The sequence below is a fragment of the Ruditapes philippinarum genome, unplaced genomic scaffold (genome assembly GCF_026571515.1).
Source record: "Ruditapes philippinarum isolate M1 unplaced genomic scaffold, ASM2657151v2 ctg3007_1_1_1_1, whole genome shotgun sequence".
NCBI lineage: Eukaryota > Metazoa > Mollusca > Bivalvia > Venerida > Veneridae > Ruditapes > Ruditapes philippinarum.
The window spans coordinates 132,669-204,757 of record NW_026851980.1 but is presented as its reverse complement, the minus strand read 5'-3'; the positions used below and the strand labels follow the sequence as shown (position 1 = coordinate 204,757).

Below are 72,089 nucleotides of genomic sequence, written 5' to 3'. Positions count from 1 at the left end.
TAAATCTAATTAACCCTGAACCAGCTAAATTTTCTAAATAGACTTGTCCAGCTTCTACTTTTAAATCAGTCCATTATCAAACTTAGGGTATATCAAGATGATAATTGGCCGACAGTAAAAAGCCTGGTCAGACTGTATTACCCACAGGCTGGCCTTCCTCTGTACTGGTGGTAAAAGCTGAACACTTTCTGTTTCAGCCAAAGTATAAGTTTTGATGATTTCTAGGTCAAGTTTGAATATTGGTTGTCTCTGGTCAAAAATTAGGTCACATTGCCCAAATATTGAAAAACCTTTTTAACACACTAGAGGTCAAATTTTTACTCAATTGCCATCAAACTTGGCCAGGATGCTTGTCTAAGACATTGCTTGGATGCGGTTGATCGGTCAGGGGAGTGATCCAGGGCCATCATGGCCTCTTGTTATCTTATACTTTGAGACAAACATTCTGATAAAGTTTGATGATGATCCAATCTCAATGAATGATGATCCAATCATAACTGTGACTGCTAGACTGTTAACAACCCAATTGTTGATGACAAACGACGACGGACATAGCCCCATCACTATACCTCACCTTGACCACAAATACCTCACCTTGACCACTTCGTGGTCAGGTGAGCTAAAAATTAGGTAATAAATTCAACATGACTTACCATCATGACAACATAACACATGGCAATGAGGAGGTTGGCAACAGCAAATATTTTAACACATGCGCTGATACAGAACGATACGGCTGAAGCTGCCAAGGACACTAGGAACAAGCCAAGGAAAAACACCAGAAACTTGTCAAAAGCAGTCAGGAAACCTGAAAATATTGGCAAAAACTATTTTTATAGTATAGAGGTTTAAGTTATTAGTTAAGCTTTATGTCATTGAATGAATCAATAGTATTGTGGTCAACATTTTGGCTACAAATCAATCAGTTGACCTCACTAAACAATATTACCGAAAAGTCTTTCAGGTGAGATTAAAAAACTAAGGCTCTGTGTAACTTGCATGTTAAAGGGACCATTGAGGTATTTCAGGCAAAGTTTTTTCAGTATTGGTGAGGAAACATGAAAGTGAAACCAGTCAAGCTCAATCCCGCTGTCCACTGTCCTGACAATTATTTATGTAAATTGGTCTCCTTAACAACATTATACAGCTTGAAAAGTTCATCAAGCCTCAGAAACAAACATATTTTTTCTCTTATTTTTATTTTAAAAGTAAGAAATAAATATGTTTTATAATGTTTAAGTAATGGTTTAGAAGCATGTTTGATGTTTATCACCTGAAACAACCAGCATTGAACATAAAATGAGCCGCACAGTCTGATCAGGATCCATGCTGTTTGCTTACAGACCCTATAACAAGTAAATAAACTGATAGCGAACAGCATGCATCCTGATCAGACTGCGCGGATAACACACCAAGAGAAATAAATACAAATAAAAGCATTTCTCAGGCTTAATGGGCCTTTAAACTATCAAGTACCAACCTAACATATAGTAGACAACAGCTGAGAAGGCAAGAGTTGGTAGAAATCTCATTGGTATGACATCACACAACACGGTAGATAAAAAATACGCGGAAATCCGGTAAAATCCACTCACATTTTCATGCCTACAAGTAAGAAACATTTTCAATGAGCTAATCAAAATTTTTATATATAGTAAATTCAGAAAAAGGGTTTTTATAGGAATAATATCACTTCTATAGACAAGTGTAAAATGTCAAGAATACTGACATAGTTGCATAAATCGTGTTTCATCAAATACCAAACTAAACTTACAAAAAACATTATTAAAGATTACAAAAATAACTATTGTATACTTCATGTAAAGTAACTAAAGTTGGAGTGCTTAAGTGACAGAAACTCATTGGTGGTAATGTTGGTAGTTTACCCTCCAGATTATGGCAGCAAGCCAATTTGAAAATACCACAGCACAGTTCTGCTGCGGCAATGTTCCTGGGCATGCTGTCAAGAAGTTTACCAGTAATGGTTGCCTTCACCTTCGCAAGGCATTGATAAGCTATGAACATGGCAAAGTAGAGGTACAGTGTGACTAACCATATAGAAAGGCTTTCAAACAAAAGTGACCTGCACTGTACCTGGGTTGCCTAATTCATAGTCAATTGCTCTACATACTTAGATAAATGGACAGTTACAGTAAATGGGTAAATAATGAAAATGCAGCAAATTTCATTATTGAATAAAAATAAACCTGGACACTTGAAACAATTAGAAAATAAATATTGCCAACACATTGTGTTTTTGCCATCAAAGGACAAATTTATAATATTCTACATATTAACCAAAGAGATAGTGAAATAGTTACTCACAAAAAGATTGCTCGGTTTTTGATGAAAAGTTCCACAGCAGACAGATTTCCAAAAACCATGTTCATAATGATGAAAAAGAAGGCACCAGTTCTGAAAATGTAAATTAAAACATGCATTAAATGACTTGATAGAATATGCATTGCTAGGTCTTAATCCAACAGTCCAAATTATATGGACTTATCTAGATTTTAATAGTAGTTTAAGACCTTAATTTAAATCTGCAGACTCTGGTAAAAGATTATTTTTTTGTTTTACGGTACACCAACACAGTTTAGGTAATATGGCGATCATTTTGGCAAACCTCGGGTGTAACAAGCTTAAAGCAACACCAGGGGTCAAAACCACCTCACCTGCAGGAGCTAAGAGATGCACAGAATCCAGTTATTCGCAACCATTTAGTTGCCTCTTACGATCACCCAGGGTTAAACGTGACTGCAACCCTGATGCCTCAATTTATAAAGGAAACCCCTCAGTCACAAAGGGGCACAAAATGATTTAAATTCGGTACAACTTTATGATTAGTTTATAAAACAAAGCACTTGGTACAGCCCTTAAGATTACAGAATAAATTCTTGCCATCAGGTAAATAATTATGGTAACTATTTTCATTTGTATGATATGTTTTATGCACAAATAAAGCTATTTCAGACATCTACCCAAGTGAACACTACTAATTTCATTTTCTTCTTACCATATTAAAAGGGCACAAAGGCACAAACCTGTTTTGTAGTCCAGATTTACACGAGTCATCAATCTGCCAATAGATGGCGCCAACTACCACAGCAAATATCACCATAGTTAACACCTAAAAATAAGTCAAATAAACAGTCAATCATATTTGGTATTTTCACTGTCACAAGATATTTCTATCCAAATGCAAACAGTATAACAAGCTATGAAATAAGTAATTTTTTGGAAATTTGAAGTTAGAAATGTATCAATTTCTAAATTATTAAATTCTTTGTTAAAATTTTATCATTTAAATAATTTAACTTTGTACATACCTGTAATACTGATACTGCTGGATTTCTGATCAAGTTTCGTAAAGTTCTTTGACTGCAGTACAAGAACTGAAACCATGACAAAATTACAACTACAATTTATGATAAACATTGCATATCAGTACATAAGTCACTCTACCATTAAAGCAATTTAACTAGATGTTGTATTCCCTACATTTGGAACATTTACTATTTCACTATATACAGAAAAATACCACAAGCATTTGTTGTCAGACAACCTTACATAGCAATTATTTGTTGTCAGAAACATCATGTTGTCAGACAACCTCACATAGAATCCTTTGTTGTCAGACAACTTCACATAGCATGTATTTGTTGTCAGACAACTTCACATAGCATGTATTTGTTGTCAGACAACTTCACATAGCATGTATTTAAGTCAGACAACCACATATAGCATGTATTTGTTGTCAGACAACCACATATAGCATGTATTTGAGCCGTGTCATGACAAAACCAACATAATGGGTTTGAGACCAGCATGGATCCAGACAAGCCTGCCCATCCGTGCAGTCTGATCATGATCCATGCTGTTCGCTTACAGACCCTATAACAAGTAGAGAAACTGATAACGAACAGCATGGATCCTGATCAGACTGCGCGGAAGCGCAGGCTGGTCTGGATCCATGCTGGTCGCAAACCCATTATGTTGGTTTTGTCGTGACACGGCTCATTTGTTGTCAGACAACCTCATATAGCATGTATATTTTGTCAGACAACCTCATATAGCATGTATTTGTTGTCAGACCACCTCATTTAGCATGTATTTGTTTTCAGACAACCTTATATAGCAATCCTTTGTTATATCATGTATTTGTTGTCAGACAACCTCATATAGCATGTATTTGTTGTCAGACAACCTCATATAGCATGTATTTGTTGTCAGACAACCTCATATAGCATGTATTTGTTGTCAGACAACCTCATTTAGCATGTATTTGTTTGTCAGACAACCTCATATAGCATGTATTTATTGTCAGACAACCTCATTTAGCATGCATTTGTTGTCAGACAACCTCATATAGCATGTATTTGTTGTCAGACAAACTCATATAGCATTATTTGCTGTCAGACAACCTCATATAGCATGTATTTGTTGTCAGACAACCTCAAATAGCATGCATTTGTTGTCAGACAAACTCATATAGCATGTATTTTGTTGTCAGACAACCTCATATAGCATGCATTTGTTGTCAGACAAACTCATATAGCATGTATATTGTTGTCAGACAACCTCATATAGCATGTTTTTATTGTCAGACAACCTCATTTAGCATGCATTTGTTGTCAGACAACCTCATATAGCATGTATTTGTTGTCAGACAAACTCATATAGCATTATTTGCTGTCAGACAACCTCCTATAGCATGTATTTATTGTCAGACAACCTCATTTAGCATGTATTTATTGTCAGAAAACCTCATTTAGCATGTATTTATTGTCAGAAAACCTCATATAGCAATCCTTTGTTATAGCATGTATTTGTTGTCAGACAACCTCATATAGCATGTATTTGATATCAGATGGTCTTGTATAATATAATTAAATAAATTGTTAAAAAAAAGCATTTTATATCAAATGATCACGTGTAAGTTGCTTTACAAGTATTTACTACATACCCGTGCCACTATTGCGACTCTGTAAAAATGGTATGGCAAAGCCATGAATATGTTTTGATGTGACGTCACTTGCATTATACATGTACAAGAATAGCATAAAAGTCAGAGGCTTGCATTTTATAATTTTGTTTAACATTTAATTGAACCTACACTTATTCAATTAAAACAATTTGTTGTTGGATGGTCTCCCTATAATTGTTAATCAACATAATCATTGGTCTTTAAGGGCAGAAATACAGTGGTTTTTAATGACAGGCTTTAAAACAAAATTACTACCTATGTTACTATATATAGTAACAAAATCTGGAGTATTTCAATGCCATCATGACAGGATCTAGGTCATTATGCCATTATTTTTCCATAATAAGTGAGTAAATGAGCCACATGCAAAATGACATCATCAACTCTCAGTGACTTCAAAGATGGCTGCTGTTGTTGTAGTCACTGGAAAATGGTCATGATCAAAGTATCATTGTCACAGTATCACTTGTAGTAAACTTATACCTGTGTGAGACCATTTGTTGCATACTGAATTGGTGGTAGTCTTTCTAAAGCATCTCTGTTTTTTCTAGACTGATGCTCCTGCAGTATGGGTGATAAATCACTGGTCAATCTGCAAAAAAAATTTACAAACAAAATGATCAGATTCAGCAGTGCATATATCATTTATTTTTTCGACAAAATAATCTGTCAAATTTTTAAGCACTTAAGACTGGCTAAATTGTATGTTAATTTTCAAAAAGCACAGCATTAGTCTGCCTGTTCTATTCAGCCCTCTGGCTTGAAGCTGTCTTCTTGATCAAAACCAGCACATGCAAGTAAACTAGTACATTAAGAGAAAAGAAAACATGCATTACAGAATAAAATCAAGTGAGCAGGCACTATCGTTGCACATTTTAAAATATGCGCGACTCGCCACCCCATGTTAAAATAGCTTCCTGCACTGACTGCCCTGCTAGTTTCATTATCAGAATATAACTGTAAAATAACATCCCAAAAGTATGTGGATAGCATGACAAAATTTTTTTTTTGAATGAAAATAAAATAATGAAATGCAGAATCATTAAATAAGCATACATTTTTATGCAAGGAAAGCACTAAAGCACTTTCTTGTGCATTAACATCTGCACAAGCACAGGGAAGCTTTAAAGCCCTAGCCCCCACTGTAAGCCTTTATTATTGGCTACTTAATTGTGTATTTTGACCTTGACATCAGATTAATAGTTAATATCTCATAAAGGTGTAATTGCACTGCCAGAAGATTTCCTCTAGGTAAAATATATTTAGAAAATCTTATCAAAGTTATTTTTGATGCATCATCTTTTTACTAAATAACTGGAATTGATTAAACAAGGCAGAATAGGTAAAAAAAATTCTGTATATACATACTTTCGCTTCCACTGTGAATTTTGATAAGCAGACACTAGCTTCTCATGGACTGCTAAACCTTCTGAAAACAGAAAATGGAGAGCTAAATGAATAACACTAGTAATTTCAATAAAGTAAATTCTAACATTGAATCAATGTTCAAGTGATTTCAACCTCAAATTACAAAATTTGAGCTACCAACATTATAGAGCCTGGTCAGACTCACCGTACAGGTGTACAGGCTGGCCTGGCTCTATATTGGTGGCAAATGTTACTCACTTTTGACTCAAGCATGATAAGATAAGTCATTTTTTTATACTTATTTATAATTAATATAGTTTCACACATGAAAATTCAACATAGGTTGACAAATCTGCATGTTCAATAAATATGGGCGAATTCAAAATACATTGTTTTATTTTCCAAACAGGAATAGCAATATAAATCTGTACAATAAAAAATTCAGAAGTTTGTTTATAGCATCACCATAGACTAGCATACACTATTTTTGCATTAAAATGGTATAAAGCTATATGTGTACATACAGAGGATATTAAATGTGTGTTAGTTCAATTCTGAATTATTATTCATTCAACAAGTTCAGTAAATTTAGTAATGAACCTACATAAATATAATTTATTCTTTTTATTGCATACCCAAAATATAGACTGTTAAAAAAGTGAAAAAGAATCATTTTTCACTGACATGCTATAGTATAATGCTAACATTTAGTGCATCTTTACACATTATTTGTATCAGGCAAATGACATCACCTCAAAATGTATGCACAGCCGTGCAATATCATATTTACGAAGTCACAAAAGCGGCATGGGCATGTGATAAAATGAAATATTTTTATTAAATTTATTAACGGTAAAATTACTGTCGTTTCCATACTCATATGGTTGATTATCTGAACAGTTCTCCCAGTAAATGTCTAACAATTGAATCTTGAAAATAAACAGAATAAAATGTTCCAGAACAATATATGGAATACTATTTTAATTAGAGTTTTAACTTCCAACCAAGGATTTCATGCATGGTCATTTGATCTTATGAAAATGTTCAAAATATTTCTTTCATATACATGTAGATGGAATTAATCTTTTTCAAAATACATGTAACAAACAGTGACTTAGAAAACTACCGGCAACAGATATATAGCTTTACAGTATAATATACATGTACTGCCAAAGTACTAAATCTAAATCATTATTTCTTTTCTTGGTAAACTATGCAAGTCCAGATACATTATGGAAACAGCATTAATCAAACTTACATAACAGAGATAAAAACATAGGGGAAAAAAGCTACCAATGTGCATTTGATTATGGGTGCATTTACGTAAAGTTTAAAACAAAAAATACTTTTATATAACACATAAATTATATCTTTTTTATCAATGACGTTACAACAAAATGTTGACATGTCCTACTTTATCTAGTACATGATACAAGCATTTTTTTACCAAGCCTTCAATATTTCAGGACATTTATTCGTTTGTTTGTTTGTTTGTGTCATTTTACGCCTTTTTCCAACAGTATTTCAGTCATATAGGCGGGTAGTTTCCTAAACATTTATTCAATTTCTCATTATCCAACTTACATAACATAGCCTTACACAAGGTCATTGACACAATCATTTATATAACAAACAAAACACGTGTTACTTAAAGATAAATACATGCAGTCTCAATATTCAGAAATATATCTTCAAATTTCAATAGAGAGTAGAGTTTCATTGCACTAAAAGGTATGTTTATGGAAAATTGTCTTTGTCAATTTGACATTTTTTTCTCAAATTTTCATAGATGCATGGTTTGATGTATAGCTTATACTTTACCATGGAGGCTCATGCCTTTAACTTACATTCTACCATTGAGGCCCATGTCTTTAGCTTACGCTCTACAATCAACGCCCAAGCTTTCAGCTTACATTTTATAAGGGAGGTCATTGCCTTTAACTTACCTTTACATTTTTCCATGCAAGCCCATGCCTTTAGCTTACATATAACAATGGAGGCCAAAGCCTATAGCTAACATTTTATTGGGGAGGCAAATGTCTTTAGCTTACTGGTACATTTTTTTCATGGAGGCCCATGACTTTAGCTAACACATTACAATGGAGGCCCATGCCTTAAGCTTACATTTTTTCCATGGAATCAGGAGACTCTGGCTTGTGTTTGATATGCTAATATTTTCCTCAAATCTAAGATTTGTTACTATTGCATCAGCGTCTCTATTACGTTGTTACAAAAAAAGACCTTAAGTATTTCTGTGCTTATGATTACAAGGCAGTCTGAAGCACAGCTAAATCTTCTTTTGCAGTGAACATGAATGTGTACTTCTTGACATTTTACCAACCAAGACCTTGATGGTTATTGTGCAAAGTTATTTAAAATCTTCCATAAAGTCAAAAAGTTATGGAGAACATATTAACCTTGACCTTGGGTGTAGCAAACTGGATGTTGAGCTCTGCACCCTGACCTTGACCTTGGGTGTAGCAAACTGGATGTTGAGCTCTGCACCCTGACCTTCAGGGTTGTGACTTGATTATTGTGCTCTGTCAATGGTGTCATAATGGTGATCATTTCAAAGTTATCATAAAAATATTCCAGCGTTTTAAATGTTATGGACAGACACGAAACGTAGACTTTCTAACATTTGACCTTTAAGTGTGACCTTGACCTTGCGGGTAGCAACCCAATTATTGCGCTCTGCACATCGTCTCATTATGGTGATCACTTGTGCCAAGTTATTTCAAAACATATTCAGTGGTTTAAAAGTTATGGAGCAGACACAAAATGTAGACTTATTATTATGAAATGAAGACTTTTGAACATTTGACCTCTAAGTGTGACCTTGATCTTGGGGGAGCAACCCAGTTATTGCTCTCTGCATATTGTCTTATTATGGTGATCACTTGTGCCACGTTATTTAACAAAAATTCCAGCGGTTTAAAGGTTATTAGCAGACACAAAAGTGTTACGGACGGATTGGTCTGACAGACAGAGGCCATTCTTATAATCCCCTTTCCGCTATGCGAAAGGGGATTAAAAACCAAACACAGTATAAGAAGTCATTCAAGTACTGTTTGTTTATCTGTTTTTTATTCAGATTCTGACACATTTTTTTTGTCATGTCTCCATGGTAAGTCTCAGTTCACCTAACCAGTTTGCCTTGATAACTAACCAGTAAATATACCAAATTCTCCTCTAGTGACACGACTACTAGTCCCACATTATGATTAGTTCTGAGTCAGTGGTGAGAGAATCAGTTGTGGGAGACAAATGAGCCACGTCACGACAAAACCAATATAATGGGTTTTTGACCAGCTTGGATCCAGACAGCCTGCCCATCCGCGCAGTCTGATCAGGATCCATGCTGTTCGCTATCAGTTTCTTTACTTGTTATAGGGTCTGTAAGCGAACAGCATGGATCCTGATCAGACTGCGCAAATGCGCAGGCTGGTCTGGATCCATGCTGGTCGCAAACACATTATGTTGGTTTTGTCGTGACGCGGCTCAAATGGCCATTAGATTAATCTGTCACCAAGAAATTTTGTCTCGGCAGAGGATCGAACAAGTAACCCCATGATTACAAACCCGATGCTCTACCTATTGAGCTAAAGATGTGAACTATACATTCAATCAGAGACAACAGGACATGCACTTCTAAGCAATCCATCAAATGTAAATGTATTAAATAAACTAAGATATTTATACTTAATACACTGATCAGAGATTTGAAAAACTAGAATTTAATTTTATATACCCCTAAAGAATCCTACTTAATTTATCAAGATATATACCCAAGTCAAACAACTTTATCATCATTGTAACATAAAGATATTGTGAGTGGTAGAAACTTGTGATTTGATTAAAAGTGCATTCAGTACATTCACATATGCTCGACATTCTTAAAATGTTTTTTAATCATTGTAATTGATATTGTAAAATGATATATTCTAAAATGATATCCCTACTCTTTATGATTATCTACTTTTTTTTTTTTTTCATTTTTCATTTATTTATTTATCCTTTGTGGGGGGGGTATCCTTTTTTTCTTTTTTTTTTTTTTTTTTTTTTTTTGGGGGGGGGGGGGGTATCCTTTCTTTTGGGGGGGAGGGGGTGTGTGCTTGGATTTCACTTTGGACCAACACAGTAGAGGTTATATGGCAACTTTCCAACTTTTATTGTTGGAGGAAGACCTCAGGTGCTTCTACAAATGTATGTGCATTATTTCAGGCACAGATGGTGTCTTAGTAGAACCACTGACATTCTGTAAGCCAGCTGGATAGCTTTCTCACAGGAAAGACCCCAAAGTCACTGGCAAAGGTTCAAAAAGCATTGTCCTCCTATCACCTGAAAGTAACAGATAATTGCATTGGTGAGGGAGGAAGAGTGGAGGAGAAACTCTACAATTACCCAAATATTTCTTGTAAGGAAGGTTCATTTACCAAATGAGGTATAATATTTTGATTGCCTGGAAGGAGGGAAATGTTTAATAATTAAATTTAATGTTACCTACCCTCAACATAATCATGTCTGATCACTAAAAAACCAGGATTTATGATTAGATAGAAGACAATAAGTTTTACATGATCTAAGTTAGGAAATGGTTAAAATATAGACTACCATCAATTTTAGCAACCCTGCATAATTTCACATGGGAAAATATGCTATCTGATGAATATCACTCCTACACTAGCAGCTATGCTTTAAGGATCTGACTGTCACCAATAAGAGGTCACCTTCTTGTGACCTTTCAATCAGTCAGTATGAAATGTAAGAAGATCTAGGCTACATTTCATAGAAAGTCGTAAGTGTATCCAAGTCCTTACCCTTACAACAAACAATAGGACTAACTTAAGACCGTTTCAATAAATATTTTCATCTTAAGTAAAAGTTTTAGACTTAAGACTTACAAATTCAATATCATGCCCTTTAATCGGCAATGTGTAAATGTATATGTGTAAAAACTGAAGTCATAATTTAGGAGGACATTTTCTTTGAAACAAAAATTGTCTCAGTTTTGCTCTTAAGACATATTTTAGACCTAAGACTTTCCATGAAACGCAAACCTGAAATTAAATCCTGAGCTTTAGTCAGAGTGGCGTCAGAGTGGCAAAATCTGCCTCTTACATACACTTTCTGTACATACTAAACTAGAATCTGGCCAAAAACATACATGCTGAATATAAATCTTTATATAGGCAGTAATAAACAAGTATGATTTTTTTAAATTCACAGTTATTGTATAAATAGTGTACTTTATAAAACTTATGTCATTCAAATCAGAAGAATCAAATGTTTGATGTGTTGCAAATTTAATAAAGAAATTTCTTTTTGATGACTAATAATAGTATTGAGTGAAAGTCTAAGTCTTTAAATTAAACATGAATTCTGGTTACTTTCATCTCAGTCCTCCCTTAATTTTTGATATATCATAAAACATTAACTTTAAAAACATTATTAAACTGCAATCCCCTTCACATATGTTTAAACATTAATGATACAAGTTTAAAAGTACACTAGTAAAACTAGTAATGATGTTAAAGAGGCATGCCTGGAGGAAAAGTTGGAACATTTTATTTTCCTACCTAGCACCATATTAAACAAGCAACCCTAGCTGGGACAGGTGGAACTCAATGCACAACTTCCATGCATCATGTCTGGCTTAAGCAAGAACCAGCGACATTCCATTAGCAAATATAGTTCTCAGCAAGCACCACTGACATTCCACAATCACGTAGTATGAAGAAGAACCAGACATTCCATTAGCAAACCATGTAGTCTGAGGAAGCACCACAGACATTCCATTAGCAAATCATATAGTTTTCAGGTAGCACCACGACATTCCACAATCATATAGTCCCAGGAAGAACCACAGACATTCCATTAGCAAATATAGTTCTCAGCAAGCATCACTGACATTCTACACGCAAACCATGTAGTCAGAGGAAGCACCACAGACATTCCATTAGCAAATATAGTTCACAGCAAGCACCACTGAAATTCTACATTCTACACGCAAACCATGTAGTCAGAGGAAGCATTACAGAGATTCTATTAGCAAATCATATAATTTTTAGGTAGCACCACTGACATTCCACAATCATGTTGTCAGAGGAAGAACCACTGACATTCCTTAAGCAAAACATATAGTGTTCAGGTAGCACCACTGACATTCCACAATCAAACCTTGTATTCAGAGGAAGAACCACTGACATTCCATTATTTAACAGTATAATATCCAAATAGAACCACTCACACTTCAATGGTTAAAGGTAAAAATTAACTGTATTACTCAAAGAAATTAAGGAATGCAGCTTGTTACGCCAGATTTGAACATACAATAGGGCAAGATGATATTTGAATTTAGTGACATTGGTAATTTCGCCAATAACAACTTTATTCCTTTGGAAATATACTGGGCGCAAGTTCAAAATGTTAGAAAACCTGAAAATGCTGAATTTAGCTTTATTTCAATTGTATAATAAAGAATGTTTTGTGGAGTAAAAAAATCCTGAACTTCTTAATCAAAGTGGTCTTATTTGTGGACATTGTCATCGGGACTTCTAAATTTAAAATGATTAAGCACAATGTATATGTAATATGTAAATAAACAGGCATGCCCCTTTAATTTTCAGTTTTGTCTACACCAACATGCATGCTTTTATCAGTAAGTCTAGGATGAGTTATATATAAGCAGAATTACACTTACTACTACCAGCCTCTGATGCAATATAGAGAAAATCAATTAATATCAATTAATACATTATAATATAAATTTACACACACCTAAGCCAAAAGCAGCTCAAGTCAGTGTATTAATATAAATGAAGCATTAACCCATAACCTGCTGAATTTTCTTAAAGGGACTCCACTGATTTTTTTTTTTTACATGATTGGACTGGAAATATTTTTCAAGATTTTTTATACCTATTAATGTTGGTATAAATCAATATTGTATGTGCAAAATTTCAGATCATTTTTTCACTCTGTTTTTCCAGAATAATGATTTTTGAGCTATAAATTGCAATGACTCTTGATTTTTAATAAACACTGTAAATTTTGATTATACTTTCTTAATTACATGTATCATTTTCAAATATTTCTGGTTTAAGTGACTCGGCTAATATATTTAAGATATTAAAAGCTTATGTTTTTTAGGCTTTAGGACCTCAGTGGAGCTCCTTTGAATGGACTATTCCAGTTTTGGAATAGTAAATGATCAAATTTGGTGATGTTTTAAATTTAAAGTAAGTAATCCAACAGTATAAAGCCTGGACAGACTACATGGATGTGCAGGCTGGCCTGGCTTTGTACTGGTGGTAGTGGTTTCACTTTTGTTTCAAGCAGGGTAAAGGTTCAGACATTGAAATCAAAGTGTAAAATATGTAAAAGCAGGCATATAGAGAATGAAATTCATTATTTACTGTAATAAAAGTTACTGCAAGAAATATAGTAATATGTAAAGCAGTATTTTGCCGATTGTAAAATATTGTTTTACGAAAAATAGCATAATAATAAGTGTTTCTTACCTCCACCAAGGGAAACCTTTTCCATATCTGAAACACAAATAAAATCATCTTGAAAAATTAAAAAAATCTACATATTTATTATGTTATCCTTCATAAAATATCCACTTCAAAATTCTTAAAAAACAAATATTTCGTGGATTATAAATCTGATGCTCTCCCTATCAAATTATGTAGATGGAGATGCACACATTTTATATGTGTTATGTAGGTTCAGTATTGAAAATATTTACCTGTACTTGAGATTATCTGATTGATATCACTGGTAACTGCATTAGGATCTCCATTTATAACATCCAGGAAAAAATCTGGTGGGTTGTTATGCTCCTCACAAGAATAACCTATAATATACAAAAATATTTGTTTTGTTGAATATTTTGGCACTTTGTCATTTTTTTTTCGGAGAAAAAGAAGGGAAGTGATGAGCTGCAGGCGGTCTGTGGTGAGAGGATTTTATTAAGGCATAAAGAAAACACAAATGCTATATTTTCAGTTCAAGTGACAATACAAGTAGATGTTATCCGAAACTCAGCAAATATGGGTTTTTCCCTTCTAACCCGGGGTACTTTTACCATGGTGCTTTACCATTAACATTTTACGCTAATTATCGATATATTTACCAAGTTGTAACAGTAAAAGATTTGTACCTGCAATGAGATAGGAAAACTACACATTTGCCGTGTTGCGAACATCTATGGTAAATGTAACAGTTTTACAACTGTCACAATCAGCTAGTCACAATGATACTTGCCAATATAACATATGTGAATATAAAAACAAAGGACCATTATTCTTCCAAATGCGATCAACTCACGATATCAAGAAAATATGTAACATAGCACTTGATGATAATAATTCTTTGACAGATTGACTGAAATCCCTATAGCAATGTCAGTAAACAGAAGAAATAATTAGGCTCACAGCCGTCTGCTGACATTCACCAAATTCTAATCAGATTTTCAATTGGAAAACCTTGTTAAAACATTTTATATCTTAATCTATGTTACCAAAAGAGTCAGATGAACAAGTATGTAAAGTAAAAATTGCTTGTAAGTCTATCTTAATTCTTATTATTATATTCACATGGACTTCATTTGCACAAAGTAAATTCGCTGGATGCCTGTATGAACCTTACTTCTTTAAAAACGGTCAACAAAATTTTTGAGAATTTGTACCTATTGTCTGGAAAAATTGTAGAGATTCATCACAGTTGCCATGGTAAACAACCTCTCCCATAGATAATAGACAGAGGTTGTCAAACAATCTGTATATACTGTATCTAGGCTGATGTATCGAGAAAATGATTGTCCGTCCGCGCATCGCTAAACTGGAAAATAGGTTGAAATGGATCTTATTAGAAAGGCAAAAAATAATGAAATAAAACTGTTACCTATTATAAAGAAGAAAGAATTAAAAACAATTTTCTATTGTAACAATTTTCCTATATTTGAATTAGGAAACTTATTTACAAATTTTAGGTACTTGATTGTAAAGAAATATCCATAATTGTAACTGCATGTAAATATTATTTAAGCCATACTGTGGACAGCAAATGTTGGCACTGAATATTTATTAACTCCCTTCAAAAATTTTAGATTTTCCAGGTACCCTTATCAAGAACAGTCTTATAAAGTGTTTACTTGTCCCTCCATACATATTTGCATCATCTAAATACATATATGCATGGTGTACTTAAATAAAGAAATTTTACATGATATCAACTGTCAAGAAAATAAAATAAATACAGAAAATAAAACACAAAACATTTATTATATACGTTTTCAGCAATAACATGACAGTATTAGCTGTGTTGGCATCCAGGCCTGTGGTTGGCTCGTCTAAAAATAGTACAGGAGGGGAGATAATCAACTCCATTCCGATATTACATCGCTTACGTTCACCTCCAGACACGCCACGTATGAACTCATTCCCAACCTGAAAATGGCAACATGTGAAGGCTTATCAATAAATCTGACAACAATATCCATTACGTAAATAGTTTATACCAGATTAAAAACATAAAAATTAGGTAACATAACATGTATTTATCTTTCTGAAAATGTTGTTTTATCTGTTAATTTATATACATCTCCAATTTAAACAAGTAAATTTGGACACTTCAATATAAATCCTAAACGTATATTACATGTATGTCTTGCTCAAACCAGGAAGACATAACATCAAAACAATCCGTTACATTTATAATTTCTAAATTTAATGCTACGATATGACCTTCCTAGTCACTGTCTATCATAGACTATGATAATCAATCTGTAACCTTTTATCAAACCAAGTTTCCATTTGAATCGTTTAAATCGATAAAACCTGTGACTAGAAATCTCAAAGATAAAATTATACACTTATTGCGTAATAACTATAACATTTTCAAAGACTGAGTTCTGATATAACATTCTGTTTTCTTATAACTATACCTTAGTGTTAGCAAAATGTTGAAGACCGAGTTCTGATATAACATTCTGTTTTCTTATAACTATACCTTAGTGTTAGCACAATGTTGAAGACCCAGTTCTGATATAACATTCTGTTTTCTTATAACTATACCTTAGTGTTAGCAAAATGTTGAAGACCGAGTTCTGATATAACATTCTGTTTTCTTATAACTATACCTTAGTGTTAGCAAAATGTTGAAGACCGAGTTCTGATATAACATTCTGTTTTCTTATAACTATACCTTAGTGTTAGCAAAATGTTGAAGACAAAGTTCTGATATAACATTCTGTTTTCTTATAACTATACCTTAGTATTAGCACAATGTTGAAGACAAAGTTCTGATATAACATTCTGTTTTCTTATAACTATACCTTAGTGTTAGCAAAATGTTGAAGACCGAGTTCTGATATAACATTCTGTTTTCTTATAACTATACCTTAGTGTTAGCACAATGTTGAAGACAAAGTTCTGATATAACATTCTGTTTTCTTATAACTATACCTTAGTGTCAGCACAATGTTGAACACCGAGTTCTGATATAACATTCTGTTTTCTTATAACTATACCTTAGTGTTAGCAAAATGTTGAAGACAAAGTTCTGATATAACATTCTGTTTTCTTATAACTATACCTTAGTATTAGCACAATGTTGAAGACAAAGTTCTGATATAACATTCTGTTTTCTTATAACTATACCTTAGTGTTGGCAAAATGTTGAAGACAAAGTTCTGATATAACATTCTGTTTTCTTATAACTATACCTTAGTATTAGCACAATGTTGAAGACAAAGTTCTGATATAACATTCTGTTTTCTTATAACTATACCTTAGTGTTGGCAAAATGTTGAAGACAAAGTTCTGATATAACATTCTGTTTTCTTATAACTATACCTTAGTATTAGCACAATGTTGAAGACAAAGTTCTGATATAACATTCTGTTTTCTTATAACTATACCTTAGTATTAGCACAATGTTGAAGACAAAGTTCTGATATAACATTCTGTTTTCTTATAACTATACCTTAGTGTTAGCAAAATGTTGAAGACAAAGTTCTGATATGACATTCTGTTTTCTTATAACTATACCTTAGTATTAGCACAATGTTGAAGACAAAGTTCTGATATAACATTCTGTTTTCTTATAACTATACCTTAGTGTTGGCAAAATGTTGAAGACAAAGTTCTGATATAACATTCTGTTTTCTTATAACTATACCTTAGTATTAGCACAATGTTGAAGACAAAGTTCTGATATAACATTCTGTTTTCTTATAACTATACCTTAGTGTTAGCACAATGTTGAAGACAAAGTTCTGATATAACATTCTGTTTTCTTATAACTATACCTTAGTGTTAGCACAATGTTGAAGACAAAGTTCTGATATAACATTCTGTTTTCTTATAACTATACCTTAGTGTCAGCACTATGTTGAACACCGAGTTCTGATATAACATTCTGTTTTCTTATAACTATACCTTAGTGTTAGCAAAATGTTGAAGACAAAGTTCTGATATAACATTCTGTTTTCTTATAACTATACCTTAGTGTCAGCAAAATGTTGAACACCGAGTTCTGATATAACATTCTGTTTTCTTATAACTATACCTTAGTGTAAGCAAAATGTTGAAGACAGAGTTCTGATATAACATTTTTTTCTCTTATTACTATACCTTAGTGTCAGCACAATGTTGAAGGCTTAGTTCTGATATAACATTCTGTTTTCTTATTACTATACCTAAGTGTTAGCACATTAAGTTAAAGGCTTAGTTCTGATATAAGATTTTTGTTCTTTTATTACTGTACCTTAGTGTTAGCACAATGTTGAAGACCCAGCTCTGCTATAACATTCTGTACTCTCTCCTCCCTCTCTTCTGCCGACACTGTCGGTGGTAACCGAAGAGCCGCAGAGAAATGGAAATTTTCCTTCACACTCAAAGTTCCCATGACAACATCATCCTGTAAATAAAACACAATGTTTTGCAGTTGAAATGTTGGTCTGAAAAACAATATTTGCAGTTGAAATGTTGGTCTTAAAACACAATATTTGCAGTATAAATGTTGGTCTGAAAGATTGGTCTTCTTTTTTTTTCTTCTTTTTTTCAGTAAAAACTTATTATTCATTACATTACATACTTACTTAAATAAACAAAAACTGTGCCAGCATAAGCGTGTTCTACTTTGTAGAATGTGTTTCTAAATTCCCCACTAAGTGCTTTAACAAAATAAATTTATAGAGGACATTAATAATTTACCTCCATTAAAATGTGTTTAAATCACAACATTTCATTAATGATATAATTCATGCATGATAATGGTGTATAATGCAATCATGAGATATAGATTCTTGTGCTTATATTTTTCCATTTTATAATCACATTCTGCGTTCTACATGTACTGACTACAATATTATACATTTATGCCATTGAGGTTTGTAATGCATAATAAAGTTTTGTTGTAACATTTTAATTTCTCATATGTCGTTGAATAATGTCAGTGACAACTTTATTTTAACTAGAAAAGGACCATATTTTATTATCTGATGTAATATGCCTGTCTAAAAGAGTCAGGCCCAATCTTCGAAAGAGAAGAAGCCTTATTTGTCCTGACTAAAGCCAAGGGGAGTGGCCCTATGACGTAGGCAGAGACAACCAGGATGGTGCTCTAGGGTGTGTAAGCCCGTAGCACAGATAGACAGCTTGTAAGGCAAGCCCTTTGCTTGGCACAAACAGCCCTTTTTAGGGCTACTTTCTTACATTATTGTCTCAGGTTACTGTACATTTTGGTTCTCATTGACAGCCATACAGTGACCTACTTCTGGCTCAAAATTCATATCTTTGGCTAATACTCAGTGGAAATTGCATGGAGGTAAATTATTACCACTTCACACAAATCTGCACTAAGCTTATGCTGAGCAAGGAAAATTGAAAATAAATGAAACTATTTGGATAGTACTGTATAGAATTGTATAAGTGGATATTTCCGCATGACGATAAGTAATTTGCGTAAGAAAATATTAGCAAACTGTACAAGGGTAGAATTTAATGACAGGTTGATACTGGGTATTTAAGCGATTTTCATCATTTGTCAATATTTACTCAGTGCTAACTTAAAGGGACTCCACTGAGGTTTTTAGACATGATAGTCTGAAAATATATTTTTCAGATAAATGTACCATTTGATGAAGGTTTAGACCACTTATCTTTGAGCAAAATTTCAAATCATTCATGCACTTTGCTTTTCCAGAATTATTATTCAAATTGTAACAAAATGACCAAAAATGAAAAGCATTTAAACGCTTTTCACTCAAATTGGGCTAAGAAAAGCATAAAAATATGATTTTCAATTTATTTCAAAGTATATTTCTTAACTATTTTTGAATATATTTCTGTTAAAAGTGTCCCAGCTCATGTATGTAAGAAATTCAAATGCTATGTTTTTAGGCTTTTAAACCTCAGTGGAGTCCCTTTAACCACTAATACAGTAATTGCTCCCTTCTTTCTAAATTTTTGTCTTCTTTCAAGTTTGCTATATTAATAAATGTGAAACTGAAAAGACACAGTACGTAGCTTAAAAACTGTCCCCAACAAAAAAATACAATTAAATCAGTGAGTCTAACTCTACTTATAACTCTATGGTGTATCCATTAAGGCACAATGCCACTAAAAAAGCATTCATGTTATCTAAATAAATTGACAAACTAAATCTGCAGATAAATTAATAAGGGCAACATCTCAATCTAAACAAACACCAGTCCAACAATGTTTTCAAAACAAGACAATGTTATCGCTACTTTCTCATTTCATTTTATGAATTTTATTATCAGTTTCTGTGATTTAATGAATTTTAACCCTTTTAAAGATCTTAAATGGACTTGTCCATCTTTTAATCTGGACAAAACCATTCATCATTTTTAGGGGAAAAATTCATTATATTTACAGACTGAATAGTAAACAGTGCAGACCATGATAAAATGGCACAAATATGACAGTTAATCTTGGTCTAAACTGGTCACAACCTTGGCGGAATCTGTTGCCACCGGCTGGCTTAGAGTCAATAATATCCAGTACTTAAATAAAGAAGCTAGCAATGAAGCTGAATGTTCTATTTGTTACCTTAGTGCAGTAATGGTAACTCCTTATATAATTTAATAAAAGTTAACCTGTTACTGCACTAAGGTGATGTGTTATATATACTAAAGTCTTGCTACATTTTTTAACTAAAGTGTATTACAATGTTCTGTTCATTGACCTATATCCACTGAGTTTAGAAATGACAAAGCAAGAATATTATTTTGGCGAAATTAAAAAGAGAAGTAGGTTTAGTACACTATAAAAGTTCATCCTTGCATAACATATGTTGGATATATAAAATTCAGTTCAGAATGTTCTGTTTAGGTAACTTACCGTAAGTGTTGTATAATAGCATCAGTCACCCATATCAAATTTGCCAAATAAGGTAGATTTTTTGCTGAGGGAGGTTGGGTTACGAGATTTATCACTTCATAACTCCTAATTCTTTATAGTGACTTTCTAGCTGTAGTGTGGAGGACCTACCAAGGTGCTTTATTGAGTATTATAATTTTATTCACAAACAGGCACTTGAGTGCTCACCCTCATTAAGCTATCTTGAATTAATCTTCAATTAAATAATTCAAATTCTTATTCATGATTTGAACCCATAATGATGATGGACAAAGGGTACAAAGCCTGCCACTTTAACAACAAGGCAACAAAGGCCGCAAAAATATAAAGAAATGGTAAGCAACAAGTCATATGATATTGCAATATAAACATTTAACAAGCATTCATCCCAGTTTACAAAAAGATAAGAAACAGCTGTAACTCTTGGAATGGGGTAAGTCTGTGTCCATTCCATTATACGCAAAAAAACAAATGACTCCCAGTCTTCTGAAATGAGTCACTCATATGAGTTTCTGGGGGTGTCTATAAATTAAAGTATCGAGGAATCAACGTACCTGAACAACGTATCCCACCATGCATTTGAAATTGTCTGGTGGTGGACAACCATCTAAAAGCAATGTCCCTGTTAGACCTGTGGGATCTTTCCTTCCTGCTAAAACATCCAGTAACCTAAAATACATAAAATAACATTTTTTGAACAAAAAAAATCATTAAATGAAATGAAATCATTAATTTTATGTTCGCCTAGAAATTACAAAACTGTCCTAGGATTCCTATCAAAGATAAGGAATGAGATGAAAATATTATGGGCTTTTTTATTTTTAAAGTTGATTTCTTGAAAAATTGTTTGCTTAATATCTAAAGGCATGCAGCTATGAATAAGTTATGAATGAGTTAAAGTTTGCAAAAAAAAATATTTCTCTTTGAAATACACCCTTTAAAATTTCATTGCTACAATTAAGCAAAACTGACAATAAGTATATAAGCCAACAAACTCAAATATGCCATCGAGTAACAGTTAATCAGTTCAAGGGCAATAACTCTTAAAACATAAATAGCATAAAAAGAAAAGGCAAATGCCATTATTCCATATAACTTGTACAACACAATCAGACAGAATAAATAACTGACAAAATAATACTTAACCATAAATTACTATGTATCGTATCATGTTAACTTATTAGGTTAAATACAGTAAAGTACTTATACACCATATTAAAGGGACTCCACCACGGTATTTTGACATGATGGGACTGAAAATACTTTTTCCAAATAAATGTATCATTTGATGTAGTTTTAGACCACTTATCTTTTTGCAAAATTTCAGATCATTTGCACACTTTTTTCTCCAGAATAATTATTCAAATTGTAAAAAATGACCCAAAAGGAAAAGTGTTTAAATGCTTTTCACTCAAATCAGGCCAAGAAAAGCATAAAAATACGATTTTCAATTTATTTCAAAGTATTAAAATTTCTTAACTATCTTTGCATATATTTCTGTTCAAAGTGCCCAAGCTCATTTATGTAAGATATTCAAATGTTATGTTTTTAGGCTTTTAAACCTCAGTGGAGTCCCTTTAAGTTAAAACTATTCCATACTGAAGAAAACTTCTTCTTTCTGCAAACATTCTTTATAATGAACATTATAATTATCTTGACTTTTGTTAGATTAAGCATATAATTGCTGTTATATATGGTACCTTAGAATATGTGTTCTATAAATCCAACAGGATACATACCTTCTCATATATAAATGGTAAATGTTAAGGAAAGAATTATTATATAACTATGTAGCTCTAAATTTCAAACAAATAGGACTTACGAGGATTTTCCACTGCCAGTTGGTCCAAGAATGGCATTCATTCCAGGCTGAAATTTTCCACTGGAAATAAAAAGAAACTAGACATTTTTATGTTAATCATTTAATATAATCTAAAAACTTTAGGCTAATATAAATAAAATAACAGTAATTAACAGGAAAAGAAATCTACAGTATCCTGATATACTGTAAACTAGTACAAATTTAATAATGATAGAAATATAGCACTTGAAAGTAAAACTTATCAGCATGTCAGTATCAGCTGAAATTCTTTACCAGAACGATAGCTTTCCTGATTTACAACATTTTTTTTATCATATCACAGGAGCTTGAAATTCTATCAATAATCGCTCAAAAGTCTGATTAAAAAAAAATCCATACCTATATATAAATTTTTTTATATATATCCGGGATAGGTATGGATTTTTTTTTAATCAGACTCAAATCGCTCAAAAGTCTGATTAAATAGAGGATATTTGTTTGTTTCAGTGTAAGATCGAAAAATATTTCACCGAGTGAACACCAGATGCAATATTTTCCACGAGTGGCGTAGCCACGAGTGAAAATATAATAGCTGGGGTTCACGAGTGAAATATTATTTGATCTTACATGTAAAACAAACAAATTTTCTGTTTATTTCATGATTTTTTAACGATTTTTACACCATTTTACTGATTTTTGCCGCGTAACGCCATGCTCTTATCTTCATGACGTCATCAAATAATGACGTCACAATGTTGAAGCAAAATATAATTCAATGATTATTTTTAGATTTTAGATGTTTTTCAGCACAACGTTCGTAAATATTTACGAACTACAGTTATCACGTACATTTTTTATTATGATTGACTACATTTCCGCTTAAAAAAACATTCATTAATGATAAATATTTTATTTTTACGCCAAATATAGTTCGGCTACTGTGAAATTATATTTGGTAATCATTACTGTGAAATTATCAGAATATAATTAACCGTTATAATTCAGTAATCTACTGCAAAACATGTAATAAAAAAAAATCCATACCTATATATAAAATATATAGGTATGGATTTTTTTTTAATCAGACTTTTGAGCGATTATTGATAGAATTTCAAGCTCCTGTGATCATATGTCCAAATAAAATCTATCCGAATACTGATCAACATATACATGTATGTACTTACTCTATTCCTTTCAGAATCGCTTTGTCTGTAGTTTTCCCGCAGCATGCTTTTGTTTTCACTTTAACTGTATAGTTAATGTCATGTATGGTGATAGTTGAGCCCTTCCCAACCGTTGTACCTGTTGAAAAATTCCTATTTATTTTTGAAGATTCTTTCCCTGAACCTTGCTTATTTCCTTCTGCTGGAACCCAAATATGTGTAGCATCTGGTTTGATTCCGTAAGAGTTGTTAGTTCCATTTTGTACTAAACTGTCCTGTGTAAAAGTTTTGTTATTATGAACAGATGTCATTTTGGCGTTTTCGTGAAAGCAGCAAAAGCATTAATGATTAAAAAGTGCACTCGCACTTGTCACTTGTACAGGGTAGTTTCATCACGTGATTTGCTTATCGTATTAAAGGAGCATTGGGTTGTTATCTAACCTTATTAATTTACGGACGAGCGATTTGACTGACTGAAAAAAACGTAAAATACGTATCCCCATACATATTGACTGAATATCTATGAACATAAAAAATATACAGATAACATTTGAACCCTGGAACACTCTTTGAAACCGCATGATGTAGATGAAATATCGTGCGGTCACGTGGCTCACGTAATTTTTATCTAGTCTAAATTTCAAATTTTCGCTGTTCGTTCTTTGTGGTTCCTATGATCAAAGTGAAATAACTGCATGTGTGTGTATACATGTAATTTTTGAAAATCAACAGTTTGTTACAAACCAACTCAGCTCCGTACTGGGTACAGTACAAGTTTACGTTTTGAATTTCATCCTACATCACCCTTTTTCCGAGCATTTTGTGTCGATGCGGTCAGGTATAAAATAAATTTTGTTTTATTTATTAATTTATCATTTTTTTATCCCTCTCATCTTTAGGTTTATGAATGAAATAACGCAAAGCTAACTTAGAAACTGGGCTTAAATATTTCAACTAGAATAATTACCGCGGCCACGTTTTTAAAATCCATACAGTACTGTACCGATGTTTGAAAACGAGATCATCTTTCAAATCTAAATGACTAAATATTACAGCTTGAGATACTTGTACTAGGACTAATCTCCATACTTTTTTGTAAAGCTATCTCCATTATATACTAGCTTTACAAAAAAACTTCTTTGTATTTTGTAGTAGTGATTGTACCCGTGGTCAATACACTTCAATTACCAACGCTTCCCCTTTAATACAGATATATATTTTTAACAAATACACGTGACCACAAACGTGAAGAAAATCGGCTACTTACGTAAAGTTTAAAGCGACGGGTATTTCAAATACAACAATGATAAATCAATTTAAGCATTCCATATAGTATTATCAAAGTACTGCAAATGTATTTAACAAAATCAAATAAAACATATATTTTAAGAGATTGGATCTATGCAATTGTCCTACAAAAGTCAATTCCTAAACACATTAAATTTACTCAGTAAAATTTCACGTTTTTTAATGAAGGTGTACTGAGTTTTATCAGCCTTTAACCTTTATACAGTTCTCCTGCAATATTCTTATAATATATAAATTAATTGTTTACATTACCATAGCAACCATTTCTTTAACCAGAGGATAAAATCGAATTCCATTATGCCATCTATGTATGCAATTAATTAATAATGAATATTGTTGGTAAAATTTTCAACAAAATTCATGTACCTCTCTATTCAGTACCATTTATACAATAATTAAAAGTAACATCATACAGAATTTATTTTTAACTCCGAGGATGGGTGAATTAGTGAATTTAGTACCTTTTCAGACATCTCTAGACTTAATTAAGATATATATCCAAATGTAACTTGGGTAGAATGTTCAAATATTTTGCCTATGAATATAACTTTATAGTATCAAACATCAATTTATGTATATATGTGATAATTTATTATCAGTTGATAAGATAACATTAACTGATGAAATTAATCTGGTACACTTGAAATATGTTTTTATATAACCGTAAGATAAACTTATATAACTAAGGGTTACCAATTGCATAAAGTTTAAAAGGAGGCACGGATAAATGTTATATTGTCATTTTTGTACTAAAAGTTGTAAAATGAGGATATGCATAAAACTGAGAACTTTACTGTTATAACTTAAAAGCAGCAAAAAGGATTCATGCTAATTTTCATGAAAATTTTTTTTAAATGTATTCAAAATTAAAATATTGTCAAGTGAACAAAGAAAGGAATTTTACACATTGCAAATGGCATGTTGAATCCAAGTTAATTACCAATGAAGGACAAAATATGCAAAATAGCCCTCACTTAGTTTTGCACATAACAGACAAATCATTACTTGAATTGTGAATATTTTTGCTTCTTTTTAGATCTTAGTTCATTTTCCTCAAAGTTGATTTTCTTGGGTTTTTTTTTTTGCAAAAATATAACAGGATTTATTTTTTAAAGACGTTTTCGGGAGTTTTCATATAGACATATAGGCAAAATTAAAACTGTTCAATAGAATTTCTTTAAACTTGACAATGTCATGTTGTTAGAATATGTTAACAGAAACATTTTAGGCGAAAATAAAATGGGGTCACCGTTCTTGTTTTTGAGTTATCTGCCCTTGAATTGGACTTTTTTGTTAAATTCAAGGGCAGATAATTTACAATGAAGGGAATTAATACATTTTTTTTTTATTTTCATGAAGCTTACCTTCGTTTTAGTTGATATGCAAAATTTCAAGAACAAATTTAGAGTGGGTAGTTTTTATTCCCACTTCTTCTTTTAACCTGTGCATTTTTTCTTAAAAATTGGCCTATTTTTTAAGAATTTAAAGTACCTTTATTTTCATTGAAAAAAAATTAACAGAAACGATGTAAGGAATTGCATGTTATTATGTATTGTACTCAACAATAAAAAGAAAAACATAATCCAGAAGTAAAAACAAGAATTCATTTAAGTATGTATAAGTTATCTGCCCTTGAAATGACCTCAAATAAGTAGAAAAGTCTGATTCAGGGGCAGATAACTCAAAAACGAGAATGGTGACCCCAATTTTTTTTTCGCTTAAAATGTTTCTGTTATCATATTCTAACAACATGCAAAGTTTAAAGAAATTCTATTGAACAGTTTTAATTTTGCCTATATGTCTATATGAAAACTCCCGAAAACGTCCTTAAGTAAAACTGTAAGGACTATTTCTGCACATTTTGACAAGGAAGCTCAAATTTGTATTCTGTTACTGAAATTCCTGAAGCATTCGACAGACCCCATTTTCAAAGCAGAATAAATCCATTAATATACATGTACAAGCTTAGCAGATCAAGTGTCAAGTTTGTCTCTTAGACTAACAAGTTCTGTAATCATATAAGAAATAATTATTCTAAGTGGGCTCAAACCAAGGTCTTTTTAGATGAGCAGCACGACGGCTTAAACCACTGTCCTGATCCTCTTTTCCGATGTCTGTTTCAACCTAAGAGAAGTCAGATGTTTCAAAATTAAACTATATTTAATTCATATATAAACTTTTAATTTTCAAAATGTGACTCAAACCAAGTCTGCAATTTTATGTAATTTTGCTGATTTTTATGCTACCGAAGGATCTCTTTTTTTTCCTCAGATATTTATACATCAGCAGGTGTCAAGTGCCATGTGGCAGCCATAAAAATTTGCCCTGTACTTCACTTCAGTATAGCTATATTTTTCTGGTTCTTCGGGATCATTGATTCCAGCACTTTTAAGTGTTGAAATTTGAGTACCTCTCAAACTGAATACCACTCAAACCGGTGCTAGGGGGCATTAGAGATGTTGCACTTTTTCATTATCCCTCATGTACAGACTCAATTAAACCTAGTCTGCAATTTTCATGTAAATTTGCTGATTTTGATGCTTTAGAGGGATCACTCTTTTCCAGAAATTGATACTTTATCCCATCTACAATTGGGCAAAAAAACAAAACAATGAAAATTAATGAACACAGTCATAATCTGTAGTGAAAGATAAAAACACAGTCAATATTCATGATATTTTAATAGAAACAATTTTTCTTCACATTATAAATATATATATGTATGTATAATTATAGAATCAATGAAGTATGAAATTAGTATACAAAGGGGTAATACCCAATCTTTATGTATAAAAGTATGATATAAAAATTGTCAAGGCACGATTCACTGTACAAAAATAAATTGGAATAAAAAACAAACGATAAGCTAAAACATTTACAAAATCAACCAATTAAAACACAAAATACAACATATCTGCTTTAATTTTATCACTCATAAGCCATCAGGCTTTAACAATACTTAGAAAAAAGTACATAATTATAGTAAGAATAATCAACACAAAGCATGTATATCTCTCATACCACACAATAAGCAGGTTAATATATTTAATAATGGCATTCTATGAAAGAGATATTGTGTAGATACAATAATTCAAGACTTAAAATAGAAAACTTTCATTTTTCTCTGTGAAAAAAATGAAGCTCCATTGTTGATTAATCAACATTTCATTTATAAATAAGTATATTTAATTACAACAAAATAATTAAAAATAGGTACGGGGAAAGCACAATGTTCAACTATAATCATAATAGACTCAAACGCATAAAGGGAAGTAACTCAAGTTCACTTTAACTACCATTATATCTTTTTCATCACAGTTCTCTCCCTTTAACTTTATTTTATGTTAAATAAGATTATGCAGTTACATGGTATAATATTTATATATAAATATATACAGTCATAGAGTAATTTGAGATATTATTTAGTGAGGTAGACTTAGAACTAGTTACAGAGATGGAATGTCAGTACAATGCTTTAGCGTATATGAAGGATACACACTATCGTTCAATGTTAGAATATATAGATATTCATCAATAAACTTTCCTATATCTATCATAATTATCACATCTATTGATCAAATAAATACAAAATGATTGACATGAGCTACTTTTGCAAAAACGCACCCCAGGGTGGCCTTGACCTTTGATCACAGGACCTCTATGTGGGTCTGGTGGGTAGAGCTCATTAAGGTGCAAGCACCCGTGAAAGTGAAAGAACTCATAGTATGGTCTAGATTAATGTTTTGTGACAAACAGACAGACAGACAGATAAACAAACAGACCAAAACTAAAATATCCTCCCAATTTTTTTACTTGGAGGATGGTGGGTGGGGGAGGGGCATAAAACGCCATAGACATACCTTTTTTTATCCAATTAATACCCTGCTAAATGTCTTGAATGGAGTTGTCAAGCTTCCATATATTGAAACTTGAGGATATCAAGATGGGATAGTGAAATTTTCCAGGCAAAGATAAAGCGCCCAGTCAGACTAAACTGGTTTGTAGGGGGGGGGGGCATGACTCTTTACTAATGGCAAAGTTTATTCACTTCCAGTTCCAGCATTCTGAGGGTAAAAGTGGATTTGTTACAAGAAGTGTATTTCACTTGTTAACAAACAAAGCCAAGTTCTTGATTATAAATTAAAATCTTCTTATATAGGGAAAATTAACGATAAAAAAATCTTTAAAAGAAAAGAAAGAAAAAAAAATCAAGTTTTAACTTCAAAAATTACAACTTAAAAGGCCTATTAATAAATAAATTTTCCCCAAATAAATAAAATACAAATTTCTAAAAAAATATTCTATTGTTTTATAGATTTTACAATAAAACCAGTTTCAATGCATATTGAATATAAAGCAATATCACAGTGGGCTGCCACACAATTAATTGACAAGATGACATTATAATAACCCTACCAGTGTCTGGGTATTTTTTTTTTTAATTTAAATTTTACTTGCAGTGCTATTGACCACCTTAATTTTAACTTTTACTTGCAGTGCTATTGACCACGTTAACATAGAGAATCACAAAATAACAATAAAATACAGTAGTCAATCATCGTACACCTGTCAACAACACAGCATCTAGATCTAATCGATATCACATTTTCTCCTGTATCAAAAGCTGTTATTTAATGTTTAAATAACTAAATAATGGCAGGGATATAAATGGATAGACGAGGTTCATTTATAGTTTATAATAGTCTCCCGCTGTCATATATTTTCTCCCAGAGCTTTGATGGCAATATTCATCGACTTCTATGGAGAAAAAAAATCAGTCTTTAACCAACAGGTCTATAGCTAAGTAATCATTTCTGAAGAAATCTGTTTAAAAGAAAACAGGTTCAATGACCTTTATACTTATCAATAAATCATCTTCAAAACTAAGAAACTGTAACAAATTATAGTACAGAATCATAAATTTTGAAACAAGGATTTCGATAGACTGATTTTTTATAAATGTCAAAAAATTTGACCAATAAAAAGGTTCCTTTTTGAGATTATTTTCCTATATGATATATCATATGACACATTCATAAAATCAATATGGTTAAATGGATTCAAGGTCATGTCCCTAGGATTAATCACGATTAAAATGTACATGGGTTATCTAAAACAATTCCATTCATTATCTTATTCCCAAATGAATTAGTATAATGGACTTCACATGATCTTGATTGTTAGTGTATTAATTAATCTTAACCACTCTAAATATCTTAAATGGACATGTCTGTCTATTTTCATATCTATCTGGACAAAACCGTTCATCAATTTAAAGGAAAATTTCATAGCATGTACTAACTGAATTATTATAGCAAACAGTGCATACCATTTTCAAACGGAACATAAGTGCTGGTTTATTATGGTCGGCACTGGTCATATTTTTAGAATTTGCTGCTCCAAGTGAACTTAGGATTGAAGGAAATTATATTTCTGCCAATGTCAAAAGAAACGTAGACACTTCGGAGTCAGACGCTGCCCTCCAACGTGATGCACCACTGATAACACTCTATCAAAAATCTTTGAACATTTAAACAGTATTGAGACTTGATGGTAAAAGGTATTTTTTTGTATTTATGAGAAAATTGTTCGAAAACCTGTTTTTTCGTTGTAACAGACTGATTTCCCATTCGTGTTATAATGTTAAAAGACTTTTGATAAGGGTGTTTACACGGGCTTATCACATTGGGGTGCAAGGTCTGATCCCTAAAGCATCTGTCTATGAAACAAAACATAACATTATTATCATCAGCAAGATAGAGAGAGTACTTAAAGATTCACAGATATATCGCCATAGCATAACCCTAACCATTTCTTACAACTTTTTTAATGAATGCTGTTTTTTTTTATCAAAATTAACTAAACCACCATTTTATAAAATTGATAATGGAATAATGTCATTTGAGCAAGAAACAAATAATTTCTTTCGTTGTATATTGGACTAAAACTAGGAGTCTGAAAAATTGAAAGCTGCAAAAAAAACAAAATAATAGCTGATTAAGAATGAGAGAATCTTTTACATTTAATACAAATTGTTTTTTTTTGTTTCTTTGTAAATGCTAGATTCTTTTGTTTTTCATTACATTTTTTCATAATTACTTCTTTTATCCTATTTAAACACACCTTTCCATTTATTACATTCTAAGAGAATTATAGCAAGAAGAAACAAAACCCCCTCATTCTTTATTGTAGAGATATTAAAACAATAGCTCAGAGATTATTCATATCAGCTTGTTGTGGGCAGAAACAGAAAGCAACTTTACTTGTATATCACAATTGACATTAATGAAGATTGACAGCACATGAAATAGTCAGTGATTACATGTAGCGAGTCATACCCGACCTATCTGATTTACAATCTAACCATCAAATCCCACACGTGTATATATCTGTCAAATGCAACAGTAATCTATTCATGAAAAGTAATAGCTATGCTATTTCTATCAGTATGTAAATACTCCCATTTAAATTTCTACATGATTACTCTTGGGAGAAAATAAAATATGTGTAATACATAAAAACAAAGGATAATTTAGTTCTAAAAGCAATTGCTTTTTGTTTAGATTTTCAGTTGCATTCGAAAATTACATGACTATTTGCAAGTTTTGGTTTCACAGATTAAAAGCTTACTTCATACATGTACTGTCATCACAATAGAACTGACAGCTGCAAAGGTCAAAGGTCAGACATCATCTAAGGTCAAAGGTCAGACATCATCTAAGGTCAAAGGTCAGACATCATCAGGTTAAAGAACAATGTTTAAAATTCATGTCAAAATGAATGAGAAATTAAAGAGAACACAATGCAGACAATAAATCCATCCCAAAATATCAAAGATACAAATATAGAATAGAAGAATTTCTTCAAAAATAATTAAATATTTAATATAAATTATAGTATTTGGCCCCATGTTCACAAAGATTTGAGGATCAAGATCAGGGTCAAAATACATATTTCGTACTTGCACAGATTTAGTATTCAATATAAACATAAACGTGGGCTTGAAATGGCATGCATATGTGAAACACAAATTTTATTATAACTAAACAAGCTATGCATGATTATAAGGTACCGGTAATCAAAATTTTTACGTTGATCCTTAATTTGATCCTTATTTTGATCCAGTTATTATTGTTATTAGTATTGCAATTTTTTACTCCTAAATAATTTTTGTCCCAAACTATGTTTTTTTCTTTGCAAAATCAGCAAGTTTTACATTTTGTAAAAATACCTTATTATTATAACCAAATATGATCATTAATAAGCGACAAAACGCAATGAACATAAATCCAGATCCGGATTTTTTCTTTGTGAACACAGGTATTTAATTCAGAGGCAGTTTATTTCTCTAATGAACAAGGATGAGATTGCTGATACAGCAAAAGGTAAAGAAAGAAAGAGAAACCCAAAGAAAAAAAAGTAAAAATAAGTGTTTATACGTAGTATAATACAGCTGTATGGATTCATTAAATGAGATTTTCAGCTTGTATAGCCATTCAAAGTTGAAACTTGAATAAAATAATCTAAAAGTTGTTGTCCTATATTAATGAAAATATAAATATGAGAAAAGAATTTCCTCCACCAATTACGATAATAAATAAAAGAAAGTAATGGCAAAACTTTGCAATAATCAAAGTCATTCAGGATTCAGTGTCAAATTTCAATATGTCCAAAGTCCAATTATGAAGGCGTCAGCTCAGTAAATGAAGATGTTGCCACCATTGTGGTATATATATGGGATAAAATACATTAACCCCTATCCCACCCATCCCTCTAATTACAACCAAATTCCAATCAAAATGAAATCAATCAAATCAAGGAATTATATAAAGTAACACAAACAATAGCACTAAGAAAAACATTTTTTTTTTACATTTCAATATTGTTGCAAAAACATTACCATAATTATTAAACCAAATTATTTTTTAAAAATTTGATCTCATTCTTAAGATACATTGTATTATCCAAAATAAGAGCCCTTCTTTATTATCTTGTTCTAATTCTTAAGATATTTTCTACTTTAGTGCCTTTATCAAAAACAAACATGTAATGCAACATTTCGTTAGATAAAAATATTTATACTTGGAGAAAAAAGGCATTACAAAGAAGTATCACACATTTCTATATCTATGAACGTAAATACACATAATACTTGAAGAAAACAATTATCAATAAATATGCAAAAAACTGAATATTATCTATCATAATATAACATTATCATTATGAATTATCAGCTCTCATGAAAAATCATTTTTACATGTTTTTAGTGTGTCCATTTGGGCACATCTTTTTTAACACAAAGACTTTTTTTTTTCATTACTGGAATCAGAGCAAAGAGGATACAAAATATGAAACAAAGATTCAAAATGACAGGAAATTACACAAAACTTGTTTTTCTGCTAATGTTACAATAATTTTGTGAGGAAAAAAATACAACAGGTCATAATTCTTTCAAAAAAGATCAAATAGAAACCAAACAACAATATGCACCAGGAAACTTTATTTGATAACAATCATTTGGTTAAAGTTTGGTTGAAATCCCATTATAAATGTATGGGGGAGTTGCACATGGAAGAGTTTGTTTGTGCCCAGCCACTCAATCATCAATATTTTACAATCTAATATCTGGAGAGTTCCATTATCAGAAAATAAATCTAAAACAAAAATGGTTAAAAATTGAGGGATTCCATAGTAAATGACTGCGGTCTGATGATGTCATGCCAAAATGGTTCATGACTGGCTTTTGTCTTTTTTATTTCCTGGTTTTCTATAGTATAATACATTGAGCATATACAAAGTTTTTTGTGTTTTTCTTTTATTGTGCTTTGTTTAACATATATCTTTTTTTTTCCATATGTAGAAAATGATGTTTCTATATATATAATTATTTAAAAAAAAATCTATCTTAATCAATGACATGGGATGTTTTTCTATTTGTAGAAATAGAAATTTCTATATATAATTATGGGAAAAAAAAGTATATAAATCAATGACAAGGGAGAACAACACTTGTTTACATTCTTATTTCTCATTGTGGAATTTCATCACCAGCCAGAAAAAGGCTTATCATGTACAAATCAAATAGATGAGTAATTAACATGCATAAGAGAAAACATGGGGGAGAAAACATGGAAATCATTGTTACAGAAACAAAGACAGAGATGTACAGAATAATAATTCCTGGTACCATGTCTAGATACCTGTCCAATCAACACATCAATCATACCTATCACAGATACAGGGAACCAGTTTTGTCATTTACTGTGGAAACACTATGTTCTATAAACAACCTACCTAACATGACTCATAATGCTCTTTCTCAAAGAAAACAAAAACAATTTTACCAGTATTTCTTTGTATAAATTGCCCACCATTACAGGATTTTTCCGAACTATTTCGGGAAAAGACCCCTGGCATGAATTGGTAAAAAAACATACTTTTCAGCATTTTGAGAAATTTGGAAAATTATAATAAGTTGAAAAAATGCGTTATACATGTTTTTTTATGGTTAATAACACATGTATGATCATTTAAGCTGTAATTTCTTTTCAGAAACAAGTCAAAACAGTTCAATTTTTCTCAGAAGTTAAAACAGTTTTCTGTTGGGGATTATTGAGTTATCTAAACTGAGAAAAAAAAGCGTTATTTTCAAGTCTTTTGGATTGGGAACAGGTCCTAATATCAGTCCAAGGTAATATGGTGAAAATGCCCTGAACCACCTTTAATTAATCAATGTAAATCAAACAGCAAGTATATTGTTTATAAAACTGAATACAAAACTGAATTTCTCATATTATATGTTTCAAGAGCCAAAATGACTACAATCAAAATAAACAAGAGCTGTCCGTAAGACAGCGCGCTCGACTTTTTTATTGCTTGCCAATAAAAAAAGTTTTTGCAGTAAAAGGCAATACAAGAATCTCTGTATTTTTAAAGTGAACAATGGCCATGAGCATTAAGATATTTAGTGAAGAATTATTAACCAAGATTCTAAGTCGATAAAAGGCCTTAATTTTTAAAACAAATCCTTGACAGAGTTACCTTCTCTTGCGTACAGATGGGGGTAATGATGTGAAATAGCATTAAAAGTTTCAAAGCAATATCTCAAAGGGTTAAGGCAATAAGTGGATTTTACCCATATTCAATGTATTTTCTAAGTCAAAAAGGGGCATAATTCTGTCAAAAACCTTGACAGAGTTATGTCCTCTTGTCTGTTGATGAAGGTCTTGATGGTAAACAAGTATGGTCAGTTTCAAAGCAATACCTCCAATGGTTATGAAATAAAGTGAGGTGGTACAAAAAACTTAACCAAGCTCAATACACTTTCTAAGTCAAAAAAGGGCCATAATTCTGTCAAAAACCTTGACAGAGTTATGTACTCTTGTCTGTAGATGGAGGTTATGATGGTGAACAAGTATGGTAAGTTTCAAAGCCATACTTGTAATACTTCTGAAATAAAGTGGGGTGGTACGAAAAACTTAACCAAGGTGTGACGCCAACGCCGACGCCGACGCCGGGGCGAGTAGGATAGCTCCCCTTTTCATAGAAAAGTCGAGCTAAAAAATCAATAATTCCAAGAAACTAATGTTTATTTGACCTGTTTTACAGGAGTGCCAATATTTAGATAGAAAAATTAATGTAAAAAAACTATGTAAATAAGACTGACTTAAAGCTTTATTACTACACTGTATAATGTAGTTGACAAGCACTCTAAGAATCCAATTAACAGTATTCCATTTAAGTCGAGATTACGATCAAACGTTAAGAACTTTCTTAGAACCCAATTATCAGTATTCCGATATATTCAAGTTAGGAATTTCCTAAGAATATAATGATGAGACTGATAATGATTAGTCTGCTATTAATATCAAAGTTAAAGGTCCATTATGCCTCATAAATGGTATCATTTTTATTTCTCAAAAACTTTATCTTTGGTATATTTTTTTCTCATTATCAGAATTTCATCTAATAGTAGGGAACTTTCTTGGATATTTCTCATGAGTATTCTATTAAATCAACAAAAAGAGTTTTGACCACAATAGAAATGCATACAATATAAATGAAATTCTTTTTTCATCGGGCTAAACCAATCAGTCATATAATTGTCGCCATGCAGGGGTTTCGTTAACTTGCATTGAAGAGAATTTTTTCAAAATTTATTATTTGATTAAAATGATTCTAACAGTATGGGCAGATATACTTCATTGCCAGTGATGGAATGACCTTAAAAAATTTATCACAAAGTTAAAATACATGTATATGCTAGCAATTACAAGCCTCAAACATAACTTATAATAGTAAGAAATTCATTTTTTTGTGAGAAAGAAATTTTTTTTATAAGTAATCTTGAAAGCAACCCAGACATTTCACCTAGAAGCAAAAACTTTTGTAGGTTACATGAAAACAGTTTTTCGCCTATCTTTCAAACTTTTCTCATTGGTCCAGCAATCTACAAACTGCTATGAGTCGAGGAGCTGTTGCATATTGGAAATAAGATTTTTCAAACCATATAGGTAGTTATCGTCTTGTTCCTCAACATTAAACACGTGCGTGAAATCTATCATACGCACTTCCGCCAGGATTGCATTATGGTTATTGACTCCGGGATTTCCTGACGTAGACTGTGTATCCACAGATATGTTACTAACTGAGGCCGTTAGCGATGAGTTGTCTGTTCTACTTGATGAAGCTGTATCCATTTCGGACAATACTGTTTCGGACGAGGTTAGGTCTGTGTTTTCAGTTCCACGCGAGGATGCATTATCTGACTGGTCGGTCGAGTCTGTCTGCTCGGAGTCGGCCATACTACACATACAGTCTCCTGTGTGACACTGATTGCACGGAGTGTAATAATCATTTTGTTGAGTATCACCTTCATAAATCATTAACAATGAGCTAGCATAGAATGAGAATCGTCTCTGAGTTTCGAACCACTTCTCGATTTCTTTTAATTTTTCAATTAAAACTTTAATAGCGTCTTTTCTGAGTCCATGCTTTATACTGAAGTAGGTTCCAAGTCCTGAAAAAAATAAACAAGCCTTAATCAAAGTATGGAAAAAGGTCCTTCAATGATTTATATAGAATTTTTAAAAATAATTTAACTGCAAAGATGTCATTGAATGTTTTCAGTCCATTTTAAATTAGATGTAGTCATTTTTAGTTTTCTCACATAAACAAAGTGTTTTGTAAGTTTTGAGGTGGCCCAACATGCATTTTTGCCTACATCAGCCTCCTAGTAATTCTTTTAATTCCTTTTACTACAGTACTTTACTATAAATTTCTTATGCAAAAAATTCATATGTTGTTTTTTTTAACAAACACTTAATCATATACTTGAACTAATCATTATATTGTCAAGTACATTGTTCTCAGAAATAAACTCTGGTTTACCTTTTGTTAATAGTTCATTCTCTCCCAGTTTTCTACAGAAAAACTTGTCATAAAATTTGATTCTCTGTTCCACTGGGTCATATGTCTGAAAAATATAAAGTTACTCATTTTAATATACATGTTTAGTCTGCGATATTAAAATCCTTGAAAGTAGCCCATTCCAACACGTGAACCAATGTGATTAGTCTCTAAGCTTAGCCATCAGTATTTGCTTGTATATCCGGAATGCCGTAATGCAGAAACTTGGTTATTATACAGGAATTGTGCAACAGTAAAGCCGAATCTGTGAAATATAAGGCCGAAGGGAGCAAGTAAACAGACCAATATAGCGTCACTTTAATGCAGAAATGGGTTAACTCATATTAATTTATATAAGGAGTAAACCCTATACTGTACTAAGGTAACAATATCTAACAGTAAATTTGAAAGAAATGAATACACACATACACCTGCTAAGACATTTTACCCCTAGTTTGTCTCACAAATATTTCCAGAAAAGTGTTAACTTTTCAAGTAAGGCCTAATGCCAGCCTGCATTCGTGCAGTCTGACCAGGCCCTATCTGTTTGGCTTATCTTCTACATAAAATTATATAATTTTATCACAGGCTTTTCATTTCTACAGTAATGATAAATATATTAAATGTCCATGTTCATACTGTGTGGGTGAACTAAAAGTGAATAATTTGACTGTTTACAATATTTATGCTGATGTATAAAAAAGATCAAAAACTTGATAATCTACTTCAAGTCCATTGTTTTTATAAATATTCTTGTTTGTATGTTATAGATTAAATACCCTTTTCTATAAGTGTTGTCAATATAAGGAAAGGTTTACGAATTTAAACACTAAATGAGCCGCGTCATGACAAAACCAACATAATGGGTTTGTGACCAGCATGGATCCAGACCATCCTGCGCATCCGCGTAGTCTGATCAGGATCCATGCTGTTCACTTACAAACCCTATAGCAAATATAGAAACGGATAGCGAACAGCATGGATCCTGATCAGACTGCGTGGATGCCCAAGCTGGTCTGGATCCATGCTGGTCACAAAAACGTACTATGTTGGTTTTGTCATGACACGGCTCAAATATGTTACAGGACAAAATTAGAAAAACCATATGTTTTCTGGAAGAAAAGAAACAAAAATTTCTTTTGCTTAGTAACTATTCAAAGCTTCCCCTAAACATAGAACATATACCGTACAAGTAAATTTATGGCACAATATAGTTCATATTTTCTAGTAATGTTAAAATGCTTTTCTTTATCAAGAGACTATACCATTAGTCCATGATAATCACTTTGACATTTCACTGATGTATTTTTTCTTTTAATAAATGTGAAACATTTACTTTTGTTCAACTTATTGGCTTGATATTGAATTCATATTATATTCATGATTGAACAACCTCGATCTCTATTTTACACATTGCGATGAAACACTGCATTTTTAATTTTTAATTTGATCATTTTCCTTTTAATCAGCTTATTAAACATCCAAAGCCATCTGTAAAAAAATAATCCTCCATTTACATCACATCCGCTACAAGAGGTAATTCTTCCGTAACGCAAATCGCTAAATTGAAAGCATCTATTGAAATCCTTTATGCTTTGAATGGACCGTTTCAAATTAAAAGCTCAGCAAATCCATTATAAACAAGAGCTGTCAGTAGGACAGAGTGCTTGACTTCTCAGTACTTTATAGTGGATAATGTTAAAAAAAATCGTAATTCTATCAAAATTGATGTTAGAGTTATAGGCCTTGGATAGTGACTTGGATGAATGCATTTAAATAAGTACTTGTGCACCTGATGCCTGGGTGAATACAATAGCTCTCTCAATTCCTCCAATAGTTGAGCTAAAAATAAACTTTTAAGAATTTCATAAAAAAAATAATGTCTTTTCTATAAATGCCGTATGCTCACCAGTATTGTAAAAGCTACTGTACACAAGCTTGTGCAAGTGTGCGAAAGTATACAGCTTGACCAGACTTTATACTACGATAACACAGCTGTTTAAAATTTAGTATTTTGAATACCTAACAACAGGCAATTCCCAATTCAATATTGGGTGGGTGTAGTGCCTAAATGGTATGACCTCTGTGAACTAAATGAAGAGAATATGGTACTTTAAATTTTGTCTTTGATACGACAAAATGAAAAATAGAGGTACATGTATAAATGTTTTAAGATTCAATCCTAGCTTAGTATAAATCAATACACCAATTAAAATATCAAAGTCTTCAATCAACTCACAATTTAAAAAGCAGAATACGGCATTGTGATGCATAGGAAGAAAAAGCTAATTTACCAAAGTGATAAATTTACTATTCTAACACGCTTCACAATATTCCCCTATCAAACAAATAAGGCAATCAGGTGTAAAATTACACAATATATGCAAAGCATAAAAAAGGAATGCTTACATTTCATATGATGCCAGAAATTATGTCAAATAACCAATTGACGGCATGAAAATTACTTCCAAACTCAATATAGTTCAACATATTTCTATTAATTCTCTTTTTATCATCATATTACAATGGAAAAAAATATTAATTTTTCTTGCATTATAATACAATAATGCACAATTTATCGGTCAAATGCTTTGTAACTTATCATTCAGGCCTATCAGCCTTCATTATATTCCTACGCATGTGAAATCGAAGCCTGCATTATTTTACAACAATGCAATTAAAATTGATATCTATTTCCTAAGTATACAAAAACTCCTTCACTTGTAAATGTGACGTAATTTGAATAATTAAATTTTAAAGAATAAAATCCCCTACTCATTCTGAAGTAGATTCTATTTTCTGTAGAGTGATTTAATCATTGATAAAGCACTGTCATGTCTCTTTGTGTGGACTGTTTTGCAGTTAAGCTTCATTTTTTTTTTAAATCAAAAAAGTAAATAAATTATCATTAAATATTACATAGCAAATAAATCATATCTCTTAACGAGTTGAAGTTATTGTTTATTACCTCATCTAATATACTATAAAATATTAATTTAAAAGTCTGTGCATGAATCAAAGTCCTCTTTGATATATTAGCAGATTTATTGACATCTTGTATGTTTGTACAATCAAGTGTAATTGTGTTAAAACTTGGAGAATATTGAATATTTGAACCATTTATGAGTTAACCTGTATGGGAGAACCAAAGGCCTTTGAGCCCATGGTCCCTGGGGTCTTAACCATTAAAGAACTCAAGGTCCTTCAGCAAATGATCCCTGGGGTTAGTGGATAGCTTCTTAACCATTAGAACACCAAAGTGGCCTTTGAGCCCATGATCCCTGGGGTGAGTGGATGGCTTCTTACCCATTAGAGAACCAAAGTGGCCCTTGAGCCTATGATCCCCGGGGTGAGTGGATGGCTTCTTATCCATAAGAGAACCAAAGTGGCCCTTGAGCCTATGATCCCTGGGATGAGTGGATGGTTCACCAAAGTGGCCCTTGAGCCCATGGTCCATGGGATGAGTGGATGGTTTCTTAACCATTAAAACACCAAAGTGGCCCTTGAGCCCATGATCCCTGGGCTGAGTGGATGGTTTCTTAACCATTAGAACACCGAAGTGGCCATTGAGCCCATGATCCCTGAGCTGAGTGGATGGTTTCTTAACCATTAGAACACCAAAGTGGCCCTTGAGCCCATGATCCCTGGGGTAAGTGGATGGCTTCTTACCCATTAGAGAACCAAAGTGGCCCTTGATGCCCATGGTCCCTGAGGTAAGGGGATGGCTTCTTATCCACTAGAAAACCAAAGTTGCCCTTGAGCCCATGGTCCCTAATGTGTGTCAATGGCTTCTTAACCTTTAGACAACCAAAGTGCCCCTTGAACCCATGGTCCCTGGGGTGAGTGCATTAAAGAACCAAAGTAGTGAGAGCCACTAACAGTAACTGTTCAGTTCTCTGAAGTTTGATCAAAATCTACCCTATCATAGTAGAAGATGACAAAACACAACAGATTACATTAGTTCAACATCATGCTATCACAAAAGTTCACCTCACAGCACCACAATCTCTGTTCAGGTGAGCTAAAATAGTCATATTTCTCTTCAAATAGCAGTAATATTAGCTATATCATAATCTAACTAACTATGTATCAAATGAAAGACACGCCTGAACTATATCATCAGATTAAGATTGAGTTTCGTTATATCAATAACAGTTTCATATACCTGCATTCCTGTGAATTGGAAGCCAAACTTTTCTACATGTGGGAACTTTGTCATCTCTTTAGCGATCTTAGCAGGTCCAGCCTCCGGATCGTAAGTTTTCTTCCCCATTTTAATATCAACAACACATGGTTTCTTGAACTTTCTAACTAGATTCTCCAGCTTCAGGTATGTCACTGTAAAGAAGACAATGTGTATATACAAAAGAATTAAAATGTGCATGTTTAGTATATCAAATTCATGAGTCCTAACCAATAACTTTAAGGTCTGGGATAAGAGTGGCAACAAATTAAATTCACATGGCCAGAAATATACAGAGTATAATTTGGTTAAAACATATTTTATTCATCATATACATATATCCTGATGAAGGTTCGATAGAAGCATAACTGGTAGTAACAAGCAATTATCATAATATTGCAAGCAATCCATAAGTCCCCTACCGGTAAGAGCCCAAGCAACATTCTGAAGGGCCATTGGCCATTCACTTAGGTTCCTATTTTAAGTAAATTTGTTGAAAAATTACCAATTTCTCAAAAAAAGTCTAAGTTCAAAAGGGGCATAATTCTGGAAATAGTCTTGCTAGAGTATTGAACACTCACAAATGTTGAGTGACAATAAGAAACATTTATATGAAGTTTGAAGTAGATACATTCAGAAAAAGAAGTTATTAAAAAAAAACAATGTTTTTTTCATGAAAATTTGAAGTTCAAGGGAGCTAATTCTGATAAATTTTGTGCTAGAGTTGTAAACCTTGTCACATATGATGTGGTTGATGACAAGCAACTTATGTTTAAAGTTTGAAGAAAATACCTTAAGAAATAAAGAACTTAGAGTGAAAAAACTTAAAAACTAGAATCAGAAATCTTGAAATTCAGTCTATTTGTTGCCATAGCAACCAGAATTTTCAACATAGGAAGATAAAAAAATAGGTGCATAATTTCCATACTGCCATCTACCCATATGTCAAGTTTCATAAACATATTTTCAGTACTTTTTGTGTTATCACTGGATCCAGGTTATGTGTAAAATTTGCCATATTTTCAGTCTATTTGTTGCCATAGCAACCAGAATTTTCAACATAGGAAGAAAAGAAAAAGACGTGCATAATCTCCATACTGCTATCTATCCGTATATCAAGTTTCATAAAAATATTTTCAGTACTTTTTGCGTTATCGCGGGATCCAGGTTATGTGTAAAATTTGCCATATTTTCAGTCTATTTGTTGCCATAGCAACCAGAATTTTCAACATAGGAAGAAAAGAAAAAGACGTGCATAATCTCCATACTGCCATCTATCCATATATCAAGTTTCATTAAAATATATTTAGTACTTTTTGCGTTATCGCGGGATCCAGTTTTGTGGACGGACGGACTGACGGACGGACGGACAGACGGACGGAGGGTAAACCTAAAGTCCCCTCCGGTAAACCGGTAGGGGACTAATAAATAACAATAAATAAAAATAATGTGTTGTACTTCTCCATTTTCTTCTTATTTTTATTATATACAAGAAAAATTTTATATGACATTTACAATAAATACAAAAGAGAATAAGACTGGAAGCAACCTAACGCTCAATATTTAAGTCTTTACCCAGACAAACCTTATAACCCTTGGTAAAATTGGTAAAAAACATATATATTGGAGAAAAAAACCCAACTAGATCTATGTAATATATATCAAAAGCAAGATTTGAAGGTAAAAAATGTTTTAACAAATTCAATTCATAAAATTCTATTTTAAGCCCTAATATTGAACTTAATCTTGAACTTCAAGCACCAATGAGGAGCTTTGTCAATTTAAAAACAAAAACATACGGTGTTAATTTATCAGATATTATTTCAATCAGTTAATATTGGTACTTAAGTCAATGTTTAAAATTTCTTTGTTCTGATCAAACTGGTATTCCAAACAGAGACTACGGTGACCTTGAGAACAAAGCAATCATATTCAACATTTGATATTATATATATACATTACAGATATTTGACCTGTCACATTATTTATATAGTTTAAGTTTGTACACAAAACATTATATCTTGGTATGTAAGATCAATGCCATTCAAAATGTTACAGGGCATTTTTTTCATAAAGTACATAACTGTCATGTAATAGCGAATTTTCCTAATTTTATCCATAGTAAATCTACAAGTCATAAAATTCCTTTTTTTATTAAAGGTAATAAAAGTCAAGTCATAAAAGGGAATTTCCCTTATTTCATTGAAGGTATATCTACAAGTCATAATAGGGAGTCATAATAGGTAATTTTCCTTATTTTATTGAAGATACCTCTACAAGTCATAATAGGGATTTTTTCCTTATTTAGGGAATTTTCCTTATTTTATTGAAGGTACATCTACAAGTCATAATAGGGAATTTTTTATATTTTATTGAATACACCTCTACAGGTCATAATAGGGAATTTTCCTTATTTTACTGAAGGTACATCTACAAGTCATAATAGGGAATTTTCCTTATTTTATTGAAGGCACATCTACAAGTCATAATAGGGAATTTTCCTTATTTTATTGAAGGTACATCTACAAGTCATAATAGGGAATTTTCCTTATTTTATTGAAGGCACCTCTAGAAGTCATAATAGGGACTTTTCCTTATTTTATTGAAGGTACATCTACAAGTCATAATAGGGAATTTTCTTTATTTTATTGAAGGTACATCGACAAGTCATAATAGGGAATTTTCCTTATTTTATTGAAGGTACATCTACAAGTCATAATAAGGAATTTTCCTTATTTTATTAAAGGCACCTCTACAGGTCATAATAGGGAATTTTCCTTATTTTACTGAAGGTACATATACAAGTCATAATAGGGAATTTTCCTTATTTTATTGAAGGTACATCTACAAGTCATAATAGGGAATTTTTTATATTTTATTGAATACACCTCTACAAGTCATAATAGGGAATTTTCCTTATTTTATTGAAGGTATATCTACAAGTCATAATAGGGAATTTTCCTTATTTTATTAAAGGCACCTCTATAGGTCATAATAGGGAATTTTCCTTATTTTATTGAAGGCACCTCTAGAAGTCATAATAGGGAATTTTCCTTATTTTATTGAAGGTACATCTACAAGTCATAATAAGGAATTTTCTTTATTTTATTGAAGGCACCTCTAGAAGTCATAATAGGGAATTTTCCTTATTTTATTGAAGGTACATCTACAAGTCATAATAGGGAATTTTCCTTATTTTATTGAAGGCACCTCTAGAAGTCATAATAGGGAATTTTCCTTATTTTATTGAAGGTACATCTACAAGTCATAATAGGGAATTTTCCTTATTTTATTGAAGGCACCTCTAGAAGTCATAATAGGGACTTTTCCTTATTTTATTGAAGGTACATCTACAAGTCATAATAGGGAATTTTCTTTATTTTATTGAAGGTACATCGACAAGTCATAATAGGGAATTTTCCTTATTTTATTGAAGGTACATCTACAAGTCATAATAAGGAATTTTCCTTATTTTATTAAAGGCACCTCTATAGGTCATAATAGGGAATTTTCCTTATTTTATTGAAGGTACATCTACAAGTAATAATAGGGAATTTTCCTTATTTTATTGAAGGTACATCTACAAGTCATAATAAGGAATTTTCCTTATTTTATTGAAGGCACCTCTATAGGTCATAATAGGGAATTTTCCTTATTTTATTAAAGGTACCTCTACAAGTAATAATAGGGAATTTTCCTTATTTTATTAAAGGCACCTCTATAGGTCATAATAGGGAATTTTCCTTATTTTATTAAAGGCACCTCTATAGGTCATAATAGGGAATTTTCCTTATTTTATTAAAGGTACCTCTACAAGTAATAATAAGGGAATTTTCCCTATTTCATTGAAAGTACATCTATTTATTTTTTTATCAAAACTAAAATTTCTGTACAAAATTTCTTAACAAAATTTCTTGACTTATGCAAAAAAAATCCCTGTACATAAAGCACAAAATCCTCAGAGCATTATAAAGGCAGCATCAATAAGCCTTTGTCATATATAAAAAGTAAATCTATGATTCAACCCTTTTCAAAGACAATAACATCTTTTAAGAAAAACTTTATTCATTTCTCTGATACATCATACAGCAGTTCATATGATACTTTATATTTTTAAGTCAATAATTCATAATTCTCTCTCACAATTTCAATACACCATTCACCTCTAATGAAGTATATTACTAATCACTTCAGAATAGACCTTAATGTACTGTGCATTGATCTATTTATTATACATTCAATACATTTATGTTCAGATATTGACACTACAGTGCTCAGATATTTCTAAAAGCTTTTTTTTCATAAAGAAGTAGATTATTTCTTTTACTAAACCTAAAATCAGCAACTTGGGGAAAATATCAATAACTTTTATATGGAACTATTGAATAACCTGGTGTAGTTTATTGAAGGTATATTTAATAATTTATATAGAAGCTAAATTGAACTAAATCCTCTTTTATACTATATGACCTTCAACATAATCCAATATTATTATTAAATACTGTATTTCACAAATAATCTGCTTCAACAAAAAGCTGTAAAATGCCAATCTTAGATAGCTTACAATGACATTTGAGCCGCGTCACAACAAAACCAACATAATGGGTTTGCGACCAGCATGAATGTGGACCAGCCTGCGCATACTCGCAGTCTGATCAGGATCCATGCTGTTCGCTATCAGTTTCTCTACTTGTTATAGGGTTTGTAAGCGAACAGCATGGATCCTGATCAGACTGCGCGGATGCGCAGGCTGGTCTGGATCCAAGCTGGTCGCAAACCAATAATGTTGGTTTTGTCATGACACGGCTCATTTATATAATCTATGTTATCAGTATAGAGCTAGGCCAGCCTGTAAATCAGAGCAGCCCAGGGGCTTCTTTTTCATTCTATAGCTGGGGCCTTGCATCCAAGGGGCTTTTTTCATTCTATAGCAGGGGGCTTGCATCCTAGGGGCTTTTTTCATTCTATAGCAGGGGGCTTGCATCCCAGGGGCTTTTTTCATTCTATAGCAGTGGGCTTGCATCCTAAGGGCTTTTTTCATTCTATAGCGGGGCTTGCATCCCAGGGGCTTTTTTTTCATTATATAGCAGTGGGCTTGCATCCAAGGGGCTTTTTTTCATTCTATAGCAGGGGCTGTTTCCCCTCAGAAAAAAAATTAAACCATGCAGTTTTCCTCTCAAATTTAACTGAAATCAATTTTTTTGTCTGCTTTTGCAAAAATACTGTGTTATTTTCCCCCAAATTTTAGGGAAGGGCCCTTTCCCCTACATGTGAAAAAAAGCCCTAAAGCCTGACCAGGCTCTGTACAGTTGCTTGCTGATTTTTTTTATTTTTTTTCCTCTCTTTTAAAATCTCACTTTCTTACAATAAGCACTTCTAAATCTATGGGACAAGTCCATTTTTACTACATGAGGTGGATAACTGACTTGTGATAATGCCAACTATAAGTGTTTTTAAAACATGGGCAATATATAACAAGGTCTTAAACTTTATAGTCATATCTTTAGAACTTGGGCAATATATAACACAGTGGCATCTAGTCAAAAACTGTTGATGTCCCAAAGCCAGATCCTGAGATATTTTTTTGTCTCCCTTCTACAGAAGATATTGCCCATAAACTCAAAATAGCATGTTATATCTCAACAGGAAGTAGAATTAGTTGGACTACGTCTTATCAGAAACAAACAAATACTGTAATTGTTTTTCAATACTGATTTTCAAGGTTATATTAAAATGACAATCTGCTGTAATGTAATCAAATATCAAGGCCATGTGAGACAGATTTACCTAACCGAATTATTTCTTACATAGACACTTGGGGTTATGCAAGTTGTTTTCCTTTTTTTGATTTGCACTTGTATGCATCACGGCTAAATTTAATTTGCAAAACCCTACATTAAAAATTGTTTGCATATTATTACTACCTGGTTTACACGTAATGAAAATTAAACTTGTTTTCCATTATTTTGACACTTAAAAAAACTCACTAAAATATCATAAATTGATTGAAGCATGGGTAAAACAATGTTTTTTTTTAAAGGTTGTGAAATTCTGTTCAAACTTGTTTATGTGTAAGGCACTAGACCATGTCATATCAATATTTTAAACCAATTAAGACTAGTGCTTGCAAAAAAAATTTGTTTAAATTTTCAAAATTCAAGGGAGGAGAAGGGTGGGGGGTCCACAATCGTCTGTGATTACTAATATGGTGAAATGTGTATTACATGATTTACATCCTTTATTTCTCCTAACAATTACAAAATACACACTCCTAATTAATTATCAGTACTCTTAATTGGATGAAAAAAATAACACATGATAAAAAAACGATAAAACAAGTTTTTTATTAATTAAAACCAAACTCGGAACAAAATTAATGGTTCAGCGCAGCAACGACACAAACTTGTTTTCTAATACAGATGACATATGTCAGTATTGCGTCAAATTCCCAATGTTTTCAATTACATTCATCATAATTACCTTGTAACATTACCGTTATAAAATACTTGGAACGACATAGTTTGAGTCATGTTTACAACATAATCAATCATGTGCATGAGATTCATCAGCTTCTTAAGATGACGTGGAGAAAAACAACAACACCTATTTTTGGCGTAAACATTTAGATACATCAGAAGTATGTAATACACAGTATTACTACACCCATGTGCTAATCATGTCATTAATGAACTGTGTTACTTTTAATGCCTTTAACTATAAACAAACTGTAAAATTAATTGCCTGTCCCCCCATATTATGAACGCTGTATGGGGGAACCACTATAAAACATTTTACATTTTAATCATGACTTTTTTATATAGTACATTATTAATCAAGAATTTAGTGAGATGGGGAGGAGACTACATTTTGATCATGAATTTTCTTAATATGGTACATAGTAAACTTTTAATCAAGAATTAGTGAAAAGGGGAAGAAGACTACATTTTGATCATGATTTTTTTTATATGACATATATTTAACAAAAATTTGATGAATGGGAAAGCGAATACTTTATATCAATCTTTCTTAATTGAATAAATAATGACATCCGATCATTTCGTCAATACTGATAAACATTCCATAGTAAATTATCAACATATTTTCTTAAGGTTGATGACATTAACAAATTATTGTACAAATTACAACATTTGTTTTAAGTTACCAAATTGAGAACAAATTGATTGCCTGTATCATATAGTCATGCAAACAATTTTCATATATGAAAACTGGGCTACTATTAAGACAGTTTTTGAGGCGAAAAATAAAAAACATGGAATCCAAAATCAAAATTTTGCACGGAATCTACAAAAATCACTACATCAAACCATAGAAAGCTGCTGTTAAGTTACTACCTCATAATGTATGAGTAAAATTAAGTTTACTTATTACTACATTGGTTTTAAAATAAGACACACCCACTCTAAACGATAACCAAACCTTCTGAAATTTTCAAACAATATTTCCCTGTTCCATTTGTGCAATTTATTTATTCTGACTTTCATTAAAGTGAATTGGACAATAATAGAAGGTCTGTAATTCAATGAATAATTATGTTGCAAGAATTAAGTATCGAACATAACAGCAAAGCATGAATTTAAGAATTATATATGGATGTTTCTGGCAAGTGTGAAAAACATTATCCGATATTACATATATCTATATAGCATGTAATAAAATGTTTTAGAACAAAAAATAAGTATTCATCATATAAATGTTCATTCCAAATCACTTAAAACTTCATCAACATTTGAGCTGCGCCATGACAAAACCAAAATAGTGTGTTTGAAACCAACATAGATCCAGACCATGTGCAGTCTGATCAAGATCCATGCTGCTCGCTTACAAACTCTATTACAAGAAGAGAAACTGATAGCGAACAGCATAGATCCTGATCAGACTGCACAGATGCGCAGGCTGATCTGGTCGCAAAAGCATTATGTTGATTTTGTCATGGTGCGGCTCAAATTTTTTCCGCTAGTATTCATAGTGTACACATACCATCTGGATATTCATCAAATTGAAATGAGCCGTAGAACTGCGGGAGTAGTTGTTGTAGTTGTAATATATCTTTATCAGCACAGTCCTCATCAAATATTTTCCTATAGAAGTCCAGCTCCCTCGTCCCGCGAGGAGGCTTCTGTAGTGCCTTCAATATAGTCCCGTCCTCATGTTCCAATAACCCTGTAAACAAAGATTACTGTGTGAAAATAGTATAAAAAAAAAATATTTTTTATATTTATATATTTACATATTTTATTTCATGAATTTTTACAGATGACGCGAAAGAGCATAATCATATTTTGACATTTTTGGACATTATAACAAACATCATAACATAAATCTTAGAGCGCAATCTTGGTTATAATTCTGTAAATAAAATATATAAAGGGGTAGGTAATTTGTTTCCTTAGTTAAGATAAACACATTTTGCTACTTTAACAGTTTCTGTCTTTTACCAGCTTAAATAAATGCCCTTTCAAAACAAATATTACTTTGCTTTATTTTATGTCTTACAAGCTACAAAAACTCATGCGATTTCCTTTTTAAGAAACACAACAGCCATAAATGGGTATTGTCCATACAAATGGCGCCTAAATGGAACTAGAACTCGGCGAGTCGGATTTGTCGCCATGTCACATTAAAGCTGTTAGTTAGGCATTTTCTTCTTAAACATAGGTCACAGTAAAGCTCAAAATCTGTCAGTTAGGCATTTTATTCTTAATATAGGTTATTTATAAACACTGCTCTTGCAATGTACATGTACCTTAACTTTACTTGCATTTGAACTGATTATAACAATGAGATTTAATCTCAGCCAGATTTTACTAAAGTACTGATGAAAATATATATGGTACTAGTATCTTTCACACTATCTTTCTTGCTACTCCACAATAAGAAGATAGTTCTGGAAACAGTCAGTCTGCTGCCAGTATAAAGTGAGTGGGTGGGGTATCATGTCAATTTGCCAACAGCCGCAAACACACATAGTATTCTAGTGACAAAGCACTAACATGTTGGTCTTTAACAAGTTAAACATTATTTTACATGTTAACACCTTGTGTACATACTCATTAAAAATAATAAATTGAACATATTACAGGAGCTCCAATGAGGTCAAATAATTTGAATAAGTGTTAAATGCTTTTCATTTTGGGGTCATTTTGCACAATGAAAATTATCATTCTGGAAAAACTGGGTGAAATAATGATCTGAAAATTGCACACAAAAATTCAAGACCTACATCAAATGGTACAAAAATCTCAGAAAAAATATCTCCAGTCCCCTCATGTCAATAAATCTCAGTGGAGATTCCTTTAAGTCATAAAGAAGCTTTAGATTGTTTATTTATGCGAGCTGGATCAACAACCATGCAATATGACCAGGCTCTATACTGTTGCTATCTCAATTTTTGTATTGTAATACGGAAATCCCTTGAAATTTGAACAAACTGGTAGAAATTCAAAGCTGGGAAAATCCTTTCCATAAATTCTGCATGTTAAGGGTCAGGTGGGCCATTATGCCTGAAGAAGATACTATCTGAAAATCAGTTCCTGATGAAAATTTGTTGCAGAAGAAAAATTAATAAAGTGTTATGAAGCTTTCCTATAACTGTAAACTAAGACAAACTAGAAATGTGTCATCATGCCACAGATGCCCCCGCATGCAGCCAAAATTTCAGATGTTATCATATTTAGTTCCAAATTTGTTTGCACAAATTATTTTTTTCATTTGCAGTTCAAAGCCCTTAAAACTTTTCAATGTTAACATAAACCATTTTCATACAATGTTCAAAGCACTGAAATTATTCAGTCTTAACCTTTTGAAAATAGCATATTTCATATTTGTAGCCAAAATTATGGCTACATACATTTCCACAAAAGTATGAGTGCTGAAACTGAAAGTTCAAATTTTTTCCAACATTCAAGAAAGATAAGTTTGTCCAAAATCATTGAACCACGACCAAATTCAAACTTTCCACAAAATTTCATATTATTTTCAAAGTGAAAGGGGCATAACTCTGCCAAAAATCATTGAACCATGACCAAATTCGAACTTGACCTGTATTTTCTCAAGACATATCCATATGTCAAATTAGAGTTGAATGTGTTGTACCTTTGGGGAGATAATGAACGGAAACTGAAAATTTCATATTATTTTCAAAGTAAAAGGCGCATAACTCTGCCAAAAATCATCGAACCATGACCAAATTCGAACTTGACCTGTATTTTCTCATGACATATCCATATGTCAAGTTTGAGTTGAATGTGTTGCATCGTTGGGGAGATAATGAACAGAAACTGAAAATTTCATATTATTTTAAAGTAAAAGGGGCATAACTCTGCCAAAAATCATCAAACCATGACCAAATTCAAACTTGACCTGTATTTTTTCATGACATATCCATATGTCAAGTTTGAGTTGAATGTGTTGTATCGTTGGGGAGATAATGAACGGAAACTGAAAATTTCATATTATTTTAAAGTAAAAGGGGCATAACTCTGCCAAAAATCATTGAACCATGACCAAATTCGAACTTGTCCTGTATTTTCTCATGACATATCCATATGTCAATTTGAATTGAATGTGTGCAACCGTTACTAAGATAATTAACGGAAACTGATGATGACGGAATGACAGAATGACGGAAGGACGGAATGACGGAAGGACGTAAGGACGGAACAGGGTAACACTATATCAGTGATTTTTCTCGCTTAATTGGGAAGAGTCCTTAGCCTCTTGATTTTGGGAAAAATTATTGCTAAAATTGCTAATTTGGGAAGAAAAATGCAGGTTTAAGTTCAGATTTTTGGGAAAACTGCATGATTTTAAAGAAAATTTCAATTGGGAAGAGGCCCTTTTTCGGAGTCTGTTATATATGTAGGAAAATCACTGTATATGCCCCGGCCATTACATGGCAGGGGCATAAAAAATTGATCCTTTACAATTATAACAGTCTCTCAATAAGAATTACTATATATTTTGTCATTGCTTTTTGTGAAATGAGCGCATTTTTTGTTAAGAAAAATAATTGTCATGGGTATCTTCATGACTGTAATCAGGACAGCGCCTAGCTATGTTACATTACATTCACTCAGTTATTATTGCCCAAGAGAACAAAAGCCGGCCAATCTTGCACATTAATCTCAATTTTTAAACGTATACAAAATCATTAAAAAATAATTTTTATCTCGATTTCAAATGCTCCAATGAATCTTCTTAATCATTTCAAATAATTTATAACTTTTTTTGTTATCAGTCCTTGAAATGAAAACAGCTTATACAATATGCCAAGGTGAAGGTCCTGTGACGTAAGAACCTTAAATAACCGGGTTTTTTGTTGTTTTTTTACTAAATCAGGCATGCCTAAAATCATTACTATTCAAATGAAATAGATAAATAGATTAAATATGGTAACCGTCTGTCAAAATCAATGGGAAATACAATGATAAAACACATCTTTATACAATAACTACCCCGATAGTATAGAACAAAACGCTAAACACTTTGACAATGAGACAATGACGTCAATGGGCGTTTAACCAGATCTCAGAATAACACTTGTGCTTTACTAAATCAATAAATAAGTTAAACGTTCAATATTGTCCCGACTTTAAAAGTACACAAATACTGTAAAAATTCTTAATCAATATACGCACTATATTTCGTTGACTCGAGTTACAAATGTACCTGTAAACTAATGATATCTATTGAGAATTGTTTTCAGTGCTCATTAGTCTAATTACATTAAACAAACAGGTATCGAAATAGTATACCCAATAGTAACTATGTATAATAACAGAATATTTATGTACATCAGATTTATTTCAGGATCTTTTACATTGATAATCGGTGTTTTGATTTAATTCTACATGGGGGTTTTGTTAAATTTGTCAATGATTTGGGCACCTATACATTACATGACATGACACTATTGTTTGACTTACAATCATTCGACACATCATCTAAATATATAATTAAATATTTTTACAATACATTTTTGTAATTACAGGTCAAATGTCAGTAAATAATACAATTAAGTTAAATCGAATACAATTTAAACAATCTGAGTGCAATGAGGTACAAGGTTTTCATATAAATGAGGAATCATTAATTATGAATTCCTGTAGGATTTTTTCATAGCATTCTAACTTGATAAATCTTGAATTTCTTACTTTAATATTTATATAAATTTCACATATCTTAACCCTGAATTAAGAAATAAATTTCAAATTATACTCCAATAAAACTGTTTTTCGTAAAATTTTTCAATGATTTTAAAGAACCAAAGGAATATAACAATAGCACTTTGCCCCGGTTGAGCTAAAACTACAAACAAACAATTTATTACATACCTAATTTTGACCTGCCTTCATGTTTATGGCCTGCGACCTGGTTGCGGGGAACCGAGGCCCCTTTTGGAAGGTGTGGCTGCTTTTCATCAACCTCATTATAGTCCATACTGCGTCTGAAAATACAGAAACAATACAGTTAAGAGTTTTTAAAATAGACACTATTGAGTGTACAATAAAGAAACATTACTGAGTGTACAATAGAGAAATGTTATTGAGTGTACAATAGAGAAACATTACAGAGTGTACAATAAGGAAACATTATTGAGTTTACAAATGTGAATTTGACTTTACTGGGTGTACAACAGAGAAATTTTACAGAGTGTACAATAGAGAAATGTTACAGAGTGTACAATTGAGAAACACCACTGAGTGTACAATAGAGAAATGTTACTGAGTGCAAATAGAGAAACATAACCAAGTGTACAATTGAGAACCACTACTGAGTGTACAAATAGAGAAACATAACTGAGTGTACAATAGAGAACCACAACTGAGTGTACAAAAAGGAAAGATTATTGAGATTAAAATAGGGAAACATTACTGAGTGTACAATATAGAAATATTACCGAGTGTAGAGTTATAAAACAATAATTTAAAGAATGAAGAAAGACAAAACTATAACACTTTATATCAATCTGATTAAAATCAGCTCCAAAATAACACTATGTTTTAGGATCTGACTACCACCAATAGGTTGTCACCTTCTTGTGATCTCTTAAACAACAAATCATCCGCAAGCTTTCATAATTTTGAAAGCGTTGCGGTTTCTAAATTTAACTGCTAGAAAACCAATACTAAGTAGGCTATTTTTCATGATTTCAAGAACAAACATGGCAAGCAGTTAAACTGGCAAAACAATCTTGCCCATTAAAAATTCAAAAAAGTCTATTATTTCCAGTTAATTTGTTAAAAATTACTTCAAACATTTTTTTCCCAACAAAGATCAACAATTTGTTTTACTTCCATGAACAACATATTTTGATACTTTTGTAAAGGATGGTTTGATTGCATGCCTAAAAACAGCTTTCTCCAGAATCCAAATCGCAACGAAAGCGAAACATTTATGATGGCAATCAGATTTACATGTAAGAAAAAGTAGATCTGAACTTTAGTCAGACTGAGTTTACATTCACTTACACTTGATTGAAATCCATTGAGAACCATTTAATTAAAAAATTGGATAGATTTAACTTCCTCTAAGTAACAAATGAAAAGAACAAAACTCATTTCATACCCTAGCTTTGGTTTCATTACATCAATTGCATTTTTTTGTTAGTACATACAGTTTAACTAGTGCTACATGTACTTTCAGTTGTTTGTATATTATAACATCTCTACCAAAAACACATGTACAAGTATATATTATTTATATATTTGTAACAATATTTACTTTCAAAAGCACAACATTAAAATTTTACTTTAAACCTTAGATTGCTGGCTGTGATTGAACATACCATATGAGCCGTGTCATGACAAAACCAACATAATGGGTTTGCGACCAGCATGGATCCAGACCAGCCTGTGCATCCGCGCAGTCTGCTCAGGATCCATGCTGTTCACTTACCAACTCTATTACAAGTAGAGAAACTGATAGCGAACAGCATGGATCCTGATCAGACTGCGCGGATGCTGGTCGCAAACCCATTATGTTGGTTTTGTCGTGACATGGCTCATATTGATCAAAACAGACTATTAGAACAAGATCAGTTGGTCTGTGCCATCTGATCAGGATTTGCTATGTTTACTATTTAGATAATAAATACTTTTTTCCTTTAAAATCATAAATGGTTTTGTCCAGATGGAAAGATGGGCAAGTCCGTTTAAGATTTTTAGCAGTGTAACTATTAAATAATTGGCATATCATATATTGTAAAAAAAGAATCATTTTACGCAACAATGACCGCCATAAAGTTATCATATAACATCTTCAATAACATACTCAAATTTTGACAGATTTTCTGATGGCAAATAAATAAGGTCATACAAGAAAAGAAGGTCTCTTTTTTTTTTTCTTAACATAATATTAATGCCCATCTCACAATAAAAGTTTCAAATAAACTTTCGACTCTGAAGTTTGCCAAAATGACACAGGGCCAGTTTTAAGTTTCGAACATATTTTCAACAAGACTCGGGCAGCTAAATTGATTGTACTTATTTGCCCAGGTTGTCCCACTACGGACAAGTAAAAATTTTCAAAAAATTATTTATTATCAAAAATATTATCAAAATTTTCAAAAAATTATTTATAATCAAAAATTATCAAATGGACCACTTAAGAAATGCTTTAGATAAAAACGGGCAAGTAAGTCAAAATTTAGATTTTGCCGCCCCCTGCAAGTATGAGGTTTACATGTTTATATCTAGATTCATTTCATTATTTTCCTTTTTCATAAAGAAATTAGACTATCTTTAAAACAAAATATGTAAATTATTTGCCATTGTTACCATCACTGGTTACTATAACATAGTTTCAAGGAAATTTAAGTGCATATGACAAATCAAGTAAAATAAATCATTATAAGAAGTCTTTGTGTTAAAATTACCCAGTTATCTTCAAGGTCAACAATTTTTTCCCTCATCATTAAGTGTTCTTATTTAAGCTTTATTTTAGTTTCCAGGAAAGATTAACATTACAGTGCATTTTTATTTCAAACATAAGCTGCAGCCATATAATGTTAAACTAAATATTGTTAAGGTCTGTACCAATAGTTCTCAACATTTACTTTGTAATAAAAATGGTTAAATGTTTATTTGCAATAAATATATATAAAAATGTCAGTAATATGCCATGTTTTTTCACTGCTGATAACTTCAGTTTTATTTTGCTTATTGTTTCAATGATTTCATAAACAATGTGTCATTTTTTTTATCAACATTTAACATTATGATTTTAGAAGACAATAACTTTCTTTCAGGGAAGCAGCAGATAGGATTCTTCATTGACATGTGTAGGTATCCAAATTTTGACAAAACTTGAAACTGTTTAACATCTAAAAAGACAAACTAAAGCCTCAGCTGAAAATAATGCCCTCCCTTCAAAAAGTATTTATCTTCGTGAAAAGTTGTAAACTTTAATAATGTGGAGATATTTTATCAATACTTTTAACTCATTTTTTTTATATTAATGATCATGCAAATAAAAAACCTCAAATTTATATCATACAAACTTTATATTGTAATATGCTCCACTGAATTGTAACTTGTTACTTTACTTTATCGAGGTTAAAAAAATGAGGCAAGGTAAAAAACTAGAATACTCTGGTTACAAAATGAATTGACTGCATTCCAAATAATTTTGTTTTGTTTTGTTTCATATAACCATTTGAGCGCACCTATAAATATTAGTATGCTGGTACTAAAAACAATAAATTCCAAATACATGTATCATGATATTGTAATTACTAAATTAGCATTAAACTGTTAAAAATTTGAGAAATAACAAAAAAGCATTCTTTAACCACAAACAGTTCAGTGACTTATATTAGTAATAATTACAATTTTTGAACTTCTATTCACAATTAAAGATATATTATGCTCAAATTTGATATTTAAAAATATTGAAAATTGCAACACTTTCTCTTTGTAAAAATAAAATAAACATGTTTTGACTTCACACAAAAATATGTGTTTTTTAACTGGCAGTTTTTTAAAGAAAGGACCAAACTTTACTTAGGTACCAGCTTCCCATACATAGTTTGTACATTTTTTTTATTCAAATTAGACATTTTCAGTAAGAATTTCATAGATTCAATAAATTTCTGCGATAAAAATATTGGACTTAAAAATGAGTACAGTATATCTTTAACCCTTTACCTCATATAGATATGTTTTGACCTTTGATGCCCCCCCCCTTTTAGGCCTCAAAAGGTGAAAAAAATGCCCTATATAGACTTCAAACACTGCTTTTGTTTGAGAAATGTTGATAAAAAAAGTGATCACTTTTTCGACGCCGCCCCCTATCAAAAATGACATCAAGGGGTTGCCAAGAAAATTTTGGACATGTGACAGGCTAAAAATGGCCTCAGGGTGATGGTAGGGTAACGTGTAACCAACTCTGAAAGGCCTTTTACTCTATCTCAATCCATTGAGAAGTTGCAGCACGTTGAAATCAGTTTTGACGGGAAAAAAATCAATGCAAAATAGTGATTTTTGACAATTCTGAGACGTCCCCGGCTCCGTTGCCATGGTAACAGGAAATTTAAGATTGAGCATGCTGTTACAGAGGCTATGGTCCAGTCAACATTTGTGCCAAGTTTCATCAGTACTGAGGCATTTTTCATAGTTTAATACCAGTTTGAACTTGTAACAGAGTAACAAGAGGCTTTTCAATGAAAACGGCCATTTTTTCACAATATGCTCATGAGGTAAAAGGTTAAATATTGCATCTTACTACTTTATATTGGTCATGATGGTCCCTAAAAATAGAAACTAAAAGTTATGACTTATATGTATGAGAATATCATACAGCCAAGTAAAAATAAAACAGCTTAATCAACCTTCACCCTAATTAGTTTGTATGATAAACTTGACCCTGGTTTAAATTTGGAACAGCTATCCTAAATTTAAAGATTTTCACTACCAAAATGCTAAGATTCAGAAGCTATAATTGGCAACAGTCATGTCAAATTGAAAAGAATTTTGAACTAGCATGGATATATATATATATATATATGCATTGCAGCATACATGGTTGTTGCTAGGAGACAGCTGAAGGCTGAAATGAATGTCTAAAGTGCACTTTGAGCCACTTCAAAACTTAGAAAACACCCTTTGATGCATGTGATAAAACCAAAAATCACTGCCTAAAATTTAAAAAAAACATCTCAGAAAAATTTCAAGGACAATCCTTGGCATAGGCAAACCATTATTTATAAATATAGTCTTACTGACCTTGACCCAATAAACCTCAAACCTCACCCTAGACAAATATGTCAGATATTGGTTAATGAATGAAAGTGCTATGAGAACTGAAGGAAAAAGCAGCTACTATAATTACATCCCCTGAAAACAAAAATCAGGCACGGCAGGCAGCCTAAAACATTGTTTATAGGACTATTAAAACTAGAGGTTTTATTGAAGAAAAAAAATGTTTTAAATTCTAATTTCATAGTTCTAAAACTGTAAAAGTGTGGTTATGATAAACCTATATAATACTATGAAAAAAAGCAAAATATTTCTGACCTGAAATTTACCTCCAAAAAATCCTTTCCTTCTTAAGTTTCTTGATTTTAATCTACTTGCCAATTTCCAAAGTAAAATATGTAGTAACTTTCCTTTCTTTGATAAATCCTTTCTACTCTTGTCCTATTTTACTGATTGTTTGTTTAAAGCTTTGTCCTGATAAGCTGTTTGTGCTAAACCCAATTCAAACTTTTTCATTTACATAATATAAAATTTAAAGTTTAAACATGTTACACTTTAATATGACTTTATATCCCTTTCCTTTTATATACCAGTGTGGTGGCGTGTCCTAGTGGTTAACGCATCAGACTAGTAATCTAAGGATTGTTGGCTGCGTGGGTTCAATTCTTGTCAGGGGTAAGCCTTGTTAGTTCCAAGAACAGTGTAGTCAGTGACGTCAGTGCATGAAGTGCCAGACAAAATTATTTGTTGACATTTTAGTACATATTGCCAATTTATTATAAAGCAATGCTTTGATTTAAAATATCAGCAGTTGTAAAAGGTATAATTTTGTATTGTGTATCATAATTGCTAAACTAGTTTGTTGAAATTGATTTTCCACGTGTGTAATTAGATAAAATCTGTATCGAGTGTGCAAAAGGCATTGCATTCCTTGAATTTATTTATAGTATAGAGGGGTACATTTGCCATTATTTTTTTAATTATTTGCTTATATTTTTCAATTGAAAATCATCGTTTAACCCATTACTCCATAGAGATATGTTAATTAGTGCACCATATGCCCATAGATAAGAAGTGATTTTTCTGCACCATTCCAATACTGATAAGCCACACAATAAAGAACACTAAAATAATTACACATATGTACCATTTCATAGGCAATTTTGTTCTTATCTCTTAATTGATCATTTATGTAAAAGACTGTATTTATAGAGCATGAAATTCCCTTTATTTCAGTATAAAAATCAGTTTACTGCTATGTCTGGTTATAATTATATGGAGACCTGAAACTGATCCTTATCTTCTTCTAAATCTATATAGATTATATAGGGAAATAGTCAAAAAGCAGGGGGTCATTGTTTTTACATATTTATTACTAATTATTCAATTAATTATCACACATGTTTTTACTACCTTCTTGTTAAAATATGTCTCCACTAAAAGGTGATGCATTTACTTTGAGTGTCCTCATTTTGGAAATATCTTAATTTTGCCATCATATTAAGAGGCGTCCAGAGGAGCTTGCATGAGGTAATAGATAAAGGCGTCCAGAGGCGCTTCTATGGAGTAATGGCTTAAAGACAAAAAATAACATACGCACTTTCGCCTTCCATATATTTTTGAAAAGTGCCGTACGGCTAGCCAATACAGTGTGTCCTGGCTAGTTGTACGTGACTCACGTATGGCTAGAACTTTTGGCTAGCCGTACGGCCCGTACGGCTGGCCACTTCCTTTTCAATTATTGATAGAATGTCAATCTCCTGATGTTAGATCAAACTCTCAAAAAATTAATACTAAATATATATATATATAATCAGTATGCTAAAACAATAATGCCCGCTTCGATCTATTAATAATCAAATATACTGCATACGACGTTATTATGAGTAACAATTATGTGAAACAATTTATCCGAAAAGAACACATCCGAAAACAAAATAATGTAGTTTTAAACATGTGTCAGCTTCGCATTGATAATATAGGTAACGCCTTTATGTATATTCAGAAATGATTATGTTTTGTGTCATTACCTGAAAATATATATTTGTTTTCTTCAATTTCAATGAAAAAAACTAAAAAATGATTTTTTCTTTTCAGTACATCTGAATCACCAGCTGCGTGGTGTGTCTACAAGCTTCTGAACTATGCAGACTGAATTTCAGCCGAATAACACAATATCATTATCATCGCGGCTGACTGAGGGATACTGAGCCGTGTTATCATATAATAGATATATTTAGTTTTTCTGCAATTTCTACATAAAAATACAAAAAATGAACACTTTATTGTTCTAAAATACTTATTGATCATTTGTTAAAAGCGTTTCATTTATAATCATTTACGTACATAGTGACTAAATACACAATTAAATCACGAGGCTAAACAGTTAAAAAATATACGATATAACTTGAATGTTTCTAATCATGAATTTGCAAATATAAACTAAAATACCTTATTACATTTGTGTAATAAAGATCTGTGTTTTAAAGTAGCAAAATATTCTGGTCCCTTTATGTTAAAGGCCCAATATTTCTCAAAAACCTTTGGTAAATTGTAACAGTTTCCAAATAAATACTCATTTGCCACATAGATGAACTAGCTTTTGCTTCTTTTGCTCTGTTATAAATTGGTATAACTAGTGAATTAGTATTTTGTATGGAAATCAAAATACTACTTTGTTTACAATTTGCTACCTGTATAACCCACTACTTCACGTTCTGCCTATTTTCCTCAGTTGATAACCCACTGACATGCTCTAAATATTATTTAGCATAATCATGTTAGATAATAAAAACACATGGATTTCTTAAAACGGATAACGTCTGTCTGTAATTAAGCCGAACGTTCTATGGTAAAATGTTAATATTTTGGGTCTGCATGCAAAATGCAAACACAAGTTTGCTTATTGCATAACTACACCAAAACTGGGAAGACTGACCTATGGGCCGGGGGAAATCTATTGATCATATCTAAATCATGGTTTATAGAGTTAATTTGGTAATTGTTACAGTACAGTATTAAGGTACGTATAGCAAAGATATAAAAGTGTTGTTTTTTAAGTTCATTGGGTAAACACACATATGAATTGATATATATTCCGAACGGACATCGCATTAACTTTTCAACCGTTTAAGATTTTTTAGTGTAGACTTTATTACTAACCATTGGCATTTTATTGTAAATACGTGGACTTACATATTATCAAATGTAGCTGTCCGAACATTTCGCATAGACCCACGCCAAATCTGTCAAAACTATATTTACTTGAAGATGAGAACCACATTAAATTACAACACCTAGTGTCAATTGTGACTTACAGTTATCACAGTTTAGCTGTCGAGCCGAAAATTGCCGACAAAAATTATGTAATCGCACATGTACTTTGCCTAGCTCATATATGCAGTTTCAAAACGCGCACAAATATCTATTGTCATTAAAGATCATACAGGTGAACCAATTAAAGAGTGACATTTATAGTTCACTGGGTGGTAACATAATTCTCCAGAGAAATTCATTTCTACACCATGGAAAAATATCATATTAGAGTAGCCAAGCGAAAGCGTCAGTTATCACACCCAACCACCGGGGATTACGCCGATGTTTGACTTTTCGTCTTTCGTCATATTCTGCGTGGTTCTGTTTTGGCGCCAAAAAAAGAGGAATATGTGAAATGCTTCCACAGGGCGGGCCCTATACCAGGAGTTTGAAAATCAAAAAGTCCAAGTAACCGTTATTGCCAGGGAAGGGCAAGGAGGTGGTTCCAATATATTGACTGACATAAATCGCGAAAATAATTGAATTGCTGCCTTTCTTGTCTGTTGTGGCAGGTACGTATATACGTACCTGGTTGTGGTTATACTTGAACTAGCATGACAAAAACCAATAGCCTTCGATCTGAAGGTAACACTGTTCTAAAAATAGATTTTACCTTATCACCACTACATCACCTGTACTGACTTTCGGACAAGGGATTAGGGAGTTCACACTATACATGATGTTAATCAGCGTATATTTACTTTGTTTACATGCAATATTTTAAGAAATTGTAGAATGCAAACAAGTTGGAAATGGAATTCAGTGTGAAAAGAAAAGGGACAACTATATTACACACTGTACTTTTGAAAAGTTCAATTTAAACATATGTCACAATCTGCTCTGGCCTCTATATTTGTCAATAAAACGGTTTTTGTCATTCAGGCAGAAAAAAAGTTTGACTCTTTTTGATTGATGAGGCGAAGTTTACAAAATGCACCAGTAATTCTAAATTGGCGATGATTTTAACAACAAATATTTTGTGTGAGACATAAAATAAAAAACAAATGTATTTTATTGTCTATACGTAAACAGTGTATGTTAAATCACGGACCTCAATTGTCAATTCAGTTTAAATATACATGCAAGCATGCATGTACGTATACATTATTTCTGATAAAGTAACTACTAGAATCGGCATTTTTTATTAGGTAAAATAGGAAAAACGCAGAGTTTTGCGTATTCTAAAATTATTAAAGAATTAATTTAAGATATTATAGTCATTAATATAATACTCGTAGCACTTTGGTGGATAGATTCATGACTTCTCCAATCTGCGTATTTTACATATAAACAAAATTTTGTACGGTATATCTGGGACAGAAAGATACTTTTTCATTTTTAGTCCCAATTTCTTAAAATCATACCATATCATATCACCATTTCTAATTTTGATAAACAGTGAAACAAAAACAAATTGCCAAGCGCCGGCATTTTTCTCAAATTGACATGCAGGGAAAGTATTGCCCCGAAAGTTATTTCTTTTTCACCATATCATCTTTTTTTCCTGATGGTTTTAAACCATCTCAATCATGCTTTACGCAAGTTTAACCCCAGGAACATCATTTCCATTGAAAGAAATGTGATTAAAAGTATTGGTAACCATTTCATGTTGTATAATCTACATGTAGATTAACCAGTTTCCTTGTCCGAAAGTTATCGATGTGTGGCTATTTTTAGAACAGGTCTCTTATCAGTGACGTAAACGATGCTTATCTCAGATCGTTCCCTATTCACCCGTTAGGAATTATTGTTAATAACATTTCTGACATTTAAAATCCTATTGATTAATTCATTTTTTTTGGTTCCTTTTTTATTGTTGTTTCATTAATTAATAGCTTAATATAATTCATAAACCCCTGGATTTATGAACGTACGGCCGAAAAAATTTCTTATATTGTCTAACAGTTTCACTGATTTAACAACAGCTTTCAGTTGTTCGATATACACACGTTTTGACAAATGGTTAGTCAGTAAATGAAATATAGGCCTGTGGGTCGGAACGGTTAAGCCTGGATAACATGGGTTTACTATATATTCCATATTTAACCATTACAATAATGAATGTTATTTCAACAGCTTAGTCACTTTTACAATATACAATTCGAATAATGATTATCTGGGTAAGAGCTACTACTAATGTGCAGTGGGCAAAATGGGCAAACGTTATTCGGCTAAATAAAATGAAATACATACATAGTTGCCTGCGTGCAGTGCATGATTTGAATGTAATGACAAAAATAATAACAAACTTGATATTGTATGCAAGAAGCAAAATAAAAAAGGTCTACATAATTAGTGTGGGCAATGATTATCCAATACATGACCTGATAGAGTACGATTGGTAGAAATTAAAGATGCAATAAGCAGAGAGAAATACATAGATGTATGAGATAGGCACACAATCAAATACATGCACATGATTATCATATTTTGATGTGCATAGCAAAAGATACCTGGCAGTGTTTGGTAAAAGAACATAAAAATGTTTCGTCGCACCTGAAGTACTTACTATATTTGACTATATAATCAACTGAGCTGCAACTATAAGGTTACTTTCAACTTTCACACTTTCGTCCCTATTAATGTCAAATGGCGACTCCAAGGTATGCTAGCAGAGGAGGGCCCAGTTTTGCCTTTCATTATTTACGGTACAACCATTATTTTTAATAAAATCAGATAGCTTCGATTCTTATAGGAAACAAATCAACGACACTTGCTGAATTTAAACTAACAGCGTACGTCAGCGTGCGTGTATGGACGAGTAATTCAAAGAAAGAACCTTTTCACTCTTCCGCAAAAGACGGCGAATATTCCAGTTCAACTACTACGGAAGCCCGGTAAAAACACTCCTTATTATGTTATTTAACTATGAAATTCACACACTGATATACATTGACAATCAATTTATCACCAAAGAAATTACGTGGTCCTAATTCAGAATTTTAGGCACGACCTGACCTTGACCTGTCTCTTGCAAGAACATGACATGCCATTTCGGCCATTCAAGTTTGGGTTTTGGGTTTATTTCAGTTCTGAACAAGGATGAATCAAACCTTATCCATTATTCACCGTATCAGCTGAACGTGCCAATGTTTACATTCTGCGTGTCAGGGGAAAGACGTCATTTTGACGTAAATTAGGGAAACTTTACCTGTTTTAACACTTTTCTCAGATGATTTGACCATATGGGAATCAGATAATGTATATAGTAATATGAGTTAATATTTCATATAGTTATGTAATATATATGCATGTCGTTTACATTTCTATTAACAAATACCAATATTTTGGTCGCCTTTGTAAAAAATAAACGTGGTGCTGTCAAATAACGTTTACGTCTGTTGATCGGGTATAATGTATACATGTATATAATATATATAAATGCGATATCGATGTGTAATAAAATTATGTAACATAATATTAATAATCTATTATGATATTAATGTTGTTTTACATACAACACACATAATATATACATGATATTAATGCGTAACACATTTTTATTATTGTGCAACATTAACACATAAAATATAAATAATGCGTAAAATATAACGCATACATGATATTTATGCGTTAAAGATAACACATATACGATATTAATGCGTAAAACCTCCTGGCATTTTGCATAAGATACTCATTATTTCCCCGTTTTTATCAAACAAACGTTGGTCTGTCTGTGGTTTTGTTTTATGAGTAGTAAACACGGACGTACATGTACATTTTAAAAATGTTTTGATTTTCTTAAAGTCACAATCAAGATTTGATATAACATTCACGATTGTTTTGCCAGCTGAAATAGTATACAAGTTTTGTGTGTTTATACAATTCTTGAAAATATCTATGTAAAGATAAACAACATATGATATAAATAATTTTTATATCGCTGTATACATGTAGTAATCTGGTGTCAAATGACTGATGAAACAAGGTAGCCAACTCAGTTGGGTCTGAAACCCATGTACGATCCCTGGGTTAAATGGCAGACACTGCTGCACAGTGTTTAACGACTAAGTCATCGTTGTTTTCAACATTTTATGTTTGATTTGGTTTCTTTTTCATTTCTTTTCTTGGTTTTGTTCAGTGTGTGTGTGTGTTTTTTTTATTACATTACCTTTTTTATGAGTAGGCCTATACATGGAACAGTATTATACTACATACATGTATTACAACCTACTATTAATTTATGTAAACCAGTTGACCGATTTTTTATCTTTGGATTTTTTTATATCTTTTTTTCCGATTTTTTTAATCTTTTTTTTTATTTACCTTTCAATTCTATAAACACTTTTTTTAATCAACTGTGAAATAGAAATAAGAGAAGTTCATATATCAGAGTTATTATTATTAAGATACTCGGGATTGTGAGTTATATACAACGAATTTGAAATTCTAAACCTGACATTAGAATGTATTATTAGTTCATTATAACTGAACATAATACCTATGAAATACCGACGAAAAACTAGCCCATTTCGACAGTAAATAAATATTTGAATAAGAAATAGAGTCAAAGGTCAATGAAGCTTGTTAAACTGTAACTATAACGTAGCCTGTCAAATTGCTCACAAGTTAACATTCTATATATACACAAGTTATATTATATATTTTTCACACAAAAAAAAATCACCTAACTGTAACATTTTTCTTTCTTTTTTAGAAACATATATGATCTATATCTATTTTATAAAGGGTACAATATCAATATGTTACTCAAAGCAAACTTTTTATCGGTAAAAGTTATTAACAACTACTGTATAATATAATTACTTAACCAGTATATAAAGATATTTTAAATTGTAATACAATTTATATTATAATATTTCAAAATACATATAAGTAGTATTATGCAAGTCGTGACATGTGCTAGTATTTCTTAAAGAAAATCCAATAAATTCTTACTTTCCACATAGTCGGAGACATGCTTCCATAAAAAGATCAACATACACTCCTGGAGGCATATCCCCCGCTCCGAGAAAATAAGAATTCCCTTCTACGGAAATTCCGCTCATTTATATATATCCATTTTTAATCATTACTATCCATGTTTTATCCATTCTGAAAGGGAAAAAAATAAACATGTATACACTTTATTCCACATATATAGTGATTTACTCCACTTCTATTTATTTGTCACACCTCAGCCGGTGTACAGGTAAAAATATATCCTGATCAATTGGTCCCGAACAACAGGTAGCGGCACTAACATATTAGCGTTCTTGATTATTGGATAAAAATTCCTTTAGAATATCCTGGCATTATCGGGTATCTGTCACTAGAAATATATTCCTTACAAATTTGGTTTTGTATTGGATTTATAGAAATGCATCACAAGCGCGGCCGCTCTTTATATGTTTATATACAGTTTAGTTATTATTAATGTTAACTAGTATGTATACATGTACTAAATCATTCATGAATAAAAAAATAAATGACACATCATATTATATTATTAAACGAGTTTAAACAATGACTTCAACAACAAATACCGAACATCAAGTGCGTAACGTCTGCTGTTTTGAAATATTAAACTTTCACACATTAAAACAAATCATTGTTCGGTTCAAAGGTCATTTAACGCGGCTCAGTTCGACATTACTTTAAATGCCGTGTACATTTTGTTCGAACGATTTTTAAGCACATAACAACATAATATTTACTGATATAACCAAGTATATACATGTACAGGTATATCAAATGAAGTTAATTTCATAAATCAATGTTTGTATTGAATTCACTACGTCACAAATACAACGACTTTAGAAAATAAATCTTAATTTAGGGAAATCTCGAATAAGATCAATATAAAAAGCATATTACGGAAACCATATATTTCAAGAGCTTAAGATTATCAAGATTTAAAGGCCATTTACTTCTTTAACAGTCTTTTTTTTACCTATATTTAAACGCTAGGTTTACAAATCTGATTTATGTTAGAGTATTAATATATTGTAAGAATAATTTCAAATACTAAACGGCACGTCTTTAGATAAGAAACATCAGTTAAACGCTGAATTTGGGAAAATCATGATTTGGTCTCTTAATCTTTGACCTTAAGAATTAAGATAAAACTTTTTATCTGCAAAATACAATACAAGTTTTATCATGATATCGTTTTTTTTCCCCACATACCTTTTAAAGTCGGATTTCAAAATATCTAAACGAGGAAAAATGCAACAAAGACGGAACACAATATACAAAAAAAAAGAAAAACAAAACAAAACAAAAAACTTACATGTAGGGATGTATATTATAATATACGTTCCTGAATTGCCCGTCATCGTTTATAAATACCCTCTACGTTTTTAATTTTTAAGCACTTATATTTACAGATGTCCCCTTTTTCGTCTGCTTGTGTGCCGTCATTACCATGTTCAAGGAAATCCTTGTTCCCTGTATTAGGGTTATTTATAAGTTATCTAATTCATTATTACAACTTTTTTTATTTAATAAGTTATGCTGTTAGAGGTGGGGGGTGCTGTTGGAGGTGTGTGGGGGATGGGGAGTTAAGTTATTTCTAATATTCGAATTTTTATAGGTCGTTTGGTACGCTTTAAATTCCGGTATTTAAAGTGGTCTGTGTGACAAAATTGGGACCGATAGTGTTGTTATTTTATTGTTTATATTTTAGTTGTATTAAAAGGGGTTAATGGGAACAGTGACAAACAGTATTTTATACATGTACTTGTGCTTAAGGACCGAGTAGAATTATCTATAATTCCATGTACTTACGATTATTTAGATATTGTACATTATAGGGAAAGCAATTTCAAATATTCGAGTATATTCGGGGGGGGGGGGGTGGGGGGTAGGGTATTTTGACAAAAAATAACTTCAGACATTACACTTACATTGCAGGCTAAGTTGCACGTAGGAGCAGTCATTCTTGCTTTTTGAGCTCTACGGGGGACGGGGATAGTAATTTCGGATTTTTAACTAAAATTTGTGTTGTGAAGGGCAATTTAAGCATTTCCGTGAAGTTCTTAGGCAGTGATTTCGTTTTTTAGCTGCGTCATGCGATTTGTAATTCAAAGTTTCTAGTTGTGTTGGACAAGGGTGTTAATTCTAGTATACAAATTGTGCTGTAGACATGTTTTTTCTACGTTATTTATCAGTGACTGCAGGGTCTTTCAAATATTTGAAAGACCCTGGTGACTGTAAGAAAGACAATAATTTCTTGGTGGGGACATCAATTCATTTCATAAATATATCCTAACATTTGTATCTTTATAATGAGCTCTCACTAACTCCCTGCGATTTTTAACCTTGTACATGTATTGTAATTATATATTATCAGTTTTTTTAGCTTGGGTTTTTTTGTTCCTTTTCTTAATATATAGTAAAGCATTAAAATATAAGTTTGCTTTTTAACTTAAAAATATTAATAAACATGTACACTTAAAAGGGCATATCAGTTCTATCAGAAATTTTCATCCATAGTTATTCATGTATAATCATATTGTCATGTAGATTTTATACATCATATACCTACCTGGGGAAGGCACATTTTTCTATAAAGATATAAATAAACAAATCACATTTTACTAGTTTTTGTGTGTGTATTTATCCAGTCAGAAAAAAAAATCATTACAATTTACACAAAACATGAATACACTGACACTACAGTAGTAAAAAAGGTTAATTTCTTTTTTTGATCTTTTAATAAATTATATATGCATAATACTATAAAGATACACAAAAATTAAATACATAAACATTCATTCAAAACAGACAGACACACACACAGACGAACAGACAAAATGTTAAATCAGGAGTATACAAAATAAAGAACACATAAGAAAGCACTACAAAAATCTACATCATCATTTTCATAATATATGAAAACACACACAGACGAACAGACAAAATGTTAAATCAGGAGAGTATAGAAAGTTAAAGAACACATAAAGAAAGCACTACAAAAATCTACATCATCATTTTCATAATATATTCTTATTGTCCATCATACTTAGTTCTAAGTTAAACCCACATACTCTTTAAAACATATTGTTTAATGTTGTTACTATTGTAAACTGATTGTGGTAAAATAAAAGTTGTTGTTGTTGTTGTAACAATACTTGAAAACATGTACATGTATTGTTGTTTTTTTATGAAAAAATACATTTGACATGTTTTTTTAATTGTTAACATTTTCAGAAAATTCAATTATTCACAAATAAGGAAGTTTTATGTCTAAAAACTATTCATTGATCATTTTCTTAATGATAGAAAATAAGGAACTTAAAAAAGCTCACTGTTTATAAATGATAAAATGAAAAAAATGAAAAAAAAATAAGAAATTGCAATTTCCATGTGCAGAAAAGTTTAAATTTGTATTTTTTTCCTTGTCACATATAGATCTATTATTTAATAATTATTATAGTCTAAAATTATTTATTAAGTATAAGTTTTCAATCACAATGATTTTTCCCCCATCTAAATTTCTGTCAAATATACACTAATTCGTACAAAAATTTCACAATTGACAACACTTTAAATGAATGCACAAGTACATGCTGGAAGTTAACTCATAATATGTACATACACACTCTTTTTAATATAGAAAGCATATCCAACATAATATAAATATATAAGCATACAATGTATACCAGTATACAGTACATCAAGTGAAACAAAAATATTCTTTTTTAATTTTTCATAGTCAGCCGTATATATAAAAATATCTAAATTCAAATGTCTTCACAATTTATTTCACTTTTGAAAAAAATAAATGCCTTATCAGTTTCAACAATCTCATTTAGAAGGGAAAAAAAACATTACAAAGATCTTTTTGTTACCAATTTTTGTATTATTTTGGTAGGGTTTTGCCTTGCTAAATTTGTATAATGGACTTGTCCAGCTTTGAATTTGGAATGGTCCATTATTAATTTAAGGGTTTTTGATATGAAAATGTTAAAATTCAACAGCTTACATGCCTCACAGATTTTTAGACAGGCCTAACTATACACTAGTGGCACAGGTAGATTATTATTGTCACTTATTATTGTCACTAACACTAAAAAGGTTAAGCATTTAAACTTGAACACACTTGGTGGTGTATTTATTTCTTCAAATAATATAAATTGATAAAAAAAAAAACATATTATCTTTAGATTGAAAGTGAACACATTTCCAAAAGAATACATTCAAGTTTAACTTCAAACTTGAAGACAGTCTGCTTGAGTGTGAGTCATTGTCATTTAAACTACTTGAACACAAAATGGGGAACACAATGTCTGAACACATTAGAGAGTGTATATCTACATATCAAACCTGAACACATTTGTTAGAATATATCTATATAAAAATAATTTAGAGTTTTATTTTTTATGTACATCAAAATTGAACACATTACATAAAGAGTACATTTTAACACCAATTATTAACATCTTTGATGTGAGAAACATTGTTCAATTTTTTTTTCTTCTAAAAATTGTGAAAATCAATTTGAAACTCAAAACACTATTCAAATATCAAAGTTGAACACATCTGGTTTAAAAATCAAAAGGCACACTTCAACACTAAGTTAAGTATGAACACATTTGGGAAAGTGTAGATTTCAACAGACAATATTGTAAATAATGTACATGAAATATTACACAATATAGTTTTTTAAACACTTCTTGAGTCGTGTCTATTATGAAAACATTTAAGTGTAGAATTCAATAGAAATTATGAACACATTTTGGAAAGTGTAGATCTAAACAAGAAGTATTGAACACAATTATGGAAGTAGATTTCAACAGAAAGTATGAACACATTTAAGAAAGTGTTGATTTCCACATAAAGTGTGAACACATTTGGGAAATTGTAGTTTTCAACATAAAGTATGAACACATTTAAGAAGGTGTAGATTTGAAAGTAGTATGAACACATTTAAGAAAGTGTAAAGTTCAACATTAAGTATGAACACATTTGAGAAAGTGTAGATTTCAACAGAAAATATTAAC

The 72,089-nt window shown here is 31.7% G+C and overlaps 2 protein-coding genes across 7 annotated transcripts in view; both read right to left on the bottom strand.

The window, feature by feature from the left end:
• Positions 1-25,613, bottom strand: part of LOC132744729 (broad substrate specificity ATP-binding cassette transporter ABCG2-like) — a 29,146-nt gene extending 3,533 nt beyond the window's left edge. Inside the window, exons 1-17 of one of the 4 annotated variants that reach the window (XM_060733534.1) lie at positions 25,482-25,613; positions 23,734-23,987; positions 22,571-22,630; positions 21,303-21,417; positions 18,131-18,283; positions 15,653-15,810; positions 15,051-15,202; positions 14,109-14,216; positions 13,879-13,905; positions 10,863-10,886; positions 6,356-6,416; positions 5,471-5,579; positions 3,330-3,395; positions 3,045-3,130; positions 2,326-2,415; positions 1,481-1,605; positions 654-808 (exon numbers count right to left, since the gene is read on the bottom strand). In XM_060733534.1, coding sequence (XP_060589517.1) covers positions 654-808; positions 1,481-1,605; positions 2,326-2,415; positions 3,045-3,130; positions 3,330-3,395; positions 5,471-5,579; positions 6,356-6,416; positions 10,863-10,886; positions 13,879-13,905; positions 14,109-14,216; positions 15,051-15,202; positions 15,653-15,810; positions 18,131-18,283; positions 21,303-21,417; positions 22,571-22,630; positions 23,734-23,987; positions 25,482-25,493 — 1,755 coding nt within the window. In that variant the 5' untranslated portion in view covers positions 25,494-25,613. Of the gene's footprint in view, positions 1-653; positions 809-1,480; positions 1,606-2,325; positions 2,416-3,044; positions 3,131-3,329; positions 3,396-5,470; positions 5,580-6,355; positions 6,417-10,862; positions 10,887-13,058; positions 13,071-13,878; positions 13,906-14,108; positions 14,217-15,050; positions 15,203-15,652; positions 15,811-18,130; positions 18,284-21,302; positions 21,418-22,570; positions 22,631-23,733; positions 24,138-25,481 lie in introns of those variants that run through there. The other 3 variants (XM_060733511.1, XM_060733518.1, XM_060733525.1) reach the window with 3 other exon arrangements.
• Positions 25,614-29,494: 3,881 nt separating this feature from the next.
• Positions 29,495-67,769, bottom strand: LOC132744707 (inositol polyphosphate multikinase-like). Of its 3 annotated transcripts, none has more exons than XM_060733486.1 (6): positions 67,042-67,769; positions 53,965-54,077; positions 49,610-49,792; positions 41,594-41,766; positions 37,411-37,495; positions 29,495-37,039 (listed from the first exon to the last, which is right to left on the bottom strand). In XM_060733486.1, the coding sequence occupies exons 1-6, from the start codon at positions 67,149-67,151 to the stop codon at positions 36,480-36,482; spliced, it is 1,224 nt and encodes a 407-aa protein (XP_060589469.1). In that variant the 5' UTR covers positions 67,152-67,769; the 3' UTR covers positions 29,495-36,479. The 3 variants fall into 3 exon arrangements, with proteins under 3 accessions (XP_060589469.1, XP_060589475.1, XP_060589484.1); XM_060733492.1 differs by lacking the exon at positions 67,042-67,769 and adding an exon at positions 60,858-60,999; XM_060733501.1 differs by lacking the exon at positions 67,042-67,769 and adding an exon at positions 59,146-59,462.
• Between the last annotated feature and the right edge of the window lie 4,320 nt (positions 67,770-72,089).

Excerpts from the sequence above, each read along its gene's own strand:
- LOC132744707 (XM_060733486.1), bottom strand. The coding sequence starts at position 67,151 with ATGAGCGGAATTTCCGTAGAAGGGAATTCTTATTTTCTCGGAGCGGGG. Across the intron at positions 54,078-67,041 it reads TGTCTCCGACTATGTGGAAA|ACGCAGTATGGACTATAATG; the intron begins GTAAGAATTTAT and ends CTGTATTTTCAG. Across the intron at positions 49,793-53,964 it reads TGAAGGCAGGTCAAAATTAG|GGTTATTGGAACATGAGGAC; the intron begins GTATGTAATAAA and ends CTTTGTTTACAG.